We start from the raw sequence: 72,089 nt of genomic DNA on the forward strand, positions 1-72,089 counted from the left end.
TTAAAAATTATTTTGAGACAGTGCAACTTTTTTTGGGGCGGAGTGGGCACGGGATGGGGAGATAGTTTAATAAATCTGAACTTTGAAACAGACCTTGAAACAATTTGCAAGTCAAGCTTTGACCCTTTTGTTATCTAAAACTAGAGTGTTTGGCTGTACTACTGATCTATGTAATCATTTATGTAGAGGACTTTAGTTGTAAAGGTAGCAGTTTATAATAGTTAACGGGTAGTTGAGATTTGCAAAAATGGCAATCTCTAAAGAACCTTTGCATAAATTACACTGATGATGATCACTGGTGAAATAACTTTCAAGTTATATTTTTTATTCTTTCCTGGGATGTGACATCACTGGCAAGGCCAGCGTTTATTGACCATTCTTAATGGCCCTCGAGAATGTGGTGGTGAGCTGCCCTCTTGAACCTCTGCAGTCCATGTGGTGTAGCTACACCACATGGCACTGTTAGGGAGGGAATTCCAAGATTTCGACCCAGCAACAGTGAAAAGGAACAGCGATAGTTCCAAGTCAGGATGGTGTGTGACTTGGAGGGGAACTTGCTGGTGGTGGTGTTCCTCTGTGTCTGCTGTCCTTGTCATTCTAGATGGTAGAGATCACAGGTTTGGAAGGTGCTGTCAAAGGAGCTTTGCCAACTTGTTGCAGTGCATCTTGCTGCTGCTGTGTGCTGGCCTTATAGGGAGTGAATGTTCAAGGTGGTGGATTAGGTGTAGATCAAGCAGGCTGCTTTTGACCTGGATGGTGTCAAGCTTGTTGTTGGAACCGCACTCATCGAAACAAATGGAGAGTATTCTATCATACTCCTAACTTGTATCTTGTAGATAGTGGTCAGGCTTTGGTGAGATACCCACCACAGAATTCCAGCCTTTGACTTGTTCTTGTAGCCACTATATTTATATGTCTGGCTGGTGAAGTTAAGCTTCCGGTCAATGATAACCCCCTGGATATTAATAGTGAGGGTTTCAGCAGTAGTAATGTTATTGAATATCAAGGGGAAATATTTGTATTCTCTTTTGTTGGGGATGATCATTGACTGCATGTTGCTTGATTGTTCAGGCCTGGGCAAATAACTTTGTCCAGGTCTTGTTTTGTGAAGGCGCAGACTGCTTTAGTATGAGGACTGAACATTGTGCAATCTTCAGTAAACATCCTCACTTCTGATGGAGGGAAGGGCATTGAAGCAGCTGAAGATGACTATGCCTAGGACACTATCCTGAAGAACTCTTGCAATAACATTAGTGCCTTTCATGATCTCCAAGTACCAATAAAATATCTTTGATGTATGTATGTTGTGCTGTAGTAACCACAATAATTCTTAAACAAAACAAGGTAAATAGTCAGATTCCCTACAACACAAAGTACTTCATTAGTTGTGAAGAGTTTTAGGAAGTTATGAAAGGGATTGCATGTGTTTGTTTTCTTGAATCTTTCAGTCATGTTGGTTGAAGGATAAATATTAACCAGGAACCGAGAAAAACTTGCATGTTCACCTGGGGAGGCAGTTGGGGCCTAAATTTTAATGATTCATCTGAAACAGCACTTCTGGCGGTGCAGAGCTGCACTGACGTGTCAACCTTGAAGACTCCAAAGCAGGCCTTAAACCTGTGACCTTGTGATTTGGAGGTAGGAGTGCTACAACTGAGTCAAGCCATGGTCAGGCAAAGCAAGTACAGCAGTGAATTTAAGGGGTGGCACAAAACCTATAGCTACAATGTTGACTACTAATTCTTGGCAAATAAAAGCTTTATGGATTGTACTAAAATTTGAAAATCTGTTTTAATAGGAACAACATCAAGATTTCTATTTATGATTTTGTTTGGACTACTTGGGACTATAGCCATTTCCCCAAGCTAGGAATTATTTCAGTTTCAAAAATAAGTTTCACTCTGGCGAAGTAAACAGAAACACGGTAAAGTGGATAATCCCACTGGTTATCCGAAAATGAGATTCTGATCTGGAAGGAAGGATGCATAATTCAGCACATGTAACTCTGAAGGAATGTAGAAGTTTCATCTTTTGAGTGGTGCAATTTTCCTTTCAATAAAGAACTGGAAACCTATTGTAGCTCTTCTACAAAATGTTTCCATTATATAAGATTGAAACACAGGAGAAAAATACCTGGTAAGAAAACCTGGAAAAGAAATAATCTGAATTTGTAATCGGCTGGCTGGATTAGCTTTGTCTTATGCTATTCACTCCCTGCTGGGAAATGGAGGAGTGTTGGGAGTCTGTGACAAACATACAGGCGTTTGTGTATTAATGTCCTGAAGCACCACTGTAGGATAGAGTATTTGGGAATCTGAAAATCAAATATTGTGATATATCTTTGACAGGGTGATATTATTTTGATAAACCTGCTTCTTTCAAAAAATAAAGTAGATGCTGGAGTCAGGTTAATAGAAGTGTTGTCAGAGAGTGGTATTTCTGGCTGTAAAAACAAATATATTCTGGATGTAAAAACAAATTTCTATCAAAGTAAATTAAATGTTTTTACTGGGACATCTTTCGGATTGGTTTTATTAGCTAGCTTGCTAAATGGGTTGAGAGAAGAACACTCCATTAATATTAGCTGTTTAAAAACTAAATAAATCTGTCACAAAACCAGCAGCAATGCCATCTGAGTCTTCTGTAAAGCTACACAGCTTTGCTCAGTTCAGCATTTCATTTGAATTTTCTTTTAATACGTTATTGATTAAGGAATTTGTCGATTATACATACTTCTACTTTTGAGTTTTAGATGATGTTACCATTGAAGCTAGTATATTTACTTGTAAAAGGGAAGACATAATGGGCCAAATTTTAACTCCGATTAAGTGGATAGTTTTACATGAGTTAAAATGGGAGCAATGGGACTCATGAAAATGGTTTAAATGTATGGGGTTGTGAAAAGGTTGGGGAGAGATAAATGGATGGTTTAACAAGAGAAGGCGATGGTGTAGTGGTATTGTCACTGGACTAGTAATCCAGAGGCCCAGGGAATGCCATGGGGACCCGGATTTGAATCCTGCCACAGCAGACAGTGGAATTTAAATTCAATAAAAATCTGGAATTAAATCTAATGATGATCATGAAACTATTGTCGATTGTTGTAAAAACCCATCTGACTCACCAATGCGCTTACCTCCAGACCCACAGCAACGTGGTTGGCTCTTAAATGTCCTCTGAATAAGGGCAATAAATGCTGGCCTAGCCAGCGACGCTCACATCCCTCAAATGAACTTTAAAAAAGTTATATTATCTTGTACATTTGGAAATTTACTTTTGCTTTTCAAAAACATACTCTAATTTACTTGGAAATATTTAACGCTATTAGAAATATTTTAGTGTAAGTACTAAGAACAAAGAACAAAGAAAAGTACAGCACAGGAACAGGCCCTTCGGCCCTCCAAGCCTGCGCCGATCATATTGCCCGTCAACTAAAACATTTTGCACTTCCGGGGTCCATATCCCTCTATTCCCATCCTATTCATGTATTTGTCAAGCTGCCTCTTAAACACAACTATCGTACCTGCTTCCACCACCTCCTCTGGCAGCGAATTCCAGACACTCACTACCCTCTGCGTAAAAAACTTGCCCCGCACATCTCTTCTATAGTTTTCTCCTCTCACCTTAAATCTATGTCCCCTAGTAATTGACTCTTCCACCCAGGGAAAACGCTTCTGACTATCTACTCTGTCCATGCCACTCATAATTTTGTAAACTTCTATCGAGTCGCCCCTCAATCTCCGTCGCTCTAGTGAGAACAATCCGAGTTTCTCCAACCTCTCCTCATAGCTAATAACCTCCAGACCAGGCAGCATCCTGGTAAACCTCCTCTGCACCCTCTCCAACGCCTCCATATCCTTCTGGTAATGTGGCGACCAGAATTGCATGCAGTATTCCAAGTGTGGCCTTACCAAGGTTCTATATAGCTGCAGCATGACTTCCCAGCTTTTATACTCAATACCCCTGCCAATGAAGGCAAGCATGCCATATGCCTTCCTGACTACCTTATTCACCTGCGCTGCCACTTTCAGTGACCTGTGGACCTGTACACCCAGATCCCTCTGCCTGTCAATGCTCTTAAGGGTTCCGCCATTTACTGTATAATTCCTGCCTGTATTAGACCTTACAAAATGCATTACCTCACATTTGTCCGGATTAAACTCCATCTGCCATTTCTCCGCCCAAGTCTTCAACTGATCTATCTCCCGTTGTATCCTTTGACAATCCTCTTCATTATCTGCAACTCCTCCAACCTTAGTGTCGTCTGCAAACTTACTAATTAGCCCAGTTACATTTTCCTCCAAATCATTTATGTATACTACAAACAGCAAAGGTCCCAGCACCGATCCCTGCGGAACTCCACTAGTCACAGCTCTCCATTCAGAAAAGCACCCTTCCATTGCTACCCTCTGTCTTCTATGACCAACCCTGTATGGTTCAAGATAACAAACTTATTTCTGATGAGTTACATTAACCGTAACTGGGTTTTCCTGAACTTGTCCTTTTTTTTTTCAGGTGCTGCATGCAGTAAATCTCCAGAACTTGACCAGTTTCATTTTATGGTTTACAATCCATTGACAGCCTCAGAACAGATTGTGGACTGCATTTAAAGCTTCTGAGATGCATCTTTTTCAGAGACCTTTAAGGGCTTAAAACCAACCGTGTACACTTAATTGTCAATCTAAAAGGCAACTCAAATTCAGCAGCAATGTGCTGAATTTAGTAGAGGATGCTGTTGGTACTGCACTATGGAAGCTATACAGAATGATGTTGATGAACTATGGAAATTAATTTCATGAAGATTAAGTTTATAAGTTTCACAAGTTTGATGTAAACATTAGGCTACATTTTCATTCTACGAAAGTGGTTAATTTGGAGGTTGGCAGGCAGGAGGTTTTGCACTACTGGCCAGCGTGTCAATCTGTTGGCATGTCCTTGCACGGGTAGCCAATTAAGCTAACTAAAATGCCCATTGAGGGCACTTTTTACATACCGTCTGGATTTTTCCGGACAGCATATGAATGAGGCCAATGACCATTGGATAGATGGAGGTGGCCGCCCGGGGGTGGGGGCAGCGAAATCTTATTTAAATTCCAACGCCCCCCCCCCGCCCCACACACACACACACACAGCCACAATTACTAAAGGATCACCATTGGCCATCAGGTGCAGCGGCTCCCCCTCCACAGTGCTAGCCCAGCAGCTGTGGACACATTTTATTCTTAAACATTGAAAAGCTTTCAGAGGGCACCTCCATCTTGAGCTGTCCTCTCGCTCTTCCATCTACATGTGCAGCACCCACTTCTCCAGCTGGCTGTAGAGATGAGATGCTCACTGTCCTTAATTAGACGGGGCTCCTGGAGGTGGCCTCTTAATTGGCTGCCTCCTCCAAATCACCCTCAGGTTCCCACCACTGGCTTTTCCAGGTTCCTGACCAATTTTTCATCCCAAAAGCAGTTTAGGGATCTGGAAACGAAAACCCATCCTTTTGGGAGCTAAATTGGGGTGCGTTGCAGCCTTAAGATACTTAAGGATTAAAAATGGCATCTAAGTTGCTGATGCATGGTGTAAAGGAACAAATAAGAGGCATACTTTATCCATATTGGAAGCAGGCATTAGGCCCCTTATTTGAATGTGTAAATAGTCCAGCAACTGCATGAACTTTGCTTTGACCTGAGGCAGTTAGCACCAGTGCTGGTCACAATCGGAAATTCAGCTGTAAACCCCATGTTAAGTTAAAGGAGAGCAAGTATTCAATCCTGCATCTCAGACCCCTCTTCAGGCTACCTTCCCAAAAGTACTCCTGCCTCCTATGATTTTCCTATTCATTTTCAACCCCAACTGATTTCCTACCATGGACCCCAAGGCCCATGACGTAACATCCAACTCTATCACCAACTTGGAAACTGGAGCACTGGCCTGCGCGAGCTCCTACAGCAGTGGCATTTATATTGAGGTCCAAGGTCCAAAATACAGCACTTCTCTGACCTTGACTATGGGCTGTTAACATTGGGTGGGTGAATTGTCTACTTACTTATACTTGGTACAAACCTGAAGGACCAATAAGCCATTCAAATACTCAAGTTTCTTCCGCCGCTCAATTAGATCACGGTTTATCTGTATCTGGTCCTCCAATTACACATCTTTGATCTTAGTGAGATATTTTGAAACTTATTCTAAATCAGCAAGTAACTTAGAAAATCTCAGTGCAATCGGGCAGCGTCAACATGGCTTTGTGAAAGGGAAACAGTGTTTGATTAATTTATTAGAGCTCTTTGAGGAAGTAACAAGCAACATGGATAAAGGGGAATTAGTGGGTGTGGTGTACTAAGGTTTCCAAAAAGCATTTGATAAGATGCCACATCGAAGGTTACTACACAAAATAAGAACTCATGCTGTAGGGGATAACGTATTAACATAGATAGAGGATAGGTAGCTAACAGGAAACAGAGCAGGCATAAATGGGTCATTTTCAAGCTGGCAAGATGTAATGAGTGGAGCGCCACTGGGATCAGTGATGGGACCTCAACCATTTCAATTCTATATCAGTGACTTGGATGAAGGGACCAAATGTATGGTAACTAAATTTGTCAATGACACCGAGATAGGTAGGAAAGAAAGTTGTCAAGAGGACATAAGGAGACTGCAAAGGGATATAGATACGTTAAGTGAGTGCACAAGTATTTGGCAGATGGAGTACAATGGGAAATGTTAACTTGTCCACTTTGACAGGAAGAATAGAGAAGCAGCATATTACTTAAATAGAGAGGGATTGTAGAACTGGGTGGTACAGAGGGTTCTGGGTGTCCTGGTGCATGAATCACAAAGTTAGTATGCAGGTACAGCAAATAGTTAGGAAAGCAAAGGGAATGTTCTCATTTATTGCAAGGGGAATGGAATATAAAAGTAGGGATGTTTTGCTAGAGGTGTTCAGGGCATTGATGAGACCACAGCTAGAGTATTGTGAACAGTGTTTATCTTCATATTTAAGGACATAATTGCATTAGAAACAGTTCAGAGAAGGTTCATTTGAGTGATACCTGGGATTGGTGGGGAAGGGTTACCTTACAAGTAAAGGTTGGATGGGCTAGGCCTGTGTCCATTGGAGCTTAGAAGAATGAGAGGTGATCTTATGTAAACATATATGATCCTGAGAGGACTTAACAGGGTGGATTCTGAGATGTTTATTTTTAATGGGACAGACTAGAACTAGGGGACACAGTTTAAAGAGGAGTCTTCCATTTAAGACTGGGATGAGGAGAAATTTTGAGGCTTTAGAGTTTGTGGAATTCTCTTCTCCAGAGGGCAGTGGAGACAGGGTGATTGAATGTTCTTAAGGCTGAGTTGGATAATTTCTTGGCTAAAAAGGGAGTCAAAGAGGATCGGGGGAAGGTACTAAAGTGGAGTTATCGCCACAACCAGATCAGTTACGATCTTATTTAATAGTGGAGCTGGCTTGAGGGACCAAATGGTGTACTCCTCCAAATTTGTATGTTTGTAATTGGAGGACATTAAAGTTGTACTAATAGCAGTTATTCATTCCTATTATTGAAAATACAAGATCTATAGAAACAGGAGTTGGCCTTTCAGGGCTTTGAGCCGGTGACACCATTCAGACAGATAATGGCTGATCTGTACCTCAACTTCATTTACCAGCCCTCTGTCCATACCCCTAGATTCCCCTACCTAACAAAATGTTGATTTTGTGTCTTACATTTTAATGGAACCAACATCCATGGCCTTATGGGGAGGCTTTGAAAATAAAATTTAGTTTAAATCAAAGAATGGAAAAGCCAGTTTCAGCGACATGGTGATGACAATACCACTGAAGTGAAAGGTCAGCTTTCTAGTTCCTGGCCTGCATTAATAACTAAAACGCAACACCATCCTGCCAATAATCTCATTGCACTGGGTGCACAACCACCTCATACCAGTGCAAAGCTGCATTTCACAAATGTCCGACAGTTGACTGAATTAACTGTTTCAAAATTTTAAATATTTAAAAAAAAGACACACTGAGCAGAGCTTTGTGTATATAAACAAACCAGGAAATTGGGTGCATTTCCATTGAATTCTTGAAGTGTGACTTGCATCTGCATGTTCCATTTTACAGACAGAGGTTGGAGATGATTAGTTGCAGTATAACAGCACCCTCTACAAGCTTTCCTTGCTAAACAGTTTTATTTAAAAAGCAAGGACTGGGATGGTCATGCAGAGATGTTGCTGTACGGGACTGAAAACTAGTAGTGGAATTAAAGGAAAGAAGTTGTAATATTTAAGTGCAGCTGAGTTGCAGCTGTGGCTATTACACTGCACACTTGGACCTGGTACTATGCTAATTTCCCAGTTAACTCATGGCCTGCCATCTGTTTCAATTGTTAAGCAATGTTTACGTATTTCTCCATTTATCACACATGAATGAACTCTGATGTTTACCCCATGTCAGCTTAATCTCAGCCCTTGCAACTGAAAACATGATGATTAAAAATCAAAAAAGATGGAATAGGTATTTTTTAAAGAAATAATTCTTTGGACTTTCATCTGTTATATACAAAGCCATCATATGATGTAAAATAAAAACAGAAATTGCTGAAAATAATCAGCAGGTCGGGCAGCATCTATAGAGAGTAACAGAGTTATCCTTTTCAGGTAATTGACCCTTCGTCAGAAGGTCACCAGCCTGAAACGTTAAATTCTGTTTCTCTCTCCATAGATGCTGCCTGACCTGCTGAGAGTACTTGCAGCATTTTCTGTTTTTATTTCAGGTTTCCATCATCTGCTGTATTTTGCTTTTGTATTACTGTTCGATCTCATTCTACTCTCTCTCTATGATTACTGTTCTTAATCACAGTCACTCCCATTCATTGAAACTCACCCCACATCTAATAGAATGTTCTATAAATGAAACGGAGACCGCAACAGGGAAGAAAAGGAAAAACACAATTTATTAACATTTTCTTCTTTTGGAAATCCACATGGCGCTCACATGCCTCATTATGTAAACGATCACCTGCTGGCCTTTGGTCTTCAGTTCTTTTACAAGAACAGAGAAACCAAATAGATTTCTTCACAAGCAGCTTCAAACACTCAGAGGAAACCTTTTGTGTCATCATGCCAAAGTATGAAAGATAAGTAACAGTAAGTAATGAGAATTTAAGACCAGCTTGACTCGGATAATCAATATGCCAAAATGCATATCCTAATTCGCAGTTGGATACAAAAAGTCACTGATGCTGCACAGTCTGTTTTTAAACTAAATTGAGAGACACTACATTAGTCCATTAGTGTCTAATTTAGTTCTTCCCAAAGCTTATTCCGGTGTGAACCCAGGGTGCCATACTTTAGAAAAGATCTGAAGGCATTGGAGAGGGTGCAGAAAAGATTAATCAGAATGGTGCCAGCGATGAGGAACTTGAGTTATGAAGATAGATTGGAGAAGGTTTCCCTATTTTCCTTGAAGAGAAGGCTGAGAGGAGATTTGACAGAGGTGTTCAAAATCATGAGGGCTCTGGACAGGATAGAGAGGGAAAAACTTCCCACTTGTGAAAAGATCGAGAATGAGATGACAAAGTAATTAGCAAAAGAAGCAAAAGTGATGTTAAAAAAAATCTTTTTCACACAGCGAGCAGTTGGGTTCTGTAACACACTGCCTGAAAGTATGGTGGAGGCAGATTCAATCGAGGCATTCAAAAGGGAATTAGACTTATCCAAAAAGGAAGAAAGTGCAGGGTTACAGGAAAAAAGGTGAGAGAATGGCTCTAGGTGAATTCCTCATTCAGAGACCTGGTGCAAACACAATGAGCTGAATGGCTTCCTTCTGCCCTGTAACAATTCTGTGATATTAATGTCTCATACTTAGCTTAACCCTAGGGTGAAAATTTGGAGGGGTGGGTGGGGGGTGAAATTAGGAAGGAGGCTTCAGTTGTTGAGGAGGGAAAGAGTTGAGCATGCCCCATCTCCCCCTATTTCACACACACATCTCCCCTCCTTCAACCTTCCATTTTCCCCCTCTTCAGCTCCCCTATATCCAGCTCCTTCACCCTCCCATCTCCCCCTCCATCTGTAATCTCCCTTGTGGGGAGGAGGGGGGGGGGGGATAATAAAAAGGCAGGGTCCCCACCCGCCCAAAAAAAAAACAATCAACCTACGCACAGGCTTTTTTGCAGCCACAGTAATCGGGCCTCATAAATTAGTCCATAAAAGTAATAGCCGCCAACAAAAATAAGAGGATTTAAAGGGGCCTCACAGCGGTCAGAAAGCAGTGCGAGCTTCATGGCCATTGCTGCCGTGGAGCTCGTGACCCCAAAATCTCATCTGAGTTGTAATCCACAGTTTGGGAAGCCCTGGTCTAATACATGAGCTCTCCTCATGGTTCACAAGAAACTAAACTGCAAAGAAATACACCCTAGAACTCATTTCCCAATCATGGGATTATCTAGTTACATTTTTAAAATAGATTTACATTTATTTAGCAACAGGTAAACATCTGAAGCAATAATTAAACTTTACCTCAAAGCAGGAGCCAATAGGGTGGATGATGAAAAGCTTGGTTAAAGTGATAGGTTTTAAGGAGAATCTTAAAGCTTGAAAAACAGAGGTTTGGGAAGGCAATTCCATAGCTTTAAGCCTATTTGGCTGTCAATGTAGGATACATGAGTTGGAGGAATACAGAGTTCATAGAGGGTTGTGGGGCTGCAGACCAAGGACGAAGGGGGTTAGGGTGGACAGGAAAGGCCAAGGAGGTAATTTAACACGGGATCAGAATTTTAAAAATGAAGGCATTGGTGAACTAACACAGGGAACTAATGTATGTCAGTGAACACGAATGCAATAGGTAGACAGAACTTGGTGCAGGTTTAATGTAGACAGTAAATAATTTCAAGTTAATGGAAGGTGGAAAATGGAAGGCTAGCCAGGAGAGCATTGGAATAGTCAAGTGTGGAGGGAAGGTAGGTCTGTTTCGTGCTGGAAAGGATGTGGCATTGGAAATGCTGCCCAGGGTCAAATAAGATATTCTTAATCAATGAGACATAGACTAGGAAGGGGGATGGGAAGATTTTGTGACTGTGTCCAAAGACAATAGCTTCAGTCCTCCCAGTATTTCATCAGGAAGAAACTGAAGCTCATCCAGGAATGAATATTGAAAAAGCAGTGTGACAAATCAGAAGCAGTACCCTATTTATAAATAAATGTTGAATTAAGCATGAGTGGGATGTTGTGACTGGGTTAATCAAATGACAAAAGATACCATAAATCCTCGATGCTCACCGATCTCAAGTCAGTCTAGAATATGAATAACTAATTGAGAGGAATCAATAGCCACTGAAATCTTACTTTAAAAAAAGGATTGAATTTGCAGAGAACAAATCAAGATGGTATCGAAACGATGAATAGAATAATTTAAATTTCACACTCCTTTCATGAACAGAGGTTCAATGGGAGTGTTGAATAAATTTTATGTGGAATAACCATATGGTCATATACCAAACTAATTTCGTAGAGAATCCTTTCGCAGGACCAAATGATTGTTTTGTACTTGCCTTGAACTTGGGAGTATTAAATAATTTGTGATGGGGAAATGAAGACATCTGACAAATTGGGCAAAAGTTCATAGGCTCTAGCTGAAGCTGAGGGAGACTTCATTAGACCTTTTTGAACTAAACATGAGAGATCATACAGGAGGTGTACGGTGAAATCCACAAAGCCCATAGAGGTACATAACTCCTGAATTGAGCCACAATCAAACTTTAGACAAAGGAGTTGAGGGAATTATTATATCCTACGACTTATTAATAAGCTATATAATCATAGCATGTTTAAAACTCATTCTCCAATTTATTAATATTTATTTGCAACGTTACATAGAAAAGCCAGATGACAAAGAGGATCATGTCAACGACTGAATCATATTAGAGCGACAGAAAAAGAAAATATGAAAAACAAGACATTACGTAAAAACAAAATAGCTTTGAAGAATTCTCTTGTTATGCTGAATGAAAACTTTTGCAGTTTCCACATAGTTAATACAATTTTATAGACATGGATTTTTATAAAACCACTTGTGCTTTTTAAAATAATCATTTGCATTAAATGCATAAATATCATCCAAGTGATGTTAAATTCTTTGAAGACAACAAGAAGCAGGATCTTAATAGCAACTAATAATTTAAGTTTACCATTTGAAAAGTTGCCTAATCGTCCATATAAAATATACTCTTAATTCAAATCATAACTTAGTTTTAATCATTAAATTTATACTCAACAGGCTTTTTAACAGTTTTACAAAGATGACAATTAGCAGGAGTGGTCAATAGTTGTGTTAAAGCATACCTGTATTTCTAATTTCCTATCCTGAATATCGTGTGGAAAAGAAAATATTATGTTGTTCAGAAATTGTTGCCATATTAACAAATTTTGCTTAAGACACACATTTTCTGACTGCAAACCTCATCCACTGTGGTCACTATTTTTGGTTCTGCTTTTCTGTCAACATTTAAAATAGTCAATGTCAACAGTTTCCATCCGATTCTGCTGTCAATTGTGAAGTAGCTTTTAGGCTTTGGCCACTTGATCTGTCTGTGCAGCCCATTTCCGAAGCACCCAACTCCATTGCAATCTTGTCAGTTAAATTTTGTACATCCTCTAAGCACGCAGAAAAACTTACAAGTAACAATAACTTTAATAAGCTTTTTCCCTATCTGTATCCTTATATTTTTGCTATTTGTTGTCACTCCCTCCTAACTACATCCTACAGCACCCCACACCCTCAAAAGCTCTAAAGTTGCTTGTAGCCTAAAGAATGCAGTCAATTGGTCAAAGAGCTTGATGACACAGTGGACAATGCATCAGTCTCTGCTACTCATTAGTTATGGAGTGGATCCTAGGTCAATGCATACCCAACCCTAAATACAGAATTCCAATGCTCTAGCTTCATTATGCAGGTCTACTGGAGGGGGGGGGGGGGAGGGGGGCAGTGGGGAGGAGGCCTGGAGCGTTATCATAATGTAAACTCAAAATAAAGATTCAGCAAAATAAACATACATTTTTATGAAAACATTTTAAAATTGTAATTCAAAAGATTTCTTCATTTTCTGGTGCTTGGGTCAGTGGAACAATTCTGTAAATGCTTGCCTCAGCAGTGCAGGTCGACTTTCAGCAGCCTGGAATGATCTTGACGCCTGGTCCATCCTTCGCCCATTGAAAAAAATTGCACTGCTTGTCCTTTCCTTGTGGGCACACGTAAAAATTACGTCCATTATTAGGTCCAAGTTTCAGCACTGTCCTCATGATGCATCGTTTTCCATGATTGCAGAATGGAAAATGTAAGTCAGCCCACTAAAAAACACAAAGCAGCGTTAATGCCCAACAGTTTGCATATGACAGCTGACTTGCAGCCCCGTTTACTTGAACGTTTTCAATGGCATTAAAGTTTACAAGGTCAATTTGAAATACTTCAAGTTATTATATGTCAATCTCTATATACACTGCTGTACAAAAATGAAGATAGCTGAGTGACAAGTTTACACAGGTGTGCTAACTGTAATTAACTTCCGCATTTTTCTACAAAAATCTATCTCGGAATTGTTACATGCAGGTGGTGGCCGCCATTTGGCCTATCATGTCTGCATCGGCTCTCCAAATGAGCATTATGACCTGGTGCCATTCTCCTGCCTTTTCCCCTCCATTATTTGAATAGAAACAATCATCTAATGCCCACTTGAATGCCTCAGTTGAACCAGCTTCCACCACACTTCCAGGCAGTGCATTCCAGACCTGAGCCACTTGCTGAGTGAAAAAGTTTTTTTCTCACCTCACATTTGCTTCTTCTGCAAATCACTTTAAATCCGTGCCCTATCGTTCTCGATCCTTTTACGAGCAGGGACAGTTTCTCCTTATCTACTCTATCCAGCCCCCTCATGATTTTGAACACCACTATCAAATCTCCTCTTAGCCTTCTCCTCTCCAAGAAGAAGTCCCAACTTCTCTAATCTATCTTCATAACTGAAGTTTCTCATCCCTGGAACCATTCTTGTAAACCTCTTCTGTACTGTCTCCAATGTATTCACTCCTTCCTATAGTGTGGTACCAAGAACTGTACACAGTACTCCAGCTGAGGTCTAACTAGTGTTTATACAAGCTCAGCATAACCTCCTTGCTATTGATAAAGCTCAGGATACTGTATGCTTTATTATCTGCTCTTTCCACCTGCCCTGCCACCTTCCATGATCTATACACAAAGCCACCCAGGTCCAGAATTACCTAGAAAAACTCAGCAGGTCTGGCAGCATCGGCGGAGAAGAAAAGAGTTGATGTTTCGAGTCCTCATGACCCTTCAACAGAACTGCAAACGTCAACTCTTTTCTTCTCCGCCGATGCTGCCAGACCTGCTGAGTTTTTCCAGGTAATTCTTTGTTTTGGATTTCCAGCATCCGCAGTTTTTTTGTTTTTATATATTTTTATCTATTTGACACCCAGGTCCCTCTGCTCCTGCACCCCTTTAAGAATTGTAGCCCTTAATTCTACATTGTCTCCATTCTGCTGCAGACGAAAGCCGTTCTGTGTACAAGCAGCCCCAAGAGATTTGCAAAGCTCAGCAAGTCCCCCTCCTCTGTTTTTTCCCTGCAGTTTTGAAAACGTTTCTCTCTTTAGGTAATTTTCCAATTCCCTTTTGAAAGCTATGACTAAACCGGCCTCCACCACACTCTCAGACTGTGCATTCTAGATACTAACCCCTCATGGATATTTCGATCCCTGGAGGGGAAGGGTAAACCAAATAATCAAATTCACTAAATGAACACAAAATGAAGAAAATACCAACAATATTCCACTTTTGTAACTTTTACGAATCAGAACCAATGCAAATTAGACACGAATTAACAGGAAAATAAAATGGTAAATTTCACTTTAAATAGTTGACACAACAAAGAACATGTTATACAACCACAAGTACCTGCATCACTTCCTGCACAAATTGCACCACGTGAAATCTCAGTTTTTCTAACTCAATCGATCGGCCCTTGAGTCACATTCATCAGCAGCTGTCTCCTGACCAATAGTTATCTCTCAGTCAACATCACAAACAAAAATTCTCCGGTAATTATCACACTGCTGTTTGTGGGAGCTTGCTGTGCACAAGTTGGCTGTTGAGTTTTGTACATTACAACAGTGACTACAATTCAAAAGTACTTCATTGGCTGCAAAACACTCAGGCATTTGGAGGTGATGAAAAGCTCTTTACGTAAACTTTTTTCAAATCAATCCTCCCCGATACGTCTTCAAAAAACTCAATAAATTAGCTAAACACGATTTGTCCCCAATTAATTCACGCTGGCTTTAATTAATTGATATTTGTGTAAGTAACTGTTAATTTTGTCCTAGATTATCGATCCTAAAAATTTTACCACATCAAGGTTAAAGTGACTGGCCTATGGTTGCTGGGTTTATCCTTTTTCAACTAGGGTATAACATTTGCAATTCTCCAGTCCTCTGGCACCACACCCTAATCTCTGTAATCTCCACAGACCGTACAACCTTTCAAGGTTTCTGCGCTCTTCTGATTTTGGCCTCTTGCACATCATTCATTTAATGCTGCAGCATTGGTGGCCACGCCTTCAGCTGTCTAGGCTCCAAACTCTGAAATTACCTCCTCAAACCCCTAAGTCTCTTTGTCTCTCTCTCCTCCTTTAAGAGGCTCCTTAAAATCTTCAACCACTTTTGATTAAGTCAGCTGTCCTAATATCGCTTTTTGTGGTTTGGTGGCAAATTTGAGAATAGCAACGTGGATACAAAATTGGCTGAGGGATAGGAAACAGAGTAATGGTTAATGGGTATTTTTCGGGCTGGAAGGTTGTTTATAGTGGAGTTCCCCAGGGGCTGGTATCGGGAACCTTGCTTTTCCTAATTGTCAGGGAGATATAATAATTTCCATAATGTTATTGGAATTTATGTAGAATAGAGTAATTGTGGGACGTGTCTGTGTGTGTGTCTTAATTGGATTAAAGGGTCTGAAGGCTTTGATGTCAACACAGGGGAAGTTTAGAATGTAAGGTAAAAGGACATTTGCATTTTTAAATAAACCAGACTAGATTACTTCTAAAGCAGAGGTGAAATGTGTCACCTAGTCAGGTGAAGTTTAGAAAGTGGGCAGAATCTTTTCATCGGTGAGCTGGGGGCGGAGCCCGCTCGCCAACGCGGGATGATGTTGAGGGGAACCTCTGACGTCATCCCGCCCCATTTAAATATTCAGGAAGGCGGGCGGACAGCGAAATCAGCTGCAGGCTCGCCGACCTGTCAATGGCCAATTGAGGCCATTGACAGGATCATTAAGCCATTATAGCATAGCAGTTTCGGCGGTGGCGATCAGCTGCCCACCCACTGCCGAGCCGGTGGGGCCCGCCGGCCCATCAAGGGCAAAATTCTGCCCAGTACTTTTATTTTTCCTAAAGATTACTGGCAAAAGTTAGTGCTATGAGAGGGTTTTATTATCAGAAAGATAAAGTCCAAAGACATAGTGAAACAATGGGAATTTGCATTCAAAGGGGAAATATGTATAAAGGAGCAAAGGCTGTGTGTAAGGGTAGGCATTCTAAGATCTTACAAGTGTGAAAAGCTTTCGACATCTAAGCCTCATGCTGCTGTTTTCAAAAGGCTGAAGTTAAGAAAACTCACTTTGGATTTGACTTTTCAGGGTATTACATTTCTTTGCCTGGGTCTTTGTTGAAAATGATCTAGATCTCGGTTTGCAGGGGGCAATTTCAAAGTTTGCAAATGACACAAAATTTGGCATCTGTGAGGAGGACAGTGTAGAACTTCAAAAGGACATTGACATATTGTGGAGTGGGTAGATAGGTGGCGCATGAAGTTCAATGAGGAGAAATGTGAGGTGATACACTTTGTACAAAGAACATGGAAAGACAATATAAAATAAAGGATACTATACTAAAGGGTGTGCATGAGCAGAGAGACCTGGGTGTATATGTACATAAATCATTACAAGTGGCAGGACAGGTAGAGAGAGCCGTTTCTAAAGCATACAGTATTCTCGGCTTCATTAATAGGGACATAGAGTACAAGAGCAGTGAGGTTATGATGAACTTATATAAGACACTGGTTATACCTCGGTTGGAGTATTGTGCACAGTTCTGGGTGGCACACTATAGGAAGGATGTGAACGCATTGGAGAGAGTGCAGAAGAGGTTTATGAGAATGGTTCCAGGGTTGAGACACTACAGTTATGAGGAAAGAATGGAGAAGTTGGGACTGTTTTCCTTGGAGAGAAGGTCAAAAGGATACTTGATAGAAGTTTTCAAAATCATGAGGGGTCTGGGCAGAGTACATAGGGAGAAACTGTTCCCGCTCGTAAACAGATTGTGAACCAGAAGGCACAGTTTTAAAGCGTTTTGCAAAAGAAGCAAATGCGGGATGAGAAAAAACTTTTTCACACAGCAAGTATTTAGGGTTTGGAATGCACTGCCTGGAAGTGTGGTGGTGGCAGGTTCAATTGAGGCATTCAAGAGGAGATTGGATGATTATTTAAATAGAAACAATGTGCAGGGTTACAAGGAAAAGGCAGGAGATTGGCACTAAAATGCTCAGAGCCAGTGCAGAAACAATGAGCTGAATGGCCTCCTTCTACACCGTAACAATTCTGTGATTTTGCTTGATTAAGTTTCTGTGAAGTGCCTTGGGACATTGTGCTACATTAAAGATGTTATATAAATGCAAGTAGCTGATATTGTGGTATTTTCAAAAGAGATGGTTAATACTGCAATGTGGAGCAGTTTTGAATTTGTCATCCTGATGTTATTTCACCTCTAACATATTAAATATTATGTTATGCAGAAAGCTATTTTTAATCGATCACTTCTGTATATTAATTTTTTAATTTTAGGGTTTGTAACAAAGAAGTGATTTTGTATTCTGTATAATGTGGCTGATACAGACTCTATTAACACAGAACAATTCTAGATGTATGAAAACATGTTCCTAAGCGAACAATTAAAATTATTAACATCTTCAGCTAATTAGTAAAATCGTTTTGATTTGCAGGCTTATTATACAAATCATGTGGAACTAAACTGAACAAATGTAATTAAATTATAAATAGTTGAAACACTGTTTCACACAATATACTGTAATCTATTACCCGACTACATTCATTACCTAGTAGACAGATAGCAATTACTGCAATTTCAAATTAAATAGTTCAATTCAACAGTCAAACTGCACTGCAGCTGATGTTTAAAGCAAATTGTGTAGAAATTCATCTAATGTGGGACACAAGTCATAGTAAATCTGAATACTGCGGGGTTATTCACTTTCAGGCTTTTGGATGGTGTTGAAGTGCCCTCTTCAGGCTATTTAGTGTAGTGGTAGCAACTATTAAACCTATCAAAACTGAATCTGAATTAAACTGAGATGACACTAACTTCAGTTTGTAACATTGTAATATATGGACTTGCTTTTTGAAGAAAAAAACTTTTAGCATTACTCGATGCAGGACACCTACAATTATTGATAATGTTAATAAGACTCTTTGCCATATTTATCTAGAGTAATAAAACAAAACTGCTAATGTTAGAATGGTTGTCACTTTGACATGACAATGTTATTTATCTGACTGGATTAGTTAAATTGATAATGCAGCATAACCTCAGCTTCTAGTATTCTTGATTATCCAAGGTTCTCACAGAAAATTAATGGCCTGCATGATTCAAGGCCAGGGGCATTTTTTCCATCACATCTCTTTTCTTCTCACCATTGAAAGTTCCCCACAGACTTGTCTGCAATTCCAGCTGTCAAACTGGATGCATAACTGAGAATGCCAACCTTATATTGGTATCCCCCCCCCAGCCAACCACCAGATTTGCAGCTACTAGGGGGAGTAATGTATGTTCGCCTGCAACAATCTTGTGGGTAGCGTCTGCAGTGCTGATCTTAGTGGAACTGTTGATTTGAAAGTCAGTACTAAATCTACTTGTTTAAACAAGGTGCTGTCCTGCCAAACAGAGTGCACAGTGAATGTGGCACCAGCTCTGAAATAGTGGGGCTGTGGTTGTCACTGTGGGGAGTATATTGGTGTCATTTTTCAATCAGTGGTAGGTCCAGTGACTCAAATCCTAAGCAAATATGTAGGGAAAGCTTTGAGTTAACAGACAGAAGAAGCGAGGAGGTGTGGAAGCGGATAGCAGCAGCACACTTAACATTTAGAATAAAAACAGAATTACCTGGAAAAACTCAGCAGGTCTGGCAACATCGGCGGAGAAGAAAAGAGTTGACGTTTCGAGTCCTCATGACCCTTGCAGTTCTGTTGAAGGGTCATGAGGACTTGAAACGTCAACTCTTTTCTTCTCCGCCGATGCTGCCAGACCTGCTGAGTTTTTCCAGGTAATTCTGTTTTTGTTTTGGATTTCCAGCATCCACAGTTTTTTGTTTTTATCACTTAACATTTATAGCAGCCATCAACAGTACATTTGGGTTACTCAATCATTCAAAAGGAGTGTCACTTCAATGTTAGGTAATATATACTACACTACAGTACAGTAACATACTTCAAAGTAGCCACACTGGGATTCTTGAGGTAGAGAGCACACATAGAATTGCCTCCCCTTGTTGTTGCCTTCTTTCTTGACCACTCTCAATGTGCACGGACGATTATGCTTTTTGCAACATAGAATTGCAGGATTTACAGGAGTTGTGTCATCATTCATGTTAACAGGGTCCCTGTGAACACAAGATTATTTTTTGGTAATGCAACCATATTCTTTTATCAAAACCATGCAATGAAACTGCCCTTTGTGCAATTTCAGGGCTTTATGCCTGTTGGACAACCAGACTACAGGCGGAAGCTTGATAAATATCACCATTTTGCAGCAAGATATCACTGGACTGAAAATAATTCTAAAATGATATGTCGTTTTAGAATGATTCAGTCTAAGATGTTACTTTGTCATTCGGATTTACTAAGGGATGAAGGTAAAAAAAACAAATGCATCTTTCTGTTTCACAAACCCTTGATGTTAAAACTATTCCTATAGTCATTTCTCTCCTGTCTGTAAACTAGTTCAATTGTAGCTGCAGGAAAATACCAGATCTCTCAGCAACCTGCATCCACACCTCTGTTATTGACATCACATTGCTTTTAGACTGATGTAAAAAATTTATTCGGGAATAACATAAAATTGCAGCATCTATGATGCCTTCAATATACCTGAGCTGAGTCACATTTAAGTCCCATCAGTCCTTAAACAATGTCCACCTACATTTAAAGATCAAGAGGTAGCAATAAGAAGCTGGGACCCAGTCAGACTTTTACAAATCAACGCTTTCAGGCAGGAGAAGTTCCTTAGCTCATTTAGTCCAACTAACCAGAGCATTCCCTTGGTGTATTTCTAATAATCTGCTCATGTACTGCTACTCGTTGTTGGCTACCAATCATTTAACAATCTACTTTAATACATCAACATCTATCCCATCAGCTTTTTAAAAAATATATACCATTCGCTCATGGAATGTGGCTGTTGCTGGCAAGCCCTGCATTTCTGCCCTGAAGAACAGTTAGGAGTCACCTGTATTGCTGAGAGTCTGGAGTCACATGTAGGCCAGATAAGGATGGCAGATTTCCTTCCCTAAAGCACGTTAGTGAACCAGATAGGTTTTTAACAGCACTCCATGATAGTTTCATTACTGAGACTAACTTTCAATTACAGGTTTTTTTAAAAATTGATTTTAAATTCCGTCTGCTACCATGTGGGATTTGAACCCTTCCCCCCAGGACATTAGCCTGGGCCTCTAGATTATTAGTGCAGTGACATTACCAGTACGCTACCATTTCCCCCTTCAATAATAGCCTTTCCTGGAATCCGGTAGGTAATATCCACCATCTCTCCCACATCAACTAATCTGTTGCCTCTTCAAAATAATCAAATAAATTAGACAAGCATGACACCTCCAACATAAAACTGCGATGGCTGTCTCAGTTTAGATCAAGAAGCTCCTTTATGTTAATCCTTCTTGCTATTTGCCAAGGGATACCAAGAACAAATGTAGTTCTTCAATAGCTAAGATCAGTTAACCTAGCAAAGATCGGGACTCAAACCTGGTAACAACCCAGTCCGTATCAAGAGTCAGTTTGGTTCAGTTTGAGTCAGATGATTATGGATTCAAGTCACATACAAACCACGGCAATCCACTATTGCCAAAAGTGTTGTATTTTGGGTGAGGCACTAACCGAGGCCGTCTGTTTGCTCTGAGACTAGTTTGAAAACAGGAATTCTCCTTGTTTCCTGGCCCACATTTCTTTCTCAGACAGCCAAAAGAAGGTTATATTACTGTTTATTTAACTATTTTTCTGTTATGCCACCTTGCTGTGTGAAAATCAGCTCACACATTTACCTGCAAAAGTGCAAGAGAATTAAAAGTAATCCATTGCTTGTGAAGTGCTTTGGACACCCTAAAGTTGTGGTGTAATTCCAAGCTCTTTCATCATCTCCCATGTAGTCCATTTGAGCTGAGCCAATCAAGGAAGCTTTAATCTAACAGACATCTATCTTGAAAATGAAGATTGTACAAGCATTTCTGCTATGATAGCACATTTGAAAACTGCTCTTAATTTGCTCTTAAGTTTATTTAAAGCATGGAGCTGTCATGTTCTAAATGTACTTTAAAAGGAGTAATGTTTTAACGTACGGCTGACAGAACATCCAATACAGCTACCAACATATAAAAAAAGTACATCAGCAATTAAAAATTTCTATTTATAAAATACATAAGCACTTAAAATCTGATGTGCAAGTGTTATCTGCATATGTAAGGGCAAAATAATCTTGTCTGCATGTCAGATTCTGTGCCAATTAAATTAAAAACTGCTCAGATATTAACTAAGAAATTCACTAATTAAGGACACTATCTTAATTCATTTTTCACAAAATCAAGTTACAAAAGGATAGATGCAGTGATGTATCCACCATAGTATCTGATCAAAGGCGACAATGGATGGCTGGGTTAGGATGGGCAGCCTTTTTTCTTTAAAAACCATCGTCCAGAGGTACAGAAAGCAAGCCACTCCTATCACAGTTAGCTTACTTTAATACTGACGTTCCACAGCAACTTTCTGCCACCTGTAGTTTTATTTTAAATAGATATTTTAATGGGCACACCTGAAAACAGAAACTGTAGTGCTTGTTTTGGAATCAAAAGATGAACAATGGTCCTTTTTCATTCTTTTGGGAGATTGATGAAATAAATTTTGGTTGGTACAGCCAAATGACGTTGAATTGCTGGCCATTTGGTTTGCATTGTTATGAAAGGGACCATTCACCCAGAGGTTTGAGTTCATTCCATCTGCAGAACTATTATCAATGGAAGACAAAGTTTGACGTGAAGGATTTCCAAGTGATAATGGCGTCTTTCTTTTCATTTCATCGCCCGCTGAGAAACTGCATGTGTGGCTCTCTGCAGGGCTCCTTTGTGATGTGAGAACCAGTGTTGTTGTACCAAATGCTGCCTTCCGATTCAGTTTCCACTCCACCAGAGGCTTACCAAAACTATTGCAGGGGTATTTTATGAGGCCAGTGTCAAAGTCAGATATCTGAAGAGAAGGTTCCTCTTTAAAAGATCCAGAACATGCAGTTAATTTTTTGGAAAGAACAGATTTAACATTGCTGAACAAAATAAATCATCAAAATCACTAAAGTGAGATTTTTTTTCAGCTCCCTTTTGCAAGTTAAAATACTGTATTTCCTAATGAGGTGGCAAAGGGATTATAGATACATTAATTTAGTTGTGAGCAAGATGTTCAATACAGTGTTAAACTCTCAGCTCAACAAATAGAGAGAATAGGACTTACTTGCAGTTTTCATTTACATGGTTGCACCATATACTAATAAAACTGTTATTGTATCTATAATAGAACTATTTCCTGGGAGGGGAGCGGCATGTCTAGGTCCCAGAGGTGGAGGAAATTGTCATTAATATGTAAACAGTCATTAATATTTTGGTCATGTGTAAACAAAATTCAACACCACGAAAACTATAATCGACCTTTTTAACATTGTGGCCGAGTTCATACAAAGTTTCATGTTACATTTTCAACAGTAATACATCTCTCTCGACAAATACTGGCTATGCCACAGGGATTTAAGAAACTGGAGACATCAAATCACAAATGTACGGAAGTTAAACGAACTTGATGATAATGACTAAAATTGTTTTGGTCCACTTGCTGAAGACTATACTTACGGACAGGCCTCTGCGTCAAACAGGCATTACATGACTCGGCTGATGGTGCATTTATTAATGTGCAAAGTGAACATGTCCATTCTTCCTCCTCTTTTTTGGCAATGGTGTCAGTAGAATGATCTCCAAAGCCATATGCCCAGCCTATCAGGCTATTCCGCTTTGGCAAGTTACTGCTTATAAAAAACAGGAATGAGGAAAAATAGTTTCATTGTGACCAAAGTAGATAGTTTCAGAATAAAAACTTGACATTCCACTTACAATGTTGGAATTATTGAATAATAAAATTGTTGGAATTAAGATTTTATAGAATCACAATACCATAAATGTATGTGTAGCTTACATTTAAAGAATATGCAAAAATATACATAAACCTCCAATAAAGAAAATTTATGTTAACTATGGCAAACACCAGCAATATTGTTTATGTACAGAATATCTGCACTGTTCAAAACAGAATACATAGCTACCTTTCAATGCAATTTAGATTTCAGGAAGTTTCTCATCACACAGAGTGATCAATATATTACATGCTCTTCCAGGTAAAGAAGTGGAAGTACAACTCAAAACCATTTCAGGAACAGATGTTGCAATGGGGGGTGGGAGAGGGAGAAGGAAACAGTCGGGTCTTTCTGGATAGATGAACTAAAATAGGACAATTAAAACATCCTTTCTGTATTTATCTTGTGATGTGACTTGCATCTCACTGTGGGCAGATATGCACCAGCAACAGAAATGCCATAGTTACTGGAGCAGGTCAGAGGATGGGTAGTCTGCCAAGTGACTGACCTGCTGACTACCAAACCTTCCACACAAGTACAAGGTGCAAGTCTCTATTTGCCTAAATGGCATAGGAATTAGGAGCAGGAGTAGGTCACTCAGCTCCTCGAGCCTGCTCTGCCATTCAACAAGAGCATGGCTGACCTGATTGTAACCTCAATTGTACATTCCAGCCTACCCCCAATAACCTATCACCCCCTTGCTTATCAAGAATATATCAAGCTCTGCCTTAAAAATATTCAAAGACTCTGCTTCCACCACCCTTTGAGGCAGATGTTCCAAAGACTCATGACCCTCAGAGAAACAATTCCTTCTCATCTCTATCTTAAATGGGTGACCCCTTACTTTTAAACAGTGACCCCTGGTTCTAGATTCTCCCACAAGAGGAAACATCCTCTCCACATCCACCCTGTCAAGGCCCTTCAGAATCTTATATGTTTCAATCAAATCGCCTCTTACTCTTCTAAAGTTCAGTGGATACAAGCCTAGCTTGTCCAACCTGTCCTCATAAGACATCAGTCCCATTCCAGGTATTAGTCTAGTACTAATCTCTTAACTGTTTGCAACAACGTTTACATCCTTCCTTAACTAAGGAGGCCAATAGTACTCCAGATGCAATTTCACCATTGCCCTGTATAAACAAAGTATAACTTCTCTACGTTTGTATTCAATTCCTCTCACAATAAACGATAACACTATTAGCTTTCTAATTACTTACTGTATCTGAATACTAGCCGTTTGTGATTCATGCACAAGGACACCCTTGTATAGCCTGTTCTTTGGTCAGCTCCAAGACATGTTGTTCTAAGAAACTATCCCAAAAACATTCCATGAATTCATCTATGCTACTTTTACCCATCTGATTTTTCCAGTCTATATGTAGATTAAAATCCTTGATTATCACCGTATCTTTCTGACAAGTACCCATAATCTTTTCCTTATACTCTATCCTATCGTGTGAGTACTGTTAGGGAGCCTGTATACCATTTCCACAAGTGACTTCTTGCCTTTATTTCTCATCTCTACCCAAACCACTTCTACATCTTGGTTTCTTGAACTTAGGTCATCCCTCTCTATTGTGTTAATACCATTATTAATTAACAAAGCCACACCTCCAACTTTTCCTGGCTTCCTGTCCTTCTTAAATGTCATGCACCCTTCAATATTCAGGTCCCAATGGTATAGACCCCACTTTTCCCAGTAGTGGTGCCATTGCCGCATGAGCCAGAACCTACTTTTACCACACCAGTCTTTGAGCCACACATTCATTTCTCTAATCTTATTTGCACTATGCCAATTTGCAAGTGAATGCAGGTGTAACAACATTCAGGAATTCTGATGTCATCCAGAACAAATCTCTCAGAGAGTAGTGAATCTGTGGAATTCTTTACTGCAGAGGGCTGTAGAGGCTGGGTGATTAAGAATATTCAAGGCTGAGATAGACAGATTTTTAATCAGTAAGTAATCAAGGGTTATTGGGGGGGAAAAGGCAGGGAAGTGGAGTTGAGGATTATTAGATCAGCCATGATCTAATTGAATGGCAGAGCAGACTCGATGAGCCAAATGGCCTATTTCTGCTCCTACGTCTTAAAGCATGCCTTCATTGTCACTGGATCAAAATATTGGAACTCCCTATCTGCTTTTTCAGTGAGAACATCCTCACCACACAGACTGCAATGATTCAAGAGGACTCACCACTACCATCTCAAGTGTAACTAAGAATGGGTAGTAACTGACAGCAACAGCACACTGAAAATGAAAAAATAATTATAAACAGCGGCTAATGTAACCTGTTCACCCCAGTGGCTTAGGTAACTTATCAATACCTGAAAGTACGAAGAAAATAATTAAACTCAAGAGTGATGAGAAAAAGGAAAGAAAAGCAATTAATAAAGGCCAAGGGAAGCTGGTCTGGTCAGGCTTCAAGATACTGGCTCCTCTTATGACACCACAATCAAATTTTCAGACCATAAATTTGCAACATTTGGACAGGCTACAAAATATGGTCACAAGAAGTCAAGATAAATGTTGAATAAAAAGTGATGAGAGACAGGGTTAAGAGGGGCAACTGCTGACTAGAAGCAATAGAGTACATAATACAGAGAGAAAGAGACTGGGAGTGGCCAGAAATAGCTAGAAGACAAATCAGGTGCAGTCAAAGTGACAAAGTCGTGGGGATTGAGAAATACGAATGAAGATTACAGAATTTGGGAGCTGACACAAAAATAAAAAAAGTTAACTGGAGCTGGGAAGATAACTATAAATTGAAGGAATGCTCTATAGTTCTTAATTCAAAATCAAAAGTGAAAATAAATTTGTAATAAAATTCAAATCAGCCACGCTCATAAAGTATTGTGTGGTCTGAGCTAAAATTGATCTAAATTACAATTTCACAATGATAAGCAAGTTCACAAACTCAGCTTTCCAGGCATGTGTCTGACATACGTGGTACATTAATATATTTTATACATATGCAGTACCTAAGATTAACCTGACAGGGATCTTCCTTCTGACAGTGGGAGCAGAAATAGGTCATTCGCTTATTCTCACCGAGGCGGCAGACAGTGATTTTGCCATTGCACTGTCCACATGAGGAACGCTTGTATACTTTGTAATGCTTATGCAAGGCTGACCCCACTTTACGGCACTAAAATGTAGGAAGAAACAGAATTTAATCATAAAATATAGATTGGACTGAAGGCAAAAAACCAAATCTCTTTCCAGTGTTTAATATAAGAATTCAAATTGTACCAATTACATGTAGATCTCCAGTGGTGTTGCATAATAGTACATCATCTGGAGAGAAGGTTTTGATATTTACCACGTATAAAAGTTTTCACCTTTTTCTCACGCTACCACTTCAGTGTTCCAAATTGCAGAGGAAAGTGGGTGTGGAAATCAGCAGCTTGCCTGCCATTCTGAACTTACTAATTAACAAGCTACTAAGCTTGTCAACAACCTAATTGTCTCCAATTTTTTGTTTCCTGCTGCATTTTTTGGGGCATTGGGTATGAAGAGGTTTGGAGCATTTTGGAGCTGTGAGGAGGTGGTACAAGGGTGGAAGAAAAGGCCTGCCACCAACATGCCTTGAAAGCACCAGCAGAAACTGGTGGGAAGGTGGCAGCATCTGCTAGTTTTTTTTTAAAAATCATTTTAAAAAATCTTTTTGGACCCTGCAATAAAAAAATGACTGATTCAGGGAGCAGAGGTTCTATAACTCTAGTTGCGACCGACTTTCTGTTTGCGGCATTACCCCTCTGCAGCATGACGTCCCGTCCTGCAGTGCCGTTTGGATGCGGAGCTCCCCCCCACCCCCCTCCACCCTGGCCTTTGCACCTCTAATTGGCCTCTTTCTGGCTGGATGGCCACTTATTGGCCATCCAATGCTTTATTGAATGAATTGAGATGGTGGGGGGAGAGGTAAGAGCAAACCGCTCTTTTTCTTTTCTGCCTCCCTCACCCCTCTGATAAACATAAAATCCAACCCATGTAGTCACAAGAATCAGTAATGGTGACAAAGGAAGAATATGCAAAGAGGCAGATTTTGAGGAGGCTCTTGAAGGGGAGTTAGCAGGAAAGAGGGACTTAAGTAGAATACTCCAGACTTCTGTTTCGGCTGAAGTTTGTGGGTTTAAACCCCACTGCAAAGACTTAAATAATTGAGTTCAACATTCCAGTGCAATACTGAGGTGCTACATTTCAGATGGGACATTAAAGCAAGGCACACTTAACCTTCTCAGTTGTATGAAAATGATCCCTGGCATGACTTGAAGAAAAGTTGGGGAATTCTATATATTCTAGTTAACACCTAACATCACTAAAACAGATTATCTGGCAATTATCTCATTGCTGTTTGTGAGACGGGATGCGTACAGATTCACAGTCATATTTGCCCACTTTGCAAGAATGAACATACTTCAACATACATCATTGACTGAAGAACTTTGCGATGCCCTGAGTATGGACAGGAATTGAAACCAAAAATGAGGCAAAGAGGAAGGGGCACATAAATGAGGCCACATATCTGAATACAAGAGTGTTTATGATTGAGGAGATGAGCCATGGAGAGATTTGTAGATGAGCACAAGAATTTTGTAATTAATCTGCATATGGATTGAGATAGACCAACCCTGCAATTTGTACAACCCCTTAACCATCCTTGAGACATCCTAAAGCAAACACGGCAACAAATTTCTACAGCAATGACCCAAAAACAGCAACTCGTAGATCAATGAATAAATATTGACCAAGACACTGGGAGAAGTACCCTATTCTTTTCTGAATAACACCATGAGGTTTTGTAAGTCCACTTGAGCAGACAGCTAGGAGCTTGTCATCCATATAAAGACAGCAATTTCAATGGTGCTGCATTCACTCAGTAATGCACTGAAATAACAGTCAGGATTACATGCCGAAATTGGTGGAGTGGATCATGAACCCATGACCGCCCATCTAAGAGCCAAGAGTGTTATCACAGCGTATGGGCTGTTCTTACATTGAAGGTTGGCAAGTGCAGCAGTAATAAAGAAAGAGAAAGGACATTGTGCTTGCATGGCTTTGAAATGTCTCAAAGCCAATGAACTACTATTGAAGAGTAGTCACTGTTGTAATGTGAGGAAATGCAGCTGCCAATTTTGTACCCAGCAAGGTGCCACAAACACAAGATGGTTTTGTTTTTATTCTTTCATTGGATTTGGGTGTCGCTGGCTAGGCCAACATTTATTGCCCATCGCTAATTGCCCTCGAAAAGGTAGTGGTGAGCCGCCTTCTTGAGCCGCTGCAGTCCATGTGGTGTAGATACACCCAGAGTGCTGTTAGGGAGGGACTTCCAAGACTTAGACTCAGTGACAGTGAAGGAACACAATATAATCCCAAGTAAGAATGGTGTGTGGCACAAATCAGGAATGTGATGAAATCCTCTCCATTAGCCTGGATGAGCTTCTTCAGTGTTGTTGGAGCTGCACTCATCCACGTTAGTGCAGAGTATTTCATTACACTTCTGACTTGTAGATGGCGGACAGATTTTGGGGAGTCAGGAGGCAAGATACTCTCTACAGAATTCTCAGCCTCCGACCTGATAATGATAAGGGAGTCAAGTGTTATGGGCGGACAGACAGGAAAGTGAATTTGAGAACACAACCAGATCGGCCATGATCTTCTTAAATGGTGGAGCAAGCTCAAAGGGCCTACTCCTACTCCTAAGATCTGTTCCTATAGTCTGAAGTTGTTGAACTCAATGTTAAGTCCTGAAAGCTTGCGGACTGGGCAGAGGTGTTTCACCCAGTCTGTGTTTGGGTTCCCCAATGTAGAGCAGACCACATTACCAGCTGTGAATACAATATATTAAATTGAAAGAAGTCCAAGTAAATCACTGCTTCACCTGGAAGGAGTGTTTGAGCAGTGAAGAACGAGGAAGTAAAAGGGCAGGCATTACACCTCCTATGATTGCTTGGGAAAGAGACAAGGGGAGGGAATGACGTGTTGGGGGTGATAGAGGAATAGACAATGGTGTCGCAGATGGAACAGTCCCTTTGGAATGCTGACAGAGAAGGAAGGAGATGATGTGTTTGGTGGTGGCATCATGCTGGAGTTAGCGGAAATGGTGGAGAATAATCTTTTGAAAGTGGAAGACAATGGGGTGTAAAGTGAGGACAAGGGCAACCCTATGACAGTTCTGGAAGGGAGGGGAAGAGGTGAGGGCAGAAGTGTGGGAAATGGGTTGGACATGGTTGAGGGCCCTGTCAACTAGAGTGATGATGGTGTGGAGTGGAGGGGTGGGGGGTGGGGGTGGGTGGTGGGGGGGAGTGGATCCTTGGCTAATGAAAAAAGAAGAAAGGAAGACATATCTGAAGCACCGTTGTGGAACATAGCTTCATCAAAACAGATGCAAGAGACAGAGAAACTGGGAAAAAGGAGTGTAGTCCTTACAGGAAGCAGGGTGTGAGGAGCTGTAGTTGAGATAGCTGTGGGAGTTGGTGGGCTTATAATGAATATTAGTAGACAGCCTATCCCCAGAAATGGAGGCAACAAAGTCAAGAAAGAAAAGAGATATGTCACAGATAAACCGTGAGGGTGAGAGAAAGGTGGAAATTGGAGGCAAAATTGATGAACTTTTCCAGTTCCAGGCAAAAGCAGGATGTGCCACCAATACAGTTATTGATTTGCCAGAAGAAGAAGAGTTAGGGGGAGGGCCAAGGTAGGGCTGGACAGATGGGATCTTGGTTTAATGTTTCATCTGAAAGACTGCAGTGCACAAATGCATTCCATGCATGGTATGTCAAATCTCTGAAGTTGGACTTAACCCACAAAACATTTGGCTCAGAGATGAGAGTGCTGTCACAGAACCACAGCTCACAATCATAACAGGGGAATGGGGCTTACTGCATGATAGAACATAGGTGGCAGTGTTTGCATGTGTTGTAATTTGTGAAAGGATGGAATTTAGTAATCTATCAAGAAAAACATCAGAATAACTGAGATAAAAGCAAAAAACTGCGGATGCTGGAAATCCAAAACAAAAACAAAAATACCTGGAAAAACTCAGCAGGTTCTGGCAGCTTCAGCGGAGAGGAACACAGTTCACGTTTCGAGTCTGAATGACCCTTCAACAGAACTAAGTGAAAATAGAAGAGAGGTGAAATTTAAGCTGGTTTAAGCGGGGGTGGGACAAGTGGAGCTGGATAAAGGGCCAGTGATAGGTGGAGCTAACCACCTGTCTGTGACATCTTTTGGTTATCTCCACCTATCACTGGCTCTTTATCCAGCTCTACTTGTCCCCCCCCCACCACCTTAAACCAGCTTCTATTTCACCTCTCTTCTATTTTTACTTAGTTCTGCTGAAGGGTCATTCAGACTCGAAACGTTAACTGTGTTCCTCTCTGCAGATGCTGCCAGACCTGCTGAGTTTTTCCAGCTATTTTTGTTTTTGTATCAGAATAACTGAGCCTGGAGACAATGGCATGGATTGATCTTCATTGGTATTGAAAGTAAGATTGGAGATGATAAGCATGCAGGTGGCCAAATATGGTATTTGAAACTCATCACAAAGTCAAGCTAAGGTTGCACATTAACCTTCTCAGGGCAATTAGGGATGGCCTAGCTAGCGACGCCCACATCCCATAAATGAACTAAAAAAAAAAGGCTCAATCTGGGGAGTCAGCTTCAAGAGAGGATACCAGGTACTAAGGCATGGGAGTTTTCGGCATAATGACTGTGATTTTGGTCTTATTGGTCTTGAGTTGAAAATTAATATCCGTTGAGCAGTCAGACAGCATGGTGGTAGTCAATATCTTGAGTGATGGTACACAGTTAAAGTGGGACATAATCAGCATGTATGACTCTACACCCACGAGTGGTGTCACCAAAGGACAACAGAGTCAGGACAAAGAAGGGGATCAAAAGTGGAGCTATGGGGCACTCCTAAGGTGGAATAAAAAAAAACACTGCTGAATGTGTTGGCTGCACTGTGACAGCTAAAAGTAAAACCACCTTAGGGTAGTGAAAAAGAAGGGGCGGGGGGTGATGGGGTCGCTGGAGGTTTTTGTGCCTATCATGTCCACTGTCACCGAGTTAAAATTCTGGAACTCCCTTCCTAACAGTGCTGTGGGTGTACCTACACCACATGGACTTCAGCAGTTCAAGAAGGCAGCTCACCACCACCTTCTCAAGGGCAGCAAGGGATGGGCAATAAATGCTGGCCCAGCCAGCAAAGCCCGCATCCCGTGGATGAATAATTAAAAAGGATATTCCAAAATGCTTTACAGCTGACCATTATTGCTTTTGGAACTGCAACTATTGTTTATACATAGCAAGGTACCAGAAACAGGGAAGGACATAAATGACTAGTTAATCTGCTTTGATAGTATTGGCTTAGGGGTGGATATTAGGCAGGTATATATGATCATGTGTACTGGACAGATACACGTATATATACTGAGGCACCAATACAGATCCTTGGGGAACACCAACATTACATCTCATCAATCAGAGTCCTTTATTCATACTTTTTGTCTCTGACCTCCCAATCAATTACCAACCCATGTCACAAGATTAGCTCCAAATCCATACGGTTTCACCTTTTGCTAATAACCTTCCATTGCACCTGAACAAATGTCTTCTGGGGACCGAATAGTCAAAATCTACCATGCCGGTGTTCTCCTCAAAAAAATTGATCAGGATTGATCAGGCATGACCTATCCTTTTTAAATCCATAGTGACTCCCTTTAATCATCTCATATTTGTCCAAGAGCTCAACCATACTGCTCCTAATGATGCATTCATGTGACTTACCCACAACTTATGTTAAACTAACAGTCTGTAGCTTCCAGGTTTCTCCCCCACCTCCCTAAACACTGGATTGCCATTTGCAACTTTTTAACAAAAATGCATAATTCTTGAATCTTTGGAAAATCATAGTTAATGCATTTGCAATTCCCTCATCTATTTCTTTTACTACCTTGAGGATGGAAACCATCAGGTCCTGGAGATATATCTATCTTTGATTACATTACTTTTTCCAATATGATATTGTGTACCTATATTGAATCAAAAATGTTCCTTCCTTTGACATATATTTAGCTCCTTTGTACTTTGTCATTTTCCTCTACTGTGAAACCGGATATGAAGTAGTAATTTAATAATTCTGCCAATTTCGTATTGTCATTATAGTCTCACCTGAACCTAAAAGAAAAAGAAGCTTGCATTTGTACAGTGCCTTTCTCAACTTGAGGCCATCACAAAGGATACTTTTGAAGCACAGGCACTGTGCCAATGTAGGAAATGCCGCAGCCAATTTGCACATAGCTTTTAGCATTGCTTTTTATAACTCTCCCAGTCTGTTGGATTTCTACTATTTTGTACAATTGTGTCAACATTTTCCTTTAGCTGGACTATCTCTTAACTCTTAATGTGTTGACCATAGCTTTTAAGTGAAGCTCATGCATTTTAGGGGCATGGATGGATAATTTTCATTGCACAAATACTTTTTTGAACATTGCCCAATTTTTGACTGCAATTTTCCTCATTAACAGTTCAGCCTAGTTTACTGTAATTAATTTATTTCCTCACCCCACTGAAGCTTGCCTTAATTAAATTTAAAGCTCTGGTCGGTGATTCTACCTGCTCCTAATAACAAATTCATATTTTCTTACTATAAGGGTGCCCCCTTACCATCGGTTTGTTAAGTAATGCATTTCTTAACTCGTTACTAAATCTAGTATGATATATTCCACAGAGAATTTACATGTCTTCGCTGAAAGAAAATCAGAAAAGAATCAGCTTTGGAATTGCAAAGCCTCAAAAAAAAAATCCTGGAAATTAAACGAAATGACTAATGAACCCTATTTATGTGAAAATGGCTCAACAGTTGTTTGACAAGATACAAATCCCAAGGTTGTTTTAAAGTCACAACAATTTTTGACTAAATAATTCCTATATTGTGTAAGATTCAATAATGCTGAATTCTGAACCAAGTAGTTTGGCAAGAAATGTGAATAACTATAAATGCAAACCACCACGTTGTTTCTCCTTCACTCGTACCACAATACATGCCTAAGCTTTCTGCCTGAATAGTACTTTTTAAAAAAACTATACAATACATTGCTCAGGTGGAAGTAAAGGTTTGCCAACTTCAACCAGAGGGAGCAACTGAGTTAGATGTAATAATTTAGTTGATTTTTTTGCAAATAATAAAAGGTATCATTCTTACTTTGTAGAACAGAAGTGTGAAATCACGAGTCATTTTTACAAGGTGGTGGATTTGCTCAGCTGATAACCGCCAAATCTATGAGAAAGAACATAGACCTGAGATAATAGTTTACCATATAAATCGATGACAATTGATGCTTGATTTTAAACTGACTGACTTTATACTAATCGCCTTTTGAAAATCTGGAATTACACTGCACTGCCCAGCTCCACCTAATGTGGTTAGAGACATCTGCTATAAAAAGGTGATAGAAGTGTGACACAAAAGTTAATTATTCAGCTGTCACCCCTTCACAGGTTTACATTACTTTGCATCTCCATTTATAAAAAAAAGCAATATTTAGTAGCCATGTATTTTTAAACAGTGCTGAATAAACTGGTTTGCAGATCAGGTAAGTCGACATGATGGGCAGTATTAAATGGAGACGACGGGTGTCTCGCCTGGCAACTGGAATCCGGCAAGAGCCCCATATGCCTCTTTTAAGGAAAGCCCGCAGTATTAAGTGCCACTTAGGCATTTAACTGTACAGCAGTGGGCCTTCCCTGGGATCAAGGACTCTGCGGCGGAGGTCCCACCCACCAAGAGGTATCACATGGGAAACTGTGGCTACTACCTGTAAGACACCGATCCAAGGTTTAGTATCGTCGCTGCATCCCAGGCCACAGGTGAGTGATGGGTAGGGGGATGAAATCGCAGGATAAGGTCCAGGGAGGTGGGTGGGTGGGGGTGAGTGTTGGGTCTCAACGGGGGCCCCCATTCCCAATGCCAGGCCCCTTGATCACACACCAAGTGCCTTCGACTGTATGGGCTTGCTCTTTGTTCTTTGCTTTGGGATAGTTACTATCTTAAGAGTTATATGAATACCGTTGTCGTTATCTACACAGCAATAACCTAGCTTATTGCAATCGAGTTGAATTCAGGAGGAAAAGGTCATGTTGGCAATGTCCTTGACCTGTTTGAGAGCTTAAAAATATCATTTGTTTCATCACCTCTTCAGCCTCAGTTTCTGTGACAGCAGCTTCGTAAACCTATCCAGAATTAAGTCAAGACTGACTAAAATAATAAACTTCATAATCAACTAATTGGGTTATAAACAGGTCTGCACAAGTTCTCAAGGATAAGAATGTTAGCTTGTATTTGAAACCAAACATATTTTTGCATGGAAGGCTTCACAAGTGATTAACCAAACATTGAAAAGAGTTTAACAATTGGCATGAGAATGCCACTCTTGTTTATAAATTGCATTTGAGACACAGAATTAACTAAATAATTGAAAGGCAAATAGAACTGGCTAATTTTCTGCTAAATTGTAATAAATACATAACTTGAGCTGTAACATTCATCATCTGACAGGGTTTTGAAGTCTTGAATAATTCCTACACCAAAGCTTTGAAACTCCTGGGGCTTGTGTAGTGAAGAACTAAGATGGAAAATTAAGATCTGGGTCAGTGGTTATGAAATGGTGCTAATGTCACATGCATCAGAAAAAGTCATGCTAAAATGGGAGGACTGTATGGCTGGAGAAAGTTACAGAGATAGGAAGATGCACAGCCACAGAGGGATTTGAAAATTGAAGCATTGTCGGACCAGCAGCCAGTGAGCACAGGGGTGACGGGTGAACTGGATTGTGTGTGAGTGAGGTAGCAGAGTTTTGGATGAAATCGAGTTTATGGAGGGCGGAAATGAAAGGCTAACTAGGAATGCTTTATGGCTCTTTGGCTATGACTAGAGGAGAAAGAATAGAATCAGGTCAGGCCATACCACCCAGATTGATGACTGTGGAAGGCATTGAAGGAAGAGATATAATTAACTACCAAAAGCTGCAGACTGGTCAAGAAGGATGAGGAAGATAATTTACCAAGCTCACAGTCATACTGGATCATTATCCGGTAACCCTGGCTGAAAGGCACAAGCATGGAGCTCTGCTGAATCTCAGAATTTTAACGGCACAGGAGGCCATTTGACCCACCATATCTGCAATGGCTCTCCAAATGAGCATTATGACCTAGTGCCATTGCCCTGCCTTTTCCCCGTACCCCTGCACATTGATTCTATTCAAATAATCATCTAATGCCCTCTTGAATGCCTTGATTGAACCTGCCTCCACTACACTTCCAGACAGTGCATTCCAGTCCCACAGTCCAAAATGTAGTTTAAAGCCAGCTTACTTTAGCAAGCTACAGGGACGTTGCTTGAACAATATCCAACAGGACTCAATGACCAATATTTACGGGGAAGGTGCAAACGAGCATTTGCGGGGCACAGCCCATAAATCTTGGGAACAGGCCTTATTAGCATTTTCTTAACTCCTCCCATCACCCAGCAGCCAGCCAATCGAAAGGCTGGTCAACAGGAAAGCCAGCAGTTGCGTCTGTTGAGGATGGTACCTAGCAACTGCGAAACATCGCAAGTTGGATGGGGAGGGAGGACGATATAGAGTTAGATAGGTAATTAGAACAGAGAGGGAACTCATTTAGATTGCAGGCTTAATGGTGGTGGGAGGGTGGTTTCAGTGTGTTAGATGATCCTGGCAAGAGCAACTGGGGGGGTGCTGATGGGAAGGGGGTGCTCCTGCTCCCTCTGCCCCACAAACAGTGTGGTCAAAAAACACTTACTTGCTCGGTCCATCTGTTCCGGCCTCCCTTTAACTGTTGGGTTTCCCTAACTCTGGGAAACCCAGAAAGCCAGCATTAAATTCAAATGACTCCCAAAACCTGAGGAACGGAGCCTCATTAACAAATCAAAATCACAGACCCATCTCTCCAGAGTAGGCCATCCCCAAACCTGCAGCAATAACAACAGGGACAGAATATTGCACTCAACGGGCGGGCGCACGCCCTACCCGAACAAATTTAAAACGAGACGTCATATTTTGGTCGGTGGGCACGTGCGAGAGTCGGCAGCGCACCCGCCGACAATTAACAGGCCTATTAAGGCCATTAAAGTGACAATTAAATGAAAGATTTTGCTGCCCGTCCAACCTTATGGTTGACGGGCAGGTGAAAAGGCCAAGCGGCCTTTAGGTTTCTTTTACGAAAGTTCATTCATGGGCGGGATGAAGTTTCCAACAGCAAATAAAAATTAAATAACACTTGTTAAATTTCATTCATCACATGTCCCTGCTCATGTGACAGAGCCACATGAGGGGGACATATTTTTAATACTGCCTAAGTTTTTAATTCTTTATTTTAAAACTCTTCAGCTCCCTGAGGCAGCTCTATGCCTCAGGGAGCTTTTACTGCACACACCTGTATGAACTTCAGCACTTGCACTCCTCCCGCACACCCATTGAGCGCTGCAGTGTGTGTTTCACCCTGGCCAGCCATTAATTGGCCAGCTAGCGTGAAATCGCTGTTGGAGCCCGATCACGGGTGGCAGTCAGCTTACCGACGACCAGAAAACTCTGGGAGCAATTCACATATTTTCTGACTTGTCTTTCCCTTGTCTCAGTGGATGTTAAGATTGTTTGAATGCGTGCAGGAAAGAAAATCAAATATAAAACAGATATATAAGAGGAAAGCATTACTAAGTTGCACCTTTAAAGACTTTTTGAATGAAGTCGCTACTTCAATTAATCTTATCTAGTCTAAAACATGCAGATCAGTTTTAAATGGGCTCTGCTACATGAGGCACTTACCTTCACAGCAGGATGGAAGCCACTATCAAACATTGATTCATTTTTGATGATATTTCCCACTCCAGGAAGCACAGTCTGGTCCAAGAGCACATCACAAATCATACGAGCACCATATTGCTTCAATTCATTCTCAGCTCGAGAGCAATTGAACTTAGCTGAACAAACATCCAGTTCTTCAAATAATTTTACTTTCTGCTTGCACTCAGATGCATTCCTGATAGATAATGGAAACATTAATGTTAAATTTCATTCAACATATAACATTGTCATGTGTTCATTGCACCATAGTTTCTACATAACTGTCTTGCAATCTCAACCAGTTATCAATTCCTTCAAATCCAACATTGCTTCCCCCTCCCAATTCCATTTCCCACCTGCTCCCCTTATCAGTGGATTCACCGAGACCCCAAAAATCTGTCGATCTCAGCCTTAAACAGTCAATGAAAGAGCATCCACAGCCCTCTGGTGGATAGAATTCCAAAGATTCACAACCATTTGGAGGGAAGAAATTTCTCCTTATCTCAGTGCGAAATGATTGGTCCCTTAGCCTGGGAACGTGCCTCCATGTTTCAGATTCCCCGACCAATGAAAACAATCTCTCAACATCTACCCTAGCAAGCCTCCCCAGAATCTTGTATGTTTCAGTGAGGTCACCTCTCATTTTTCTAAACGTTATAGAATATAGGCCCAATTTACTCAGCCTCCCTTCATGGGACAGTCCTAAATGATCAGCGCCTTATGCTCAAACTGTACCCCCTTGTTCTAGATTTCCCAGCTATGGGATACAATGTCGCAGTATCTACCCTGTTAAGCCTTTTTATAGGCTGGGATTTTCTCCGAGATCAGCAAAGTCCGTTATCGGGCGGGGAAAATTGGCATTTGACCTGCTGATGGCAATGGCGAAATTTCACCCTGTATCGTGTGGAACGTTGTTGAAAAAAATCAGAGGCACGGGTTTTACTTTGGATAGCTGGTGGGGCAGCCTCCGATTCACCCGACCAGCCGTGACCTCAGAGCTTCAGTCGTCCAGGCACCATATTTAAAGGCCAACTTTGCATAGAGATAACACTCACCAAGGGATAAGAAGCTGCTGGGAACCGATGGCCGCAAGAGCTGGGAGACATGCTGCCCCCAAATTTAGCGACTTCTCACTTGAGTACCTATACGACGCAGTGGAGGCCCACCAATGTCCACTATCCCCACTCTGGGAGAAGGCCAGCAAGCAGGGGCACCAACCCAGCATGGCAGGTGATGGCAGCAGTGGTTAGCGCTAGCACACTCCAAAAGAGGACAGCTGAGTGCCGAAAGAGGATGAATGATCTCCTCCATTATTCCAGGATTAGTCACTCTACTCATCATTCTCAACTCACACACACACAAGCCCATCACAGAACCACAGGGACAAATACAAAAATACCTGGAAAAACTCAGCAGGTCTGACAACATCTGTGGAGTGGGATACAGTTGACGTTTTGAGTCCATATGACCCTTCATCAGAACTAAGAAATATAGAAATGAGATGAAATATAAGCTAATAGAAGGGGGTGGGACAGGAGAGCCCGATAGGGGGCTAGTGATAAGTGGAGGCCAAGAAGAGACTGCCAAAGATGTCATAGACAAAAGGTCAAAGGGGTGTTGACGGTGGTGATATTATCTAAAAGATGTGCTAATGGAGACATTAAGGGAAGCAAGCTAGTAGCAGATGGCCCTAGTGTGGGTGGGGTGGGAAGGGATCGAAATGGGCTAAAAGGTGGAGATGAAACAATAGATCGAAATAAATTTAAAAATAGGATAAAAGAGAAAATAAATAGTTGTAAAAAAATAAATAAATTATTGGAAAAGGGGGGATCGGAAAGGTTGTGGGGATGGAGGAGAGGGTTCATGATCTGAAATTGTTGAACTCAATATTAAGTCCGGAAGGCTGTAGAGTGCCTAGTCGGAAGATGAGGTGCTGTTCCTCCAGTTTGCGTGAGCTTCACTGGAACATTGCCACTGGCCAAGGATGGACATGTGGGCATAAGAGCAGGGCGGTGTGATGAAATGGCAAGCAACAAGGAGGTCTGGGTCATGCTTTTCTACAGACCGAAGGTGTTCTGCAAAGTGGTCACCCAGTTTGCGTTTGGTCTCTCCAATGTAGAGGAGACCGCATTGGGAGCAGCGAATGCAGTAGATTAAACAGAACCACAGGGGTCTCACTCTCTGCCAACTCAAGGGACATCACCACTCTCTCTCTCACACAACTTCATCTGCCCTGTGCATCATGTCCTCATCCTGTCAATGGCATCACTCACCATCCACACATGCCAGGTACCTTTTTCATGTGGCCTGGCAGGCATCCTGCTTACACCTTCTCCACCTGTTTTCATGCAGGACAAGCTGGCACACAACAAAAGGGAGAGGTCCCAGACTGGCGGAGGAATGCCCGACCTCAACGGCCTGATTTTAAAAATTGAGCAATTCAGCTGGCCATCGAGGATGTGGACCGTTCGTGTGCTGACGATGAGGTCTGCAGCACTCAATCAGGTGAGGATCCAGCACTGCAACATCTACCAGACAACCACGCTGCGAGTGGTGTCTCCTATTTCACAGGTCACTGTCATGCACTAATTATCTCTTCTTTCTTTTGCAGGCACAACTGGGAAGTAGCTAAGGGGGTCCGCAACCCAGGTCCTCAACTAAAGTCACGAGGACACCACAGAAGGAGAATCCACAGATACCAAAATTGAAGACTTGCCACAGCGCTCACCCATACCCTCCACCAGCGCAGAGACACACACCTCAGTGGGACCTAGTTTTAGAGTAGCCTCGGGGTCACAATCTGGAGAACACATTGCACTGTCTGATCCACAGCAGGCGGAGACAGAGGCATCCCAAGGTACCGGCATTCGGAATTGCTGGAGGCTAGAAACCTACTGAATCCAGGTCAGATGAAGAGCCTCAGGGCTCGGTCATACCTCAGCTGCTGGAGTTGCAAAGACAAGCTCGGGAACATCGGAAAGGGATGTCTGCCTCACTCCTCAGATTGCAAAGCACGATGGATGAGTTTGTTCACCTTTACCCTGAAGTGATTGTGCCAGCCTGCCAACGCACCAGCAGCCGCCATGGAGACCTTGGTCTAGGACATTGGTCCTGCACTGCTGCAGGAGTTGTACTCCATGTTGAGGCACTTGCATCCATCAGTGTCAACGCAAGAGCCCCTTCCTCCGAAGGAGTCAGTCGGGGCCCGAGGGCACCCACAAGGAGGAGGATTAGTAGGTGCACACCCCAGGGCCATCCACCCAGTGACTCTAGGAGTGACTGACCTATCCGAATCCCCTCTTCCTGTGGCCCCCTGCAGCTCCAACTCTGCAGGCCAAGGAGGATGGCACTGCCACACAGCAAGACCCCAAAAGCAGGCCTGGGCCCACCAGGTCTCAGCCCTCCAGAGGACATCCGCCAAGGTCATCACAAACAGGGCGTAGCAGTCAGCAGGCCACCTCCACCTAACTAGCCTGACCCCAAGCATGTCAATTGAGCTCAAGCTAGACAGAATCAGCTGCAGAAGAGTGCCCATCTTTGACATGCTTTTCCATTTGCCTGGCCATTTTCTTCCACTGCTCCTCCACCCCGGCATGTGTTTGTGTGCAACCTTCAGTCTGTGTTGCCATGACCACCAGCAACCCCCCATACACTGTGGTTCCTTACTCTCTGGCACTGTTGCCCTTACCCAAAGATTTCCCTTCCCTCGGGCACTGTTGCCTTTACCCCAAGGTTCCCTTCTTGCAGGCCCTAATACCGAGGTTCCCTTCTCCCCAGTACTGTTGCCCTTACCTCAAGGCTTCTTTCTCTCTGGCACTGCTGCCCTAGTCCATAGGTACCCTTCCCACCAGCACTGTTGTCCTAGCCCCTGCACCACAAGCCAGCCACGAAGCTGCTGTGGAGACTTCCCAACAGCAGGAAACGTGAGCTGCCATTGACAGGGGAAGGTGACAATCGTTTCCTGGATTTACATCACCAGGAAACAAGCATAGGGCCTTCTCACAAGAGTTTTTGATCTCTCGACCAAACAAGCCCGGGACGGCACCATAATCTTGGATATATCAATGAGATCACTTCTCATTCTCCTAAACTCCAGAGAATATAGTATATAGAATTTATGCAGCTGTTCACCACAGGATGACCCTCTCACCCCAGGAACCAATCTAGTGAACCTTTGATGTACTGTCTCCAATGCAAGTATATTGTGCCTTAAACATGGAGACCAAAATTGAAAACAGTATTCCAGGTGTTGTCACCAAAGCCCTGTACAATTGTAGCAAGGCTTCTTTATTCTTGTGTTTCAATTCCCTCCCAATAAAAGGTGCAAGTTATTTACTCTTTTAATTGCTTGCTGTACCTGCATGCTACCTTTTTGTGCTCCTTGTACAGGTGCACCCAAGTCTCTCTGAGCATCAAGTTTCACCTTTTAAAAATATCCTGCTTTTCTTATGATCAAAGTGAATAACTTCCCACTTCCCCACATTATACACCTTCCATTTTGTTGCCCACTCATTTAACCTATTTATATCTCTTTGCAGCCACTTTGTGTCCTCCTCACAGCTTTACATTCTCACCTAGCTTTAATCATTAGTAAACTTAAGATATATCACACTCCATCTCTTTGTCTAAGTCACTAACATAGATTGTAAATACCTGAGGCCCTAGCATTGATTCTTGCGCTGCTCTACTAGACGCAGCCTGCCAATTTGAAAATGCCTTTTATCCTTAATCTCCGCTTCCTGTCTGTTAACTTCTATCATGCTAATATATCTTGCCTATTAACCTTGTGTGGCACCTTATCAAATGCTTTTTGGAAATTCATCTAGCAATTCCCCTTTATCCTTTCAACATTACATTGTTAAACAGGATCTTCCTTTTGTAAACCATGCTGACTCTGTTTTATCATACAATGATTCTCCAAGTGCATTATGAAGGCTTCCTTAATAATAGATTCCAACACCTTCCCATGACTGATCCCAGGCTGTAGTTCCCAGCTTCTCTTTTCCATCTTTTTTGAACAGTGCTGCTACATTTAATAGCTTCCCATCTTCTGTGATCATTCCAGAATCTAGGGAAGTTTGGAAAATTATAGCCAGCTTATCCAATTACTCTGCAGCTCTTTTTTAAAAACCCTAGGATTTAAAAAAAAAATCATTCATGAGATGTGGGCATTGCTGGCTAGGCAATGCCCACATCCCATGTCCATTCTTAATTGTCCTTGAGAAGCTAATGTGGAGTTGCATTTTTAAACCGCTGCAATCCATGTGGTGTAGATATCCCTACAGTGCTGTTAGGGAGGTTCCAGGATTCTGAACCAGCCCATGCCCGGATATTGTCCAGATCTTCCTGCATTTGAGCATGGGCTGTTTCAGCATCTGAGGAGTCGCGAATGGTGCTGAACATTGGGCAATCATCAGTGAACACTGATGAAGCAGCTGAAGATGTTTGGACCTCAGATACTACTCTGAGGAACTCCTGCAGTGATGTCCTGAAACTGATGTAGGCCATCAAGTCCTGGTGTTATGTCAGATTTTAGTCCCTTGGGTTTCTCTAGTACGTTTCTCTGCTAATATTAATTACCTTAATTTCCTCACTCATATTAGCCCTTAGGTTACTCTCTATTTCTGGTATGCAGCTTATGTTTTTCACTGCGAAAACAGAAAAAAAAATTTCTTCTAAATTTCAGCATTTCCTAATTCCCCATGATAATTTCTCCTGTGTCTGCTTCAAAGGGACCAACGGGCAGAATTGTCTGTGCCTGCTGGCAAAAGCAGACAATATGGCGAGCAGGCCAAAAATCGGTTTCATCATTAAACGTTCATTACCATTCATCGTTAAACCAGTTTGTGATCATCCATTCAGCCCGTCAATGGCGGGCCACATTTCCTGCCATCAGACGTCAGGAACCTCATTGTTATACCTCTGAATATTGTTGTAAGGCTAGTCGGCCAGACTCATTCCCCCACGCGGGATCATCTGCCCACGTCGGTGTGATTGTACAACTGCACATAAGTGACAGACATCTGGCCAGCTGCGCTTCACTCAGGACTTCAACATTTGTTTGCCTATCTCGCTTCAGGCGGCACTCGTAGTCATTAGCGCCAGGCTTCGCAGACAGCACCACAGCACTTTTGGGGGAGCTCACAGTCAGGTCTCTATCTACAAGAACAGCCATAAGGCAGGAGTGAGTGTTGTACAGCTGCAGGGCTAGGGCTTACTTGGTGAAGCGTTGGGGGGTGGGGGTGGGGGGTGGTGGTGGAGTGGGCTCAGGCAAGGGAAGAGGCTGAAGAATGAAGGCTGTACTGAGGAAGGCGGGTATCCCAGGGTTTGTGTGGGGGCACAAGTTGATTTGTGCAAGTAGTCTTAAGAGGGTGAGGGCTGAGGGGGCTGTCTCCGGTGCAGAAGAGGGCAGATGGTGATGCGAGGACGTGTGTGTGCGTGAAAGAGTGAGTCGTGATGTCCCTTGAGCTGGCAGTAAGTGAGATGGTTGCCATACCCTGGCTGCACGGTTAAAATTATTCATCCTCTATCTGTATTGCATGGTGAACCTCTTCTGTGCAGCATTGGCACTGATCACCACTGCCTTCGCCTACCAAGCCAGAATGGTAGTGTTGCTGCCCCTCCTGTGTCCAAAGCTGGGGTAGAGGACATCATAGTGGGCCTCTACAGTGGTGCTTGAGGGATGCGTCACTAAACCTGGGGGCTGCAGTCTTCTTGCCTTGGGGAGCCATATTTTATTTGCAGCAGTCCTGGGCTGGAAGCCCTGAGAGGTGGCCCCTGGCATGATGAAGAAGTAAGGTGACGGCATTACAGACGAATTGGAGTCCACCTGCCATGGAAATAGCGCGTTCCCAGGAATGCATAATGAATGCGGCAGGTTTGGGACGATCCAGCATGAGAGGCCATCATTGCGGTTGGCTGGTAAAACATAAGAACATAAGAAATAGGAACAGGAGTAGACCATTCGGCCCCTCGAGCCTGCTCCGCCATTCAAAAAGATCATGGCTGATCTTCGTGTGTTTCAATTTCCACATTCTCATCTAACCCCCGATAACCTTTGATCCCCTTGCCTAACAAGAATCTATCTAACTCTGCCTTAAAAATATTCAATAACCCTGTCTCCACCACCTTCTGAGGCAGAGAATTCCAAAGTCGTACAACCCTCCGAAAAAAAATTCTTATCTCTGTCCTAAAAGGGCGACCCCTAATTTTAAAACAGTGCCCCCCTAGTTCTGGACTCACCCACAACAGGAAACGTCTTTTCGACGTCCACTTTGTCATGGCCGTTCAGGATCTTGTATACTTCAATCAAATCACCCCTCATTCTTGTTTCCAGTTGAAACAAGCCCAGTCTGTCCAACATTTCCTCATAGCCCACTCGTTCCAGGTATCAATCTAGTAAACCTCCCCTGAACCGCCTCCAATGCATTTACATCCTTCCTTAAATAAGGTAACTAAAACAGCAAACAGTGTTTTGAGGTGCAATCTCACCAATGTTCTGTATGACTGAAGCATAACATCCTTAATTTTATGTTAGTCCCTCTGCACCTGTTCTCCATTTAAGTAATACTCTTTTTTGTTCTTCTTGCCAAAGTGAAAAACTTCACATTTCCCCACATTAAACTTCATTTGCCAGATCTTTGCCCACTCCCTCAATCTATCTATATCCATTTGCAACCTCCTCATGTCCTCTTCACAACATACTTTTCTTTCCTACTATCTTTGTGTCATCTGCAAATTTAGTTACCATGTCTTCACTCCCCTCACCTGACTGATTGATGTAAATCGTAAAAAGTTGAAGCCCAGCACAGACCCCTGTGGACTCTACTCTCACATCCTGCCAATCGTAAAAAGACCCAATTTTGCATGCTCTTTGCTTTCTGCCAGCCAGCCAATCTTCTATCCATGCTAATATGTTACCCCCTACACCATGCGCTTTTATTTTCCATAATAACCTTTGATGTGGCACGTTATCAAATGCCTTCTGGAAATCCAAGTACGGTATGTTTACAGGTTCCCCTTTATCCAATGTGCACATTACTTCTTCAAAAAACTCCAGTAAATTGCTTAAATATTATTTTCTTTTCCCAAAACCAGGCTGATTCTTCCCGATCGCCTTGAGCTCTTCGAAATGCCCAGCTATAAGCTCCGTAACAATCAATTCAAACAACTTCCCCATGACAGACGTCAAGCTAACTAAATAAAACTACAAATTCTAGAAATCTGAAAGCAAAATAAACGCAGAAAATATAAACCAGGTAAGTTTATAGTTTCCAGTTTTCAGACTCCCTCCCTTTTTGAATAGAGGGGTTATACTTGCTACTTTCCAGTCTGATTGAACCTTTCTAGAATCTCGCGAATTTTTGAACATTAACATGAAAAAACGTTGTTTTACCCACCTGCTACCGCACTTAGTGCAAATCTGGGAAGATTCTGCCCAACGTTTAATTTAGCTACTGCCCTCCTTTTCACATACTTATAAAAGCTCTTATAATCTGCTTTATATTCCTGTTTCATTCTCATGTTCTATTGGCCCTTTGCTGGTTTCTACAACACTCCCAATCGTTAAACTTGCAACTATTCTTTGAAACATTATAAGCTTCTTCATTTCATCTAATACTATTCTTAACCTCCCTTAGTAAGCCATCTTTCTTGCTGAGTTTTTGTATGGAAAGTATTTTTGTTGAACATTTTGAATTGTTTCTTTAAAAGTTTATCACTGTTTATTCATTGCTATATCTTTTAGTCTATTTATCTAATCAACCTTAGCCAGCTCTCCCCTCATACCCATGTAATTGGCTTTAAGTTTATATTCCTGTTTGTGATTGGCGAATGTTGTTTTCATACTTACTGTGGAATGAAATTATATTATGATTACTATTTCCCAGTGAATCCTCTGCCACAATGTTACAAATTAATCCTGCCTCATTGCATAATACTACATCTAAAATAGCTCTATCCCAATTGGTTCTACACTTTTTGCTCCAGGAAACTGCCTTGAAAGCAATCTACAAACTCATTTTCCAGGCCACCTTGGCCAATTTGATTGGTCCAGTCTATATGAAAATTAAAATCCCCCACAACTATTACATTGTCTTTGTTACATGCTCCAATAATTACTTATTTAATGCTCTGTCCAATGGTATAATTACTGTTAGGGGCCTATAAGCTATTCATTTCAGCATTTTCTGATTGTTGCTATTCCTAACCTCCACCCATACGGATTCAATTTCTTGATTTTGAGATCCTTTCTTACTAATGCCCTTATGTCATCCTTTATCAGGGCAACCCTTCCTCCTTTTCCCTTTAGGAACTCGTTATGAGTTAGAACATCAATCTAACATTAAATTTTAATTTTTTTGATATCAAGTGAAGCATTTCCTATTAAAATATAACTTTTATTTTCAGAGCAAATATCACGTATGGTAACTCTCAAGAACTTTATATATTCAAAGAGCAAGGCACCAAAAAGAAGAATCAGCAACAGGTCAAAAGGTGTGAATCTTGTGGGATTCTATGAGATAACTAATGTCACAGGCAAGGACCAGAGTAATACATTTACTTAAATTTGATAAAAATCCACTTTCAAACTTTCTTGAATTATGAGTAATTACTAGAGCTTACTCTACAATATCTATTATAAAAATATTGATCTTGCTCTACAATACCCGATATCAAAGGCACAAATGCTTTTAACTTCAGTTTCTTTGCTTATTTTTTTTTCTCTCCGATCTCACTGAACTTACTTTTTTCTACTACATCTGCCCCTTACTTTATTATTTTTTCTGGTTATCTGTCTGCATTTGTGCAATTCTTCTTTCAATACCTATCTTTCAGGTTATCTTGTCATTCTAATCTGACCACTATTTTTTAGGCTATCCTTCTCTGCCCATCATGTCTGCCACTTTCATTTGCGTAAACTGTACTCCCATTGCACTGGTCCTCAGACTTCATTACACTCTATGTTGCCTTTCAGCAAATTACTTTTTGTAGTCGCATAGGCTCTTGTTTTTTGTGCACCTTCTTGTATTGCTGTCTGCCTCTATACCCTTCCTACTCTGCTCCAGAGGGCAACAGAGAGCTGCAAAGGGAAACTGGTAAGCTGGTGGAATGGGCAGAAACGATGCAGATGGAATTCAGATGTGAGGTGGGAAAATTTGATTCCAACAAAAATAATTGCATCTGGAAAGCCAGATGATGCAGAAGAGCAGAGAGAGTTAGGATTCATATTTATAAAATATTAAAAGCAGCACCGCAAGCTGATAAGGTCATAACAAAAGCTAATGGCTTATTGGCTTTATGGCAAGAAATATAGAATATAAAAGCCAAGGTGTAATAGTGAATCTATATAAAATCTTAGTTAAACCACAGTTGAAGAACTGTTATAGAGTTATGGGCTCTACATTATAGAGTGCTAAGAAAATGGAGAGGGTACAGTGCAGATTCACTAGGCTACTAACTTGTTGAAGGAATTCATTTATAATAGAGGAGATTAATAAGTGATTTGACAAGCGTTTAAAATTATGAAGGGATGGACATAGAAACAAACTATTTCAACTAATTGAAGGGCTAAAACAAAGGAACATTTATTACTATATAAAAAGTAAAAGAATTACAGCAGAAAGCAGAAAAACATCTTTTAAAAAAACAGTTGTGACCTGTGGAATCCACTCAGTGTGAAGTAGAGATCATGCAAAAATTTAAGAACAGGACGAAATGATTGCAAGAAAGGGGAATAAAGGAATATGGAAACAGAGTAGGCAGAGGAAAAATAGATTTAAAAGGGCGGCTTCCATGTTGTACCTTCTACATAATTCTGCTGTCACCTTGGTCACTATTCTCTCAATTGTTAGTACAACTAGTGCGGTAAATTATTGCATAATTATTAAAAAACCAAAAACATGTTTGCATAAGTAATGACTTGATGGATCATACTTAGACCTGGACATAGGAAATAAATGTAGGGAAATTAAAACACACACCAACATACACACACACACACACACTTGAAATCCTACTTTGTGTCAAATAATTTTGAACAAATTTGTAATTTATTTCCATCAGAGTTTAAGGCAACATAGAAATTGATGAATAACATTAAAAGAAAACACAAAAATAAACTAGAAAGTTAAGTTGATACACATTTACCTGACATCCACGGTGGAGTCAAAGAAGCAAATCAAATCATTAGACAGCTGGATTTCCAGAACTGCTGTGGCTCCAACCTTGTGCCTTCTCTCAGATGAATTGATACACAATGAACCATTCATACCAAAATGTACCCTGGAATGGCATATAAATGAGATGCTTACAGTTATTTCAAACCAAGAGTGCACCAGACTTTCCCTTGAACACACCTGCAGATGATCACTCAGGAATTAAAGACAAAGTCAAATCAAAAATCTTTGCTAATCCCCAGCCTACATTCTTGGCAACTGGTGCTCTCATCAATGCAAATAACTGAAGCAACACAAGAGAAAAAAACGCTCCTCTAACTTTGAAATGAACGTTAAATGGATGAAGAGTTTCAAGTAGGTGTTAGTGTACATGTCTCTTCCCATCTCACCCCAACCGAACTGCTAAATAATTCAAAGCACTCCACATGTAAAACAACATTTCAGAAGACTTCACATAGGCGAGGGTGGACATCAAGCAGGAACTAAAGGAAATGTATGTGCATGCATATAAAGAGCAAAGACACAGCATTTTCATTTTCTAAAGGGGTGCTCATTTTGGTCTTTTAGTTCAGCTTCCAGGTGTCCAGTGCCTTTGAGCAGGCTCTTAGATAGGAGGTTACTGGAATCCAAATGAAAAGCCACTATAAAAACAATTTGACTTAGAACACTTTCTTGAAGCACTATACTGAAGCTGCCTTCATTACTGAAAAAGTGATTATCTCTATACAAGTATAGATGGTGAGATAGAGATAGATTTAAAAAAAAAGAACCAAAACACTATTAACGTTTCCCAAAATTTACCCACCAACTAAAACACACACTTTGTCTGGTCTTTTATCTCACTGAAGCTGGGGGATCTTGTTGGTCATTTGCTGAGTGGTGTTTTGGAATGACCTGAGGTTTTTAAAATGTTTTTTTAATTTATTCTTTCACGGGATGTGGGCGTCAATGGCTAGGCCAGCATTTGCTGGTCACCTCTCACTGAAGGCAACGGTGAGAACACAGAAACATAAGATCTAGGAGCAGGAGTAGACTCTATGGCCCGTCGAGCCTGTTCCGTCATTCAGTTTTATCATGGCTGACCATGGGCTTAAGCTCCACTTTACGGCCGCTCCCTATTTCATTTAATACTCCGAGACACCAAAAATCTGTCTATCCCAATCAATCACGGGGCAACCGCAACTCTCTGGGGTAGAGAATTGCAGAGGTTCAAAATCCTTTGAATGAAGAAATTTCTCTTCATCTCAATTCTAAATGCTTGACCCCCTAACCTGAGAATGTGCCCCCGCTCCATATTTCAGATTCCCCGACCAACGAAAACAATCTCTCAGCATCTACCCTAAGCCCCCTCAGAATCTTCTATGTTTCAATAAGATCACCTCTCATTCTTCCAAACTCGAAAGAATACAGGCCCAATTTACTCAGCCTCACATCCGGGGTATGAGGCCTAACGTTCACGAACAGAACTGGGCCAACATCCCAGCAAACAGAGGCTGGCCTACTAACCTGCCCGCCTTGGCATCTGCCCACCTCCGTTCCCCTCTCAGGCCAGCTACAGGAGGCAGCAGCCCCACCTCCAGGCCATCCCCAATTCTGCGCAGGGAAAATAACATGAGCCTGTGGGTTGAAGCAGGAACACATCGTCGGGATATGGCCCAACTCCTGATTACCATTTCAAAGGGTGATATCTGTCCTGTAATCTTGCACCGATGTACACTGGGAAAATGAGAAAGGCACTGATTTCATGTTGGTTCCTCTAACCTTTGGCCAATGTTCACCAATCTGCAGATTCCCAATTAACCGCAATTCAGTTATCCTGTAATCGACTAAATCATATGCCTTCTTACAATTTCACAATGTGACTTTAAAGGCACCGACCATATAGCCCACCAATAGCAAGCGAAATAATTGAAGTACCACATTCAATTTAACAACTGAAACAATATCGCAGGAGAAATAAGGTCATTTAAAAACACCAACTTGTATTATAAAGATATTGATCTAAAATCTTAATTTATGTACTAACCCTACACCTCATTTGTAAGAACAGAATTTGTAAATTATTTGGTTAGTTTCACTTTTGATATTAAACTCTGCCTCTTTCCTCAGTGGGTACTAGACTTTGGCATGGAACCAGAAGTATTCCAAAATTGGGTCCGAGTCTATTCCAAATTTAGGCGACGTAACTTGTCACCCTATTCCAAAAAATAGATCATTTCAAGAAGCATTTGGACATTTACATTTTGGAAATGTAAATGCAAGTTACTGCACTATATGCATATTCAATGCTATATATTCCTACAATTATTTCAATTTTCTTTCTAGATTCAGAGAGAAGCAAAGGTAGAGATGTAAGCCAAAAGCAAAATACTGAGGATGCTGGAAATCTGAAATTAAAAACAGGAATTGTTGGTAAAACTCAGCAGGTCTGGCAGCATCTGTGGAGAGAGAAAGAGAGTTAATGTTTCAAGTCCATGTGACTCCTTCAGAGCTCTGAAGAAGGGTCATAAGGACTCGAAACGTTAACTCTGTTTCTCTCTCCAAAGATAGAGAAGTGGTTGCCAATTCAGAGAACGTGTGAGTAAAAATAGAAAGAATTGTCTTTATATCACTGCTTTCATGATCTCAAGTAATCCAAAGGCATTTCGCAACCAACAAAATACTGTTGTAAAGTAGGCAATGCGACAGCCAGTTTGCACGCAGCCAGCTCCCACAAACAGCAATGAGATCATGAGCTGACAATCACAGCGTATTAAAGGCACAGAAGCAGGTCACTCAGTCCAACAGGTCCCTGCCAGTGTTTACGATCTATACCTGCTTCCTCCCATCACTCTTCATCTAAGCCCATCAACATAACGTTGTATTCCTTTCTCCCTCAGGTGGCTATCAAACTTTCCCTTAAATGTATCTACATTATACACCTACAGTCGAGTTCCACATTCTCGTTATTGAGTAAAGAAATGTTGCCCGAATTCCTTATTAAATTTAATAATGACTTATATTTATGGCGCCTAGCTCGGGTGCCATCAGCCAAGTGGAAACATCTTCTCCATGTCTATCCTAATCAAACCTTTTCTTAATCCTGAAGACCTCCATCAGGTCACCACTCCATCTTTTCTTTACTCGAGGAAAAAGCTGCAGCCTGTTCAGTCTTTCCTTTGGGTGCAACATCAGCAGCTCTGGTTTAATTCAAGTAAACCTTTTTTGCACTATCGCCAGTGCCACTACATATTTTTTTATAAGACGGAGGCCAGAACTGTTCAGAGTATCCAGGTGTAGTTTAACTTGGGTTCAATGCAAATTTGACATCAACTATTCTGCTATCCCTCTACTACTGAAGCTTTTGGGAAATCCAAATGTATTACATTTGCTGCACTAAACCTGTTACTCTGTCAAAGAATTGGTCACACGTTGGCGTTCCCTTTTGGAATCCATGTTGATTACTATTATATTTTCAGTTTCCAGATGTTTTTCTGTCACACATCATGAAGAGATATTAATGTCTATGACGTTATTGGAAATTATTTTAAAAATTGAATTGTAGTGGGGTCTGTGTCTGTTTGAGTGTGTGTCTTAATTGGATTAAAGCCAGCTATCCTGGGTGCTTTGATGTTATTGTAGTTTTGAGATGTTAATTAGGTAAACAGTAAGGAAGTTAAAAAGGTTAAGCGTACATTTGCATTTGTTGAATAAAGCATTCAAAGGTGGGAGTAAAATCTTGCACCTACCTGGGAGATGCCAAGCAACGTGTTTATATTGATAAAATTAGTGGGGTGAAAATGTTATTGTTAGGTGTGACATTAAAAGCCTAGTGAAACAATGGAAAATTTACATTCAAAGGAAAAGCTAGGTATAAACAGAAAGGAGTTTGTGTGTGTGTAAGGCAGAGGCGTTTAAGATCTAACCAGCCTGTATGCCTACAACTGTGTCTGCAGAGGAACCTCATTTTGAATTTGTAAGGTCAAATGTGCTTTGCCTGGTATCTGTTTAAAGTCTATGGGTTATTGTTGCCTTGGTGAAGATTTTCCTGGTAGTGATTAATTTGGGGATTTGTTTAAAAGTTATTATGGTAGTAAGTTGTAGAAATGTGAATCTCTTTCATTTGTTGTTAATTAAAAAATGTTTATTTTAGTTTTATACAAAATAATCTCTTGAGACGCGGTGGCTTTGTTCCAGAATTCAGAGCTGCATCTCAAACATACCAACTGAAAATATAGATTATGACAGTTGTTCAAATTTTCCTTTGGGATTTAAACAACTCAGCTTTTACCAACTGCTGTGTCATCATACACATCTTTGATGAAGGATTTCATTTGCTTTCCTAACACTGACACTAAGTTAATTAGTTTATAGTTCCCTGGACTTGTTCTACCTCTGTTTTTATATTTAAGAATCTCATTAGCTTCAATTATCCCATTACACCTCTGGACTATTCTATGTACAAATAACTTTTTATGAAAATGTAATAGTGTTTCTGCTATCTCTTCCCTAACTTAATATTCGGGGAAGCAATTCGTCCAAACCAAGGATTTTATCCTCTCCAAGTTTGGTTACTTCATCCCTGTTTTCTATCTTAAATGTCTTTACATCCTTTTTGATCTTTTCTTCCATTATCGTGTCCAACACTCTGATAATTTGTTTTTAGCACTGGTTAAGGGATAAATATTGGCCAGGAGAAATTCTCTTTTCTTCTTTAAAATAGTGCCATGGAATCTTTTATATCCAACTGAGAGGCCTATTGTGATCCAACTGGTTTAACATCTCATACAAAATGCAACACCCCAACAGTGGAGAACTCCTTCAGTACAGCACTGGAGTGTCGGCCTAAATTTTGTGCCCAAGATCCAGAAGTAGGATTGAATGCAGAATCTTCTGCCTCAAGGCAAGAGTGCTACCACTGAGCCAAGGGTAATGTAAGCTGCATAGTAAACGGAGGGTCAAATTCACCAACACCTCCTTTTCAAAACAGGATAGGTTCATCGACTCAGCCTAGAAATGTATTAGAACATTTTGCCATTCTGCACAGACAAGGCCAAGTTAGAGTTTGCCTTAAAAGTTCATATTTACTAACAGTCATATCATTCTAAATAAACATTGCAACCCAAACAATGGCAATCCAAAGTAGCTTTAGGCTGCAATTGCAGACAATCAAGTTCCAGTGGAACTAGACAGGGCTAAAACCATGTAGTGTCAAAGCCTTGAAATGTAGCTGCTGGAACTGGCACTGTTTGAGCTACATCTCAGTGCTTTATTCACAGGTGTTCCACAGACAAATTTAAGTTCTATATTCAGCATAAGCCAAAGCACTAAAAAGCAAATATATTCCAGATATCATGCATCAGCAACATCGCTACTCCATCATTTTGGAGTGGGCACCAAAGTATGTCTTCAAAGAATGGTTTTATCAATGTTCCTTTCAGTGGTACAAAACATGTTCATATTAACTTGCTGCATGATAAGTAAAACACTGCCCATGACATTGCTAGAGACAAATCAGCAATACTGAACACATAGATTTTCATTGATTTAGGATTCCTAATGGCTTGGTAATCAAACACATCAAGCTGTCCTATCGATTACAACAACATCTGAATCAACATGAAAAACGTGTTGCTCATTCAATAATCCTCGGTACCTTTCATTTATTTTGAGGCCGGCATACTGACAATAGTATTTCTCATTTTGAAATTCTCAGGTGCATACCCATGATTCACCCAGGTTAGTAGATGAATAGGAGCAACAGCCTGGAGCACAGCCATCACTAAATAATTATCCTTTACAGTGAGCTTATTAAAGACATTATCATTGAAGTCAACCAAGGAAATGTTGAACCTGAATTCAGTGTCCCATGTTGTTATTGCAGAATGGGATTGTCACAATAAATGCGCTCTTTCAACAAGAATGTGTTTTATTCAGTAGAAAAAAAATACAAGACATGCTACCTTAATGTGGTTAGGCCAAAATATATGAAAAGTTCTTTGCCCAATGTCTCCACACCAGTGTAAACCTTTCCTTTGAGCAGTCGGATTCCATCCTGACAGGAAACCTGTCCGTTTACTTGAGTGATCTGGAAGAAAGCATAAAAGCAAAATTCATCTAACTTCTTCAGTTTTGATGGAAGATTATTGACATGAAATGTTAAATGTTAATCTCTCTCTCCAGATGCTGCCTGATCTTGAGCATTTGCCATTTTTGAAATAAAACATATATTAACCTCCCAAAATTCTAAATTCATTGTTTGTGCTCAAGTTTTAATTATCCAATCACTTGAATTAAGCATTTTAACACTGTCCCTATTTTAAAGTCATACATCTGTCTAATGTTTAAATGACATTTCAACTATATTTTAAAGTTGAAAGCAAAAGTTAAGAAGGCAGGAACCCTGATAAGCCATCCAGTCCTTCAAGGCTAGCATCTGTATCTTAATTCCATTTAGCACCTTGATTCCATGTCCCTGAATACATTTGTCAAACAAAAGTCTATCAAATTCAGTTTAGAAATTTTATATTTATCTACCGTCAAAAGCCTTTTGGGGGAAGGGAATTACATATTTCCACTAACTTTTGCGAGAGTTGCTTCTGACATTACCTCTGAACAGTCCAGTTCTAATTACAAGGTTACACCCCCTTGTTCTTCACTCCTCCACCAGAGGGCAGCGGTTTATCTCTACCTTCCCTATCAAATCCTTTAATTATTTAAGTATCCTAAAACTAAACACAGTACTCCTGAGGGAGTCTAACCAGAGTTTTATACAACTGGAGCATAAATTCAACCTCTTCATAATCCAGCCTATTGGAAGTGAAGGCTAACATTCCATTAGCCTTTTTAATTCTGTACAGTTATGCACCATAAATCTCTCTGGTCCTCTAATTAGTTTCCTTACAGTTTCTATTATCACATCATTTATTAAACACTGATCCATCTTTGAGGTCCAACTTGGGCGATCACACACATCCCCAAGTTGAACTCTATCAGTTTTGCTGACTCTCAATCTTTCAACATCTCGTTATACCTTGCTGAACTCATCCAGATTCTTTACTGTGCTATCGAGCTCGTGTTATCAGCAGACTTGTAATAAATACAAATTGCAAAACCGTTGTGATAGCACAACCAAGTTTCCCTCGTGGATTTAGTCCGCCTGGCGCACATCTGCCACGTCATGACAGCTACTAGCTAAGTTAAAAGTAAGGAGCAGGGAAACTGACTCCAATTAGAGAAACAGATGCAGGGAGCAGGATTTAAGTGAAGTGGGCTCAAAAGAAGGCCAGAAATTCCACAAAGGCAGCCGAAGGATGGCAACTCTGTGCTGCGGGCCACTGAGGCAAAGGTACCCCTTTGGAGCAGTGGTGTTCTGCTCGGCACGGCCAAGGTCTGAAACTGTAGTTGTAAGTGGATGCTTGAGTGTACTCGGAAATTCAGGGGAATGAAATCTCGGAGGGCGAGATTCAAAACCTGTGAGGTGGGCCATCGTTGAAGCCGCCCATGTGGAAACAACGTTGAGAGAATTCCACGGCAGGATCTTCGAACGTGGAGATTGGAAGCCCTCTTTAGAAAGACAAAGTTCCAGTGAGATTGGTTGGCTCACAATGTGACAGTCAACAGCACCCAGTGTACATACCGAGTGCCTATACATCGACAGTCCCTGTGCCTATAGGGTGTTTCTATATTGACAGTCTCCGTGCTTATAGGGTGCCTGTTATTCAACAGTCCCCGTGCCTATAGGGTGTTTCTATATCGACAATCCCTGTGCCTATAGGATGCCTTTATATTGAGTCCCATGTCTATAGGGTGTTTCTGTATTGACAATCCCCATGCCTATAGGGTGCCTGTATACCGACAGTCCTGTATCTATAGGGTGTTTCTATATCGACAGTCCCCGCGCCCATAGGGTGCTTCTGTACCGACAGTCCCCGTGCCTATAGGGTGTTTCTGTATCACAGTCTTGTGCCTATACGATGCCTGTATATCGACAGTCCCACGCCTTTGGGATGCCTGTATATCGATAGTCCTGTGTCTTTGGGATGCCTGTATATGGACAGACCCATGCCTATAGGATGCCTGTATATGGACAGACCCATGCCTATAGGATGCCTGTATATGGACAGACCCATGCCTATAGGATGCCTGTATATGGACAGTCCAGGACCTATAGGATGCCTGTATATTGACAGTCCCGTGTCTATAGGTATGTTCTGTATCGACAGTCTATATTTTCTATATGATGCATGTCCTCTGATATAATTTTATACATTCTTCACTCACCAAACTCCCTCTCAGCTCCACAACTCGCTGTCCTTTCCTCACTCGGCTCCTGATCCTCTCCCCGTTTAAAGTGCAGCCAGGTCCTTCCACCATCCTGGACAGTCAGACAAGGAGATCAGGCAGGAGCGAGGAAAATGCGCCAAAACACTCAAACCGGAGGGCTGTCACTGCGCGTGCGCGAGGAAAGCCCGCCAATCATTCAAACGGCGGTGGCACTACGCATGCGCGATGTGACACCCAATCCGGAGGGAAGCGCGGGGGGGGGGGGGGGGGGGGGGGGGTCTAGCCTTAGGCATGCGCGATGATAACACCCAAACCCGGGTGTGGGTTGGGGGGTGTCTGGCTTTGCGCATGTGCTTCCGGCTCGGAACGCCCCTCATTCGATAAAGTCGGGCATCAGGGAGATCGCGTTGGGTGGGGCTTTTTGCGAGGTATCGCGAGAATGTGCTCTCAGTCAGGTGGTGGGGGGGGGGGGCTGGGTTGTTCAGGATTGGGGTCCGAGCTCTTGGAAGTGGTAGGTGAGTTCTGGCCAAACTGCCAAAAAGGCACGCTCTCAGATCCTTTCGTATTAATATGCCGTGTCTTCACAACGTACTTAGCAGCACTCTAGGGATGACTTTTCTTATTCTTCTTCCGCAACACAACTTGCATTTCTCGAGCCCCTTTAATAACAACTACAACAACTTACATTTATATAGCGCCTTTAGCACAAGGAAATGTCCCAAGGCGGTTCCCCAAAATAAAGCCACATCAGGCCACAATAGGTCGGATGACCAAAAGCTTGGTCCAATAATTATGTTTTAAAGAGTGTCTGGAGGTTGGCGGGCAGGCCAGGAGCCCTGGCGGGAATTAGAAAAAGCATAAAAACCTCATCCATGGGCAGGATGAGGTTTCATGTCAGCCTTAAAAAAAATTAAAGTTTTTTTTAAAATTATGGACATGTCCCAACTCACAAGAAGGGACATGTCAGGGAATTTTTTTTCCTCTATTTTTAATATATTTTTTATAGTAGAGCTGATCTCCCTGAGGCTGCACTTAGCCACAGGGAGATAAGCGTGCTCTTTAGTGCGCATGTGCAAAAGACCGCACTCTCAGATTTAGGGATACCCCCCACCCCCAGGCCAGCACAGAGAGCACATAGCGCTTCCGTGTGGACGTCACGCTGGGTGGGCCTTAATTGTCCTTAATCGGGGACGCCAATCGGAGGCGCGCCTGTGCCCACCGGCACTTCAACTTCGCCCCTGACAGGGGAAAAATCCTGCCCTTGGACTCTTAGCCAACTGAAGCAACAGCTTGCATTCATGTAGTGTCTTTAACAAAGTAAAATAACCCAAGAAGCTTCACAGGAAGAACATTTATCATGCAATTTGACTCTGAGCTCCATAAGGACAGACTAGGACATGTAACTGGTCAAATAAAGGTTTTAAGGAGGCAGTGAAGTTATGGGAGGGAATTCAGACTTTCAGGTCTTGACAGATCAAGGCATTGCTGCCAGTGGAGAAGCTGTTAAAGTCGGAGATGCATAAGTTACCAGAATTGAAGGACACACAATATGGTAGGGCAAGAGGAGATTACAGAGATAGGGAGGAGAGGAGGGGGCGGGGGCAAAGACATGGATTTGAAAACAAGGATGAAAATTAAAAATCAAGGTGGTGCTCAACTGGAAGCAAATAGATCAATGAGTACAGAGTGATGGGTGAAAGGGACTTAGTGTGAGTTAGGAAACAGGCAGCAAATTAATTGTTTTTGGCAAATCTAAAATTTGTATGCTTTTGAGTGTTTAATCTAATTTATAGTATTGCCACCTTTTGTGAAATTCCTACTCAAAGGGATCGGGCAGGTTCATGATTAAAATGGTGAAATTTTCTGTGACGGAAATTAATTGGAAAGCTTTGTATATATATTAAAATAGATACATATCAAAATTACGAATTACAATGAGGAAGACCTCTTAAGTAACAATCTTAGATGTTTAGTTTATATCGTTTAGAAATTTTAAACTGTGTAGTCAAAAAAGAACCTGTTCAATCAGAAGCCAGACAGCAATCCTGAAGACAGCCTTATCCCAATTTTATTAATGCCTGGGAATGTGGGCATGGCCTGCTTTTAATGCCCATTCCTGATGCCCTTGAAAAGTAAGGTTTCCAACGCTGCAGGATTGGCCTGGAGTCTCCAGGAATTGAAAATCCATCTCCAGTTCACTGCTGTGTGCAACTCTGGAGAAAAATCATTAGGACATTAAAAAAGATAGTTTTTTGCAATTTTCTTTGAATATTTCTCTTTACCAACAATAAAAATATTGAAAATGGAGGAAAAAAGTCTGTTTGGCTGATGTCAAGCATCATCCAATTGGATAATGAGTTTTTTGCTTTCCAATTCACCTGGGAAGGCAGTACATCACAATAATAGATGTATTGGCCAACTAAAAGCTGGAGACTGAGGCAAGTCATAGTCATTGAGGTCTACAGCACAGAAAAAGGCCCTTCGGCCCATCGGGTCTGTGCTGGTCAAACAAGCACCTAATTATTCTAATCCCATTTTCCAGCACTAGGCCCATAGCCTTGCATTGCATGGCATTGCAAATGCACATCCAATACTTCTTAAATGTTACGAGGGCTTCTGCCTCTACCACCCTTTCAGGCAGTGAGTTCCAGATTTCCACCACCCTCTGGGTGAAAAAATTCTTCCTCACATCCCCTCTAAACCTCCTGCCCTAACCTTAAATCTATACCCCCTGGTTATTGATCCCTCCACCAAGTAAAATGTTCCTTCCTGTCTACCCTATCTATGCCTCTCATAATTTTATACACCTCAATCATGTCCCCCCTCAATCTTCTTTGCTCCAAGGAAAATAACCCCAGTCTATCCAATCTCTCCTCATAACTAAAACTCTCCAGCCTAGGCAACATCCTGGTAAATCTCCTCTGCACTCTCCCTAGTGCAATCACATCCTATAATGCAGATTCCAGAACGGCATGCAGTGGCCTAACCAGCATTTTATACAGTTCCAGCATAACCACTCTGCTTTTATATTCTATGCCTTGGCTAATAAATGCAACTATCTCATGTGCCTCCTTAACCACCTTATCTACCTGTCCTGCTACCTTAAGTGACCGGTGGACATGCACACCAACGTCCCTCTGATCCTCAGTACTTCCCAGGGTCCTCCATTCATCGTGTATTCCCGTGCCTTGTTTGTCCTGCTCAAGTGCATTACCTCACACTTATCCAGATTAAATTCCATTTGCCACTGATCAGCCCATCTGACCAACCCATCTATACCCTCCTGAAATCTAAGGCTATCTTCCTCATTATTTACCACCCCACCAATTTTCATGTCATCTGCGAACTTACTGATCAACCCTCCGACATTCAAGCCTAAACCGTTTATAAAAACCACAAACAGCAAGGGACCCAATACTGATCCCTGTGGAACTCCACTGGTCACAGGTATCCAGTCACAAAAGCACCCCTCGACCATCACCCTCTGCTTCCTGCCACTCAGCCAATTTTGTATCCAATTTTCCAAATTGCCTTGGCTCCCATGGGCTCTTACCTTCGTTATCAGTCTCTCATGCAGGACCTTATCAAAAGCCTTGCTGAAGTCCAAGTAGACTACATCAAATGCATTGCCCTCATCTACACACCTGGTCACCTCTTGGAAAAATTCCATCAAATTGGTCAGACATGACCTCCCCTTAACAAAACCATGCTGACTGTCCTTGATTAATCCCTGCTTCTCCAAGTGTAGATTAATTCTGTCCCTCAGAATTGCTTCCAATAGTTTCCCCACCACTGAGGTTAGACTGACTGGTCTGTAGTTCCCTGGTTTATCCCTTCCTCCCTTCTTGAATAATGATACCACATTGACTGTCCTCCAGTCCTCTGGCACTTCTCCTGTGGCCAGAGAGGCATTCAAAATTATTGCCAACGACCCCGCTATCTCCTCCCTTGCCTTACTCAACAGCCTGGGATACTTTTCATCCAGGCCTGGAGATTTATCTACTTTTAAGCCTCTCAGACCACTTAGAACCTCCTCCCTTTCTGTGCTAATTTCTTTAATTATATCACAGTCCTTCTTTCTGATTTCCATACCCACGTCGTCCCTCTCACTTGTGAACACTGACATAAAGTATTCATTTAGAACCCTACCTATGTCTTCCAGTTCCACGCACAAATTACCACTATGGTCCTTAATTGGCCCTATTCTTTCCCTAGTTATCCTCTTACTCTTAATGTACTTGTAAAATAACATGTATTAAGTCATGTGATGAAACCTCCAGGAATACATTTAATCAGAGTTGGCAACCCTTTTGAGAACATGATGGTGAGCTGCCTTCTCCAACTACTGCAGTCCATATGTGACACTGTTCCACAATGTTAGTGCTGTTATGGGAGGGAGTTCCAGATTTTTGACTCAGTGACAAGGATGGAACAGAGATATAATTCCAAGTCAGGATTGGGTATGAGCGGTAACTTAGATTAGCACATATATATTGAGGTTACTCATGGCCTTCCACTACTTTCTTGACTAAAATCAACTAATTCAGCACTGAATAAGGACTGAATCTAGGATTTCCCTGATCTGTATGACTCCCTGCTATGTCATATAGTACACATTACCACTGAGTCATCAGGGAATAGAAAACAAACGTAATTTACCAATTTAAATAGTTATACAGTCATCATCATCATCACCATGTGTGCTCTACCTGAAAGCAGGTCTGTGGCTCTTAATAGGCTTTCCACGTCCCTGTGCAGAGCCTAGGAAAGGGGGTGCACAAGGTGCAGAACACCAGGGCACGGGGGTTCGTGGGGACTGGGCTCATTGTCATAAATGAAGTTCTCATTGTTACCCAGACTGAGCAGTCAGAGCTTCAAGCCTGAAAAACTGGCTTTAAAAAATAATCAGAATTGTAAGGTCAGTTTCACTGACAGTTGCTGCATTGCTGCTCCTGACTTTTGGGCAACTTCGTGATTCCAATTTTTAAAAAAAACTCACTGGAAAACCATGAAGCTGCCCAAAGATCAGTAGCTGCCTGAAATAATACCTTACACATTTTCAGAGATGGTCCTCGACTGTGGAGGGTTGATTACATAAGTAAATACTTCATTGGAGAATAAATTTGGCAGGGGTGTAAAATGAACATCCAACCCAAGCCTATCCTTACTGGATAAGTTAGGATAAAATCAGATCTTCCATTCCTCTTAGTTTGAAGTTTATAGATTGTTTCTAATTTGAACACAAACAAAAACTACTTTGATTTGTATAAGCCTGTCATGTCTGAAATGGATTTCATTCACTCACATGCAAATGGCCTGTTTCTTTTTAGTATATATAAACTTAATACAAACATTCCAAAAATAATGTTTCTGTAATTTGCAGTCCAGATTTTCCTCAAATAATGAGAAAAATAACCAATAAGATCTTGAATATTGCTGAAAAAAAAGACATGCTGTTGAAGCTTTTTGTTCTGCACTCATCAGGCAAGAATGCCAAATTTCAAAGGGAACCAATTTATACTATATTAATAGAGGGTGCTGATTGGTTGGCAAGTGGATTCTGACTGGTGGAGGCATAGCCATAGAGAGTGCACCAGGGAACAGTCAACTGCTAAGCTTTTATCTGAATTTAAAGCTAAGAGTTGTTCCCTGCATGGCTTCAATTTTGGTGTGCCTTTATCCCACTCAAATGGGTAGTTGATAAGTTCATAACTCCTCTATTCCCAGCAATCCCACCACAAACCAATGTCTGATGAATACGGTGAATCCTTGAAAGGTCCCCTAGCCAATCTAGTGCAAGCATATTGCAGGATTTTCAAAGACTTGGCTGATTTTCACATGCAGCGCGAATATCTGAAGGCGTTGTGAGGCCTCAAGGCCAACCCAGACATACGTATATGTAAGCTTAAGAAAGGAATTGAACTAGTCATCCTTAACAAGTCTGACTATATTGACAAAATGCACACCATTCTTAATGACAGGTCCAAATTCATATCTATTGCACTTGCTACTAAGCATGACTGCACAGCCCTGCTTGAAAGCAAGTTACAAAAATGCATGTTGGACTTGTGCAAGAGTAATGAACTGCCAGGTGATAGGGTTCATCCTCGTGGTCCATTGCATCCATGTATGTATGGGCTGCCCATGGCACACAAAAATAATGTCCCTTTACACTCTACCTTATCTATGACTAGTTCTGCACAACATGAACTGGCCAAATCATTGAGCGAGTTGCTACAACCAGTTCTGAACAAGTTTTTCACCCTTCACCTTTGCGAAAACCATACAGAACTTGCATATTGCACGTGCGTGGTGCTTCCATGTGCTCGTTCGACATTGCCACCCTATTGACTAATGTACAGTTTAAGACCATAAGATGTAGGAGCAGAAGTAGGCCATTCGCCCCATTGAGTCTGCTCTGCCATTCAATGAGATCATGGCTGATCTGATAAACCTCAACTCCACTTTCCTGCATTTCCCCATAACTCTTGATTCCCTTACGATTAAAAATCTGTCTATCTCAGCCTTGAATATACTTAGCAACCCAGCCTCTACAGCCCTCTGTGGTAAAGAATTCCACAGATTAACTACCCTCTGAGGGAAGAAATTCCTCCTCATCTCTTTTAAATGGGCGCCCCCTTACTCTGAGATAATGCCCTTTGGTTCTAGACTCTCCCGCGAGGGGAAACAACCTCTCAGCATCAACCCTGTCAAGCTGCCTAAGAATCTTGTATGTTCCAACAAGGTCTCCTCTCATTCTTCAAAACTCCAATGAGTACAGGCCTAACTGACTCAACCTCTCCTCATTAGAAAATCCCTCCATCCCCAGAACTAAGCTAGTGAACCTTCTCTAGACTGCCTCCAATGCCAGTATATCTTTCCTTAGATATGGGGACCAAAACTGTTCACAGTATTCTAGATGTAGTTTAACTAGTGCCTTGGAATGACAGAGAGTTTTAGTAAGACATCCCTATTTTCATACTGCATTCCCTTTGAAATAAAGGCCAACATTCCATTTGCCTTCCCTATTACCTGCTGAACTTGTATGTTAGATTTCTGGGATTCATGCGCAAGGACACCCAAATCCCTCTGTGCTGTGGCTTTCTTCAGCTTTTCTCCATTTAAATAATAGCCAGGTCCCATATTCTTCCTGCCAAAGTGCATAACTTCACACTTTCCCACATTATATTCCAATCCACATTTTGGCCCATTCACTTAACCTGCCCATGACCCTCTGTAGACTCTTTGTGTCATCCTCACCACTTGCCTTATTTAAAGAAGCCATCGACATTTGCACCACATCACAAAATCATGTCAATCTAGACATGCTGCCATTGTCTGAATCACTATTCAATGAACTTAAGAACTCAGCAACCTGCACAGTTGAGTTCACAGTTTTAACGATGCTATGTATGCCCAAGTAGATGGTGTTGCCATGGGATCCCCTCTAAGCTCAGCTCTCACTAACATCTTTGTTGGTTTCCACGAGAAATGCATCTTCGACGGAATGATCACTAACCTCCTGTCTGTCTGTTTCTCTGACATTCTTCCGTCCTTGTTCCGAGTGTTGGCTGCACTAAGAACAATCTTTCTCCACTGATTTCTATTCTCCGCTGCGCTCATTGCCTGTCCCATAGAGAGGCCAGTCCATGTTCTGATATTAGCCATCTACGTCACCTTAGGTCCTCCTTGTGCGCGGTTTCAGGTGTTTTGCCTGGTATTACCTCTTTTTCCAAACACTCCCATCTTGTTCGCATTACAATCCAGCTTGCTCATTGGCAATCTCACTCTCTGGGTGGAATTTTCCATGCCTACCAGTGCCGGGCGTGTTCAGTGGCATGAGTGGACAACATGACGTGATCAGTTTAACCACAGCGTGAAACCAGTTTGCGATTGTCTGTTCAGCCCGCCCATGGTGGGCCGCATTTCATGCCATCGGACGTCAGGAATCTCATTGTAATACATCAGCATATCATTATTAGGCCAGCTCACCGGAATTGCCCCCCCCCCCCCCACCCCCCCCTCCCAACCTCCACAAAACATGCCCCTCCCCACCCACTGGACCATCCGTCCATGTTGGCGGGAAAGCATGCCAACATGTTTCACAACAGCACATAGAGGCCATGCATTTGGTGGGCTGCACTTTGAGCGGAAGTTTGGAGGTGAGTACACTAATGTTGGGCAGCACTCGCAAGGGTCACCAGGTGGAATTCAAGCATGAGAGGCGTTGGGGGGGGTTGGGGTTAAGGGTAGCCCAGCCATCGAGGTGACTTGTTTGGCGGGCATGGACTGCCTTGCGTTTGAGGTTCCTTGTCAGGAGTTTGGTTAAGGGCAGTCCTGCACTTGAGGTGACTTGTTGGGGGGAAGTGGCCACAGATTAGGGAAACCTGTATAAAGTGACCATTCCTCTGCAGCTGACAGTTCAGGCGCAGCCACATTAATATGATTGGAGTCGGGCTTCTAGCTTATCTGCCCACTCAAGCAATGCAGAGGCATCAAAGTGCCACCATGTATTCCAGAGCTTTTCACCACCTCCCCCCACCCCACCCCCGACCCTCCTGGCACAGACTGCAAAGTCATGAGCATTTTAGTGGACTGCAGAACAGTTGGATGACTGCACACGTTGTACAATTTCCTCGCTAAAGCTGGCCATGGAACAGTCACTGCTGGAGGCACTCACAGCCCCTTGCAATGTCAGCATCCTGCTTTGGACTAGTCTCCCCAGTGGTTCAAGTTAACAGTGCAGCCTTGCAGTGTGGGTTGAGAGAATGCTGGCGCCTGAGCTGAGAGCACAGCATGCAGTCCTGTGGGCAAAGCTGCTGCCAATCAGTCAGGTGGAGTGGGGCTGAGGTGGTGGGGTTTCAGGCAGCCATGCAGCGCATTAATCTCTGGCCATCCAAGTGGTGGCCAACACTCTCCAGGAAGCATTAAGGGGCCTTCACACTTCACCAGGACAGGATCTTAGTAGACCTGTGCTGACCACGTGTCTCTCTCTTTCATCCTGCAGGATGAGTACATCAGGATCATGGAGCCTGGTGAACTAGCTGTCGGCCTGATGGCCTATGGAGAGTGAAGGCGATGGAGGAGAGGGCAACTGAGGCTCTGACTGTGCAGAGGCAGGAGCAGCAACCTCAAGAAGAAGGGGTGGCTGGGACTCGCGCACATGCCACCGACCAGCTACAGCAATCCATCGCTGGTCGGCACCTAGCGACACCCAGGGGCTTTGGACGCCGCCTTTCATTCCAGCGACCAGTGTCGCCGAAGACTGGGCATGTGTAGAGAACTGGTTGTTCACTGCCAGCTACTGCAGTGTTTGGCATCATAGGGACATGGAGGGCATCCACTGCCAGTAGCCGTGAAAGTGACTATGGTGCTCAATTCCTACCTTAGTAGCTCCTTTCCGGGCTCCACAGGCAACCTCTGTGGGATCTCACAAGCCTCCATCCACAAATGCATCCATGAGGTCACAGATGCCACCTTTGCAAAGGCACATAACTTAGTGCATTTCACCTGGGGCCAGGACAGCTAGGATGCAAGAGTAATTGGATTCACCCAGATCTTGATCTTCCCACAGGTTCGGGGTGTGATCGACTGCACTCATTGGTGCCCCCGATCTCCGTTGCAATGCACAGTTAACTATATCAACCACAAGGGGTTCCATTCACTGAATGTGCAGCTGGTGTTACTATCAGAAACGCATCCTGCAGGTGTGTGCACGGTTTCCAGGGAGTGTGCACAACTCTTACATCCTCAGTCAGCCACAGATCTCTGGAGTCTTCCAGAGTCCACAGAAGCTGCAGGGATGGCTCTACCCGCAGATGCCGTGGCTGATGACAACCATGCGGTGGCCTCAGACTGCAGCAGAGCGACAGTATAATGAGGCTCATGCTGCAACTCACAACTTGGTGGAGCAGACCATCAGGATACTGAAGATGAGGTTCTGGTGCCTGGATTTGGTGGAGCCCTGTAATATAGTCCACAGAGGGTGTCATGCCTCATCGTCGTTTGCTGCTTCCTTTATAACATGGCACTGCATCAGGGAGAGGAGCTGGTTGAGGAGTAGATGGAGGAGCTGGAGGTCTCCTCCGATGCAGAGGACGCTGATGGGGATGAGGGTGAGGAGGCCCTCGGAGGCGACAATGACAGGGATAAGGTCCTCGCACTGGCTAGACAAGACAGGTGTGCTTGGGAGGCCCTCAGAGCTGCCAGATTTGTGAAAGATGATGATGACATCGTCTGTGAATGGTTGTTTCCAGCCTGGCTCATGGCAGCGTGAATACCCTCTGTGAGAATGCTCCTGTCATGGAGAGGCAGTGGAGGCCTCAATAGTCACTCAATCGCAGGAGGATGATGACGACATGCGGTGAGGACACTTCATAGATCTTCACATAGTCTTTGAGAATGTCTGACTCCTGTCTGGCCGAGCGCAGCTCGCTTGTGCTCTGTGATCAGGGTCATATCATAGAGACGCAGCCATGAAAATTTAGAAGCAACTGATCCTTTGTCTGCCTTCAGCACATGAGCCCTTCAGGAGCACAGGATCAGAGGTCAGTGATGCAGAAGAGATGGGGCCAGCCCCACCTTAAAGCTGCTGAGAGCAAACTGAGAGACCTACCCACTACATTCTGACAGTAATGACAAAGTTCAGGCATCAGTAATGTTTCCAGGGGGTGTGAGGCCATCACTTTGGTCCAAAGGCTGCACAGACCACAGGGAAGAGGCCCTGCACCAAGACACCTGCCTTTATCTTGTGCAGGAACCAAGGTTTCACATCTGAGTGACAAGAACACTGCTCATCAGAACAAGGAGCTATAGGCAGGGAGACATTCTTGGGAGTTTATTGACAATAGTAAACAGAATGTACAAGTGATTAGCACCCATGCCCAGCCTGTGCAACTAATTCTTTTTAACTTTGCCAACCCTGCTGCTGTGCCTTGTTGCTCCCTGGACATCCACAGTGGAGGTGGAGGCAGCCTGCTGACTGCGATGCCCTGTTTGTGATGACTTTGGTGGGCGTCCGCTGGAGAGCTGAGACCTGGAGGGCCCCAGCCTGCTTTCAGGGTCTTGCTATGTAGCAGTGGCACTCTCCTTGACCTGTGGAGCTGGAGCTGCTGAGGTCACAGGAAGAAGGGATTCAGGTGGGCTGGACACTCTCGGAGTCACCTGGATGGATGGGCCCGGAGTGTGCACCTGGTGATCCTCCTCCTAATGGGTGCCCAAGGGCCCTGGCTGACTCCTTGGGGAGCAAGGGTAGCTGGAGTGAGATCGAGCTGCCCGGCACCCCTCTCATGTACTCACTGCTGGAGGCCAACTATGGCATCAGCGATGGAGTTGAACCCACGCAGCAAAGCAGTAGCGATGTCCTGGACTGAGGTCTCCATGGTGGCCGTCATCCTACCAGTGTTAACCTTGGTGCATTGACCTGCTGCGTTATCACCTCGGGGTGATGGTGGACTCCTCCATCGTGCCTTACAATCTGAGGAGTGCAGCGGAAATCCCTTCCTGATGTTCCTGAGCTTGCCTTTGCAGCTCCAGCAACTGTGACATGACTGAGTCCAGAGGCTCATCACCTGACTCGGACTCAGCAAATTTCTGGCCTCCAGCAGCCCTCCGAGTGCCAGACACCAGGGAAGTCCCTGCCGCTGCCTCCGACGATCAGACAGTACGATGTGCTCACCAGATTGTGACCCCGAGGCTATTCTGAAGCTAGGTCCCACCGAGGTGTGTGTCTATGCGCTGGTGGAGGGTGCGGGTGAGCGCTGACGGGGGTTCGAGGAGCGTGCCTTCAGATTCCTCTTCAGCGGTTTCTTTGGGGCTTGATTGGAGGCCCTGTGTCATGGACCCTGTTGGCTATTTCCCAGATGTGCCTGCAAAAGCAAGGGGAGGTAATTAGTGCATGGTAGTGGCCTGTGAAACAGGACACGTCACTCATAGATATAAAAACAAAAAACTGCGGATGCTGGAAATCCAAAACAAAAACAGAATTACCTGGAAAAACTCAGCAGGTCTGGCAGCATCGGTGGAGAAGAAAAGAGTTGACGTTTCGAGTCCTCATGACCCTTCAACAGAACTAGAGTTGTCGTTCTGTTGAAGGGTCATGAGGACTCGAAACGTCAACTCTTTTCTTCTCCACCGATGCTGCCAGACCTGCTGAGTTTTTCCAGGTAATTCTGGTTTTGTTTCACATCACTCATAGTACGGTTGTCTGATGGATGTTGCACTGCTGGATCCTCACTTGGTTGAGCACCACCATCCCCACCGTCAGCACAGGAATGGTCTAGATCATCGCCAACCAGCTGGATGGCTCTGTTTCCAAAGTCCATGAGGACCTTGATTTCAGGCATTCCTCCACCTGTCTGCAACCTCTTCCTATTGTTGTGTGCCAGCTTGTCCTGCATGGATAGAGATGGAGAAAGTGTAAGCAGGATGCATGTCAGGCCAGGTGATAAGTATGTCTGACTTGTATGGGTGCTAAGTGGTCCCGTGGATGGGATGAGGACAATGACAATGAGTGTGAGAGTGAATGGTGATGTTCCTTGAACGGGCAGTGAGAGAGGGCCCTGTGGAGTTGTGATGGGTTTATGAGTGTGTGAGTTGAGATTGATCAGAAGAATGACTTACCCTATCGGAACGGAGGAGATAATTCATCCTCTTGCGGCACTGGGTGGCTGTCCTCTTTTGAAGGGCATTGGTGCTGACCGCCACTGCCACCGCCTCCCAAGCCAGATTAGTGATGTTGCTGCCCATCTTGCGGCCAGGGCAGGGGTAGAGAACATCCCAGCGGGACTCCATGGCATCCAAAAGGCGTTCCAGTGACATGTCCCTGAACCTGGTGGCTGTAGTCTTTTTGCCTTTCAGGGCCATGTCTTCATTGCAGCAGTCATAGTCTGGAAGCTCTGATCTGTGTGTGCGCGGCTGGACTTTAACTATGGCGCCCAGCATGATGAAGCGGCAAGGTGATGACGGGTGGGCCAATGAGAGCGGGTCTGAGATGATACAATGTGAAAACCCTCCATCGCCGCCCGCTTTAAACCATCATTTTACCTGCCTGCTACTGCACTTAGTGCAAACCTGGGACCATGCTGCCCTCTGTCTTTTTTCAAATGCATTGCAGGACGATCCTGAGCAAGACTTTACTGGTGTGGGAGATCCAAGCAATTGTTCTATAATTTGTGCGCTGCTTCAGGTCATCTTTCTGCAGAAGAGGGATAACGGTAGAATCAGTCCAGTCCTTCGGCAAATCTCTGGTCTCCCACAGTGCCACACACGTTCTATAAACCCTGTCCACTGCTGCTTCCCCTCCCATCTTAAGTAACTCTCCTGGAATACCCTCCGGGCCCATGGCCTTATGGCTGGCCATCTGATAAACGGCTTCCTGTGCTTCAGCTTGAAGTAAAGCAGGGTCATGTTCAACTTGGCCTTTAAATTCTGACTCATCATCATCCTTGTACTCAGTTTCCACGCCATTGTGCAGCAATTTTCTTCGTTCCATTTCATCCTTGCCAGAAGCTGACTGAATGCAATGCAGGCGCAGTTGAAACTTTAGTATAATTGATCGAACAGTATGGAAATGTTTCCTTATATTGCCTTTCTGATTCTCCGCTTCTAGTTCATCACACATCTCATTTAGCTATTTATTTTTATCCGCTTGCAGCTTTCTTTGAATTTCTGTTTCTAAATCTTTGTAACATTCCACATCCTCTCCCTCTTCACCTCCCTCTTGGCTTCAATCAGGGCAAAGGCCTCATCAGGTATCCATTCTTTCTGTCTCACGGGGTGCACAAGTCACACCATTTCCTTTGCTGCAATCAGGAAAACAAGCTTTATAGTTTGCCAAAGCTCTTGTGGCATTATCTGATCAGTCACCATCTGTGGAGCTCTGAACCTATAGGTGATGTCGACTTCATACTGCACTGCCTTATCATCCTTAAGATCATCTAAATTCTGTTGTGTCATTAAAACCTGTTTTGCCCTTTAGCCCACTCTGACCTTCAGTATGCTCCTGGATACGTCTTATAATTCTTTAGACAGGATCTCCATCGTTTTGCTACTGCAATGTAACCAATCTGATTCTTAGTTTGTCCACTTGGTGAGGTCCAGATATACAACCGTCTTTGATGATACTTAAACCATGTGTTGCCCAGGACCAAATCATGTTCTTAACAAAAATCCCAAAGGTGCTTTCCAGGTTCATTAGCCTCTCCTAGTCCAAGGGCTCCTACCCTTTGTATATTTCCAATATGTAGATGATACTTTTGCCACATTTGAATCTGCAGTTGCATGTAAGAATTTCCTTATACACCTTAACGAGCTCTATATTGCACTCAAATTCATTTTTGAAATGGAGCAATCAAACAAGTTCCCTTTCCTTGACCTACTCATTGAGAAATCTGCCAATGAGTTCTCTACTACTGTTTACCACAATCTCATCTTCACTGATTATTATACACGTTGGGATTCCTACAGTTCCACGCTCAATAAGATTGGCTTTATTGGCAACCTCGTAAATAGGGCCCAAGCTATTTGCTCACTATGAAAACCTGAAGCTGAAGTTGGGCGCCTCAAAGCCATCCTGGAGGATAATGGCTACCCCGATCCCATCATTACTCACTGTATAGTGCATAAACTCATGAATGGGCCTAAGGCCGCCACATTCAGTTCTGAAAAGTGCCCAGTCTACCTCAGATTACTTTGGAAGGGCAATGTGTCTCAAAAATTTTAACAACAGGTGAAGCTAGCTGTTTCACACTGTAACTATGCAATAGCAACATGAGTGGTATTCTCTCCTAACAGGATACTGCTGTCAAGCCTATAGACGTTCTGCCTACCACAGAAATGAGTAACGTAGTTTATGAATTTCAGTGTTGGTGTGATGCCAGTTATATAAAAGGGCATAGGTAGCTTAAGTGAGTGGGCTAAGATCTGGCAAATGGAGTATAATGTAGGAAAATGTGAAATTGTCCATTTTGTCTGGAAGAATAAAAAAGAAGCATATTATCTAAATGGTGAGAGATTACAGAGCTCTGAGATGCAGGGTGATCTGGGTGTTCTAGTGCATGAATCGCAAAAGGTTAGTATGCAGGTACAGCAAGTAATTAGGAAAGTTAATAGAATGTTATTGTTTATTGTGAGGGGAATTGATTACAAAAGTAGAGAGGTTATGCTTCAGTTATACAGGGCATTGATGAGACTACATCTGGAGTACTGTGTACAGTATTGGTCTCCTTATTTATGAAAGATGTAAATGCATTGGAAGCATTTCAGAGAGGGT

General features: G+C 42.3%; 2 protein-coding genes across 4 annotated transcripts in view; one reads left to right on the forward strand and one right to left on the reverse strand.

Annotated features, from left to right (window-relative positions):
- Positions 1 to 4,610, forward strand: part of LOC121277426 (N(4)-(beta-N-acetylglucosaminyl)-L-asparaginase-like) — a 23,729-nt gene extending 19,119 nt beyond the window's left edge. The window contains exon 9 of the mRNA XM_041186868.1: positions 4,516 to 4,610. Within this exon, the coding sequence (XP_041042802.1) occupies positions 4,516 to 4,610 (95 nt within the window). The remainder of the gene's footprint in view (positions 1 to 4,515) is intronic.
- An 8,323-nt stretch (positions 4,611 to 12,933) lies between these two features.
- Positions 12,934 to 56,951, reverse strand: neil3 (nei-like DNA glycosylase 3). 3 transcript variants are annotated; one of them, XM_041186526.1, is made up of 10 exons: positions 56,816 to 56,951; positions 54,496 to 54,620; positions 48,525 to 48,659; positions 37,359 to 37,572; positions 33,722 to 33,796; positions 26,496 to 26,662; positions 23,239 to 23,408; positions 22,158 to 22,605; positions 19,551 to 19,722; positions 12,934 to 13,335 (listed from the first exon to the last, which is right to left on the reverse strand). In XM_041186526.1, the coding sequence occupies exons 1-10, from the start codon at positions 56,906 to 56,908 to the stop codon at positions 13,153 to 13,155; spliced, it is 1,782 nt and encodes a 593-aa protein (XP_041042460.1). In that variant the 5' UTR covers positions 56,909 to 56,951; the 3' UTR covers positions 12,934 to 13,152. The 3 variants fall into 3 exon arrangements, with proteins under 3 accessions (XP_041042460.1, XP_041042459.1, XP_041042462.1); XM_041186525.1 differs by having other exon boundaries at positions 23,239 to 23,411; XM_041186528.1 differs by lacking the exon at positions 33,722 to 33,796 and having other exon boundaries at positions 23,239 to 23,411.
- Positions 56,952 to 72,089: the final 15,138 nt, after the last annotated feature.

The sequence above is a fragment of the Carcharodon carcharias genome, chromosome 4 (assembly GCF_017639515.1).
Source record: "Carcharodon carcharias isolate sCarCar2 chromosome 4, sCarCar2.pri, whole genome shotgun sequence".
In the NCBI taxonomy this organism is placed as follows: Eukaryota; Metazoa; Chordata; class Chondrichthyes; order Lamniformes; family Lamnidae; genus Carcharodon; species Carcharodon carcharias.

Excerpts from the sequence above, each read along its gene's own strand:
- neil3 (XM_041186525.1), bottom strand. The coding sequence starts at position 56,908 with ATGGTGGAAGGACCTGGCTGCACTTTAAACGGGGAGAGGATCAGGAGC. Across the intron at positions 54,621-56,815 it reads TGGAGCTGAGAGGGAGTTTG|ATCACTCAAGTAAACGGACA; the intron begins GTGAGTGAAGAA and ends GCTTTCTTCCAG. Across the intron at positions 37,573-48,524 it reads GACTCCACCGTGGATGTCAG|GAATGCATCTGAGTGCAAGC; the intron begins GTAAATGTGTAT and ends ATTATCTATCAG.